The following is a 71,182-nucleotide window of genomic DNA, read 5'->3' on the forward strand; positions in this document are numbered from 1 at the left end:
CATATTCAAGTTCTACAATCAAAACACAGCAATAGCTAACCTCTACTGTAGTCCCAAAGCCTGCACTATAGCCTCTGACTGTCACTGAAAGCGGCATTTGTATTTGTTCAAAGCAAAGCCCAGACCTACGACAGCTTAAGAGCATGGTTAATGCGGTTAATGAGAAGAAACTACAATTACCAAACCCGTTTGAGATCAACTTACTGCTCCGGAATATCTCAGAGAGGGACCCTTCTCAAATGCTCACGACTGCTTAAAAGTCAAAGGGGTAAGGGAGCTGTCAGTTTTCAGCTAAAAAGCATGTAGAAAATATATTGAAGTTTATTCAAGAAGGAAGCAGCACTACAGGAAACTTCAGTGTAGTTTGAAAATTAATCAGTTCGTGTCTCATCATTTAGAAATGCACACGGTTACACTTGCATGAAGACAGCAGGTGCCTGTCAAAATAAAGCACCAGCATATCAGCCCCGAAACGTGAACTCTGTCTCTCCTGTCACTACGTTTAAAAATGCCAAACTCACCATACCCCACGAAACCCAAATAAAAACACCAGTCCAAAACATCAGCCATAAAAGTAACACACCACCTAGTCTAGAAAAAAATTTACTGCTCCACTTATTGAAATAAAGGTGTTTACCAGGACGGAGCAGTCTACAGAAACAGAAAACTGATTTCTTGTATTTTATTAGACCGCAAGCCATACTACCCAAATCAGTTTGGGAAGTGTGAGAAATTAGTCTAGTCCGCCAATGAGTCGCTTTTCGTAAAATATAAAAGCTTACAATGTGTAAGCCAAGCTGTGCTGGCTTTGCGGAGCTCCCCCCAGCCCCCACCGCTGTGCAGACACGAAATAAACACCCGTCTCCACTCCGTGTGTGGCTCAGCTCTTCGCACACCCAGATTTGGGCCAACACCTTCACGCTCCATCTGCCACTCTTTTTCCCATGCGCAAAACAGGCCCGTGCTCCCTCACGGCAGGCACAATCACCACCGTTTTGCAGTTTTTCAGAGAGTGGGAAGGTGCTCTGTTGGAGTCTAGCATTAAACAGTCCTGTACTGACCAGGAACTGAAACATAACGCTTCTCAAACTATTAAGTAGTTCCTGCATTTTTTTAGGAAGCAGTTATTATATGGCCTGCAGGCAAGAGTCTGATTTCTTAAAGGTGGCGATAGCACTCCTTTCTACTAAACAGTTATCAAACGCAGGCGATAGATAATTCGTGTACTAGTTAGTACATTTGCCCAACAGCCATCTTCCTCTTCCAATGATCCTACATTCTCGTGACTTTTTTTCCCCTCTAAATTTCTACTGAGGTATTTCCTGCCAGTCCCTCAAATCAATCACGCAGAAGAAACTTGTACACAGCCCTAAGGTAATACTGCAGAAGAACTGGGGGGACAAAATCCAAACCCAACCAGCCAACCCAACCCTCAAAAACCAAGAACTGACAGTAAATTTATTAACTCCCATTTCAAACACAAGACTAGACAGAAACTAACATGAAGCACGTGGGAAAGGGCACCAAAAATAGGAGGAAAAGGCTAGTCTCACTGCTGGAACGTTACGTGTAAATTACAGCCGTTTCCTAAAATCTGATTGTTTGGCTGAACTAAACATTCAGCCAGGAAGGATCACGGTTGTGCCTGACGGTGCTATAACAATGGGCCTGGCGCTGCATTTCTGCAGCCTTTAAGGACGAGCCCTTAATAGAAATCCTCGCAGTTACCGAAACAGTAATACTAAACCCAAACGGAGGCACTTTCTTGCTTTGGCTGTAGTAACAGTAGGACAGCAGCGCAAATTTGGACGTATAGAATGACAGCTAATAGAAGAGCAAGACAAGGAAGAAATACTCAAAGTAAAACCTTTTGTGCATCCTGTTCAAAAAAACCATGACTAATTTTAATTTTGCTGCTTTACTGTTCAACAGTAATTGGCAAGCTTTTTGGTGATTTATTCCTCCCACACTAAGATCCAGGTTTGTCTTTGAAATACATGCAGAAATACAGGTATTTAAAAAACCAAATCAAAACAAAAAGCCCACGCTTTGAACCAAGAGTGAGTTAGCTTTAAGAATAAAGTTAATTGTGTCTCCAACACCAGAAGCACCCGAGGCTGCAGTGCTTTTACAGGGAGAGAGAGAGAGGATTTGTAAAGAGCGATGATGCAAGGCTTCCACCCTCCCCACGGCTACCCACAACCCAAATCAGGTCCAGGCAGAGCAAACTAGAAGGGAACGTTTCTGCTTCGTCTTTCATTTACTTTAAGTAGTTCTAGCTAACACTGAGGCTTCCCTCCCACTCCAGGAGTTTTCCTTTTCTTGGAGACATCTGTGCTAGCGGATGGCGAGATGCTACTTAGAAACGTGACACAGACACGCCAGGGAAGACGCGAGGCGAAAAGAACGTTAACCTTCTTTTGGAACATGTGATTTGTGTTTATGCACATGCTAGTAAACAACAAGAAAAATAACCCTTTTCAAGAAACAAAAACTCGACTGAATTAGATGAAATACTATAAACATGGTTTACATAAATGCATAAAATTAACTCCTTGGGTCACTGGGCCAGTAAACTAACTCAAACTCACAATGCGAGGCATTCATGCATTCATGGCCAAAAAGGAATTCGAACCACTCGGTGACAGAATTACAGGTGTCAGATTAAGACGTAGTGTTTTTAGACCTACATACAAAAAATTTACAATTTTAAGTTGATTGGATACTATTCCATGAGGATCAGAGGCTGCATTCTTCACAGAACACAGAGCCAGAGTTCATCTGTTTCTAGATTTAGCTGATCCTAACAGCTTATCAAGGCATCAGATCCAGTGGTCCAGGGTCAGTGGAATGCCTCACACCGTAGCAGTGAAGTACTTAAAATAAAGATGAAAAATAAAAACCACCAAATAGTGATTTTTATACTGTAAGGACTATTTTGAAATGTGTAGTTACGCATAGCATTCAACCCAAGTGGCAAATCAAGATCTAGACCATCACCAGTCAAGTATTTCCTTGTGTTAATTATATTTTAGCAGCCGAATGACAGTGTTTTCAAACCCGAAGAAAAACGCTGCTCTTTTTCCAAATGTAAAAAAAGAAAAAAGGGTGAGACTGTGATTTTACATACCGCTTTTGATGTTTCACTCACTGGCTCAGTTTGACTTCTAGAAGAAGAAAGAAAGGTGATCAGAATTTAAAATAAAGCACTTCCACCCAGCAAAAAGCAGCAAAAACAGATTATAAGAACGGATTGTCAAAACATTATGTTCTGATAGTCTACTGAATGTGGAAATTTATTCGTATACATAAACTGTTCTCTCTTGTACACTCAGTGCAAAGAAAAAAAAACCCAAATCACATTTCACCTTTGTCACAAATTACTCCAAGACTTACAGATACAGAAGACAACAGCACAAGAGGAAGTCCTCAGGTATTTTGTCTCTGCTACCTAAGTATCAAAACCATCATGTCTGTACTATATTTTGTGTTCTTAAATAATCAACCATCAAAACAGGAAGGTAACGTTAGCCAGTCTGTATATCCCTAGTATCACAAATAGGGCCATACACAGTACTTTAATTTCTAAGCAAGAACAGTGATAGTCTAGACGCTTCAAAGCGCACCTTTACTTAAGCGAACCAAAAATCAGTCATCTGACAAAGACATAACAAAAATGTCAGCAGCAGAGTCTTTAAAAGAGCGTTTCTTTGTGGAAGCCCAAGCACTGTGCTCAGACGGCTACCATATTTAGCCACTAAACGTGTTACATATGCTATGTGGATTCAAAATAGTACTAGAAATGTCACCTGACAGCAGTTTCTAGAATTTTGTTCAACTGAGGAGTCCCGTGACAAAAGAAAATAGCGGCCTTGATTGCCAGAATTTGTTTTAAGATGATCCTGAAAATGCTACAATATTTTAGGAACTATTTATTACATTTGAAAACTTGCTGAGATTCCACATACTCATTGATCCGTATTGCAGAGGCAATTCAAAGGCTGCTGTGGAATTCACGTGCAAAGAGAAAGGCTCGTGCTTCCTGCCACTGCTAGACCACCACCAGGCTCACAATTACAGCCACACAGCTCCCGAAGGGGACCAAGTGCAAGGAAACACTGTCAATGACCACCCAATGGTTTCTTCATCCATTTACCTCGAAGAACATACTACAAGGTGAGTAACACATTTTTGAAGGCCTCTCCACCAGTACAGCATACGTTCATCATTCCCAAACTTTAGCCGCTCTGCCAGTGGCTTCTGCAATGTTTCCAGCTGGAGGAGCAGAAAGCTCATCTGCCTGGTGAATTGTCAATGCTAGAACAGCAGTGCCGTTCTTCCCTTATCCCCACATACAGGTATTTACCTGATCTTTGAAGCTAGCAGCATCTATCCTCTCATTGTGGGGCAGCATTACAATACCAGGAGAGGGTGCCGGAGGAAATGGAGGATGCACGGACAACGCAGCACTAAGCATACACATTTTAATTAACCCCCAGTGTTTAGAAGCACAACTCTGTGGCCTCCAGAATTACTAGGGAGTACCTGAAAGCACTGCAACAACTACGGCAGTAACATGCCCAAAGCTGACATGCAGAGCCACATAAATTCAGGGGGTTTTGCTTGCAGACACTTCATGAGTACCAGGGTGCTGCTGTACTGTTGGTGCGAGACACAACAGTATCATCGTACTCGCACAAAAGGCTTTAGGATACTGTTCTTTTTCTCTTGCCTTAAACGGACATTGTCTTTAGGAAACTACTAGGAATCCTTTATGAATGAAACTTCTTGTTTGCATTGCTCGCCAGCTGGCAACCCTGGGTCTTTCCTCTATAGCTAGTACGCAAAAAACCCAGATTTGGGCCGTAAGAATACCCTCCAGCCCAAGTGCAAGAAATAGTCAAACACTGAGACTCAGGCTCTTCTGAGATGGGAACAAATCCTAAGATTACACTACAATGTGTAAAAGCAAACACATAAAATAAGGAATTTCTCCATATGGAGATCCATGTAGAGACCATGGGTCTCAGAACAATCAGCCCCAAGAACAAACCCAACAGAGTCACCTTAAAAGTTGTAATTGATGGAGTTTGAACCCCATGTCCCAACAGGACTAAAAATGTCAGCCTGCTTTGGGGCAGATACATTAAAATCTAGCCCAGGACAACAAAAATTAACAGCAGCTTTAACAAGAAAGATACAAGCTGAAAGCCCTGTAAGCTAATATAAATTTAAAAAGTTAACACACCAAAACCCCTAACAAAGAATACAATGGTTCGTGGATACTTACCTAACAGATGTTTTGCTGGTAGCTTTAACTCCTCCAACAGGGATTCTTCTGACAATCACCAATGAGTTCTTAGGAATCAGGGCATTGTCATCGGTGTATTCTGAAAACAAGAGAAACACAGAAAAAAACCCTAGTCCGTTCATAAGGATTAAGGATTAAGTATTAATACGTAATTCCACAGCACTTCAGAGAATCCCCTGACAGATAGAAAGTCTGTCTAGCTTGCCCTGCAACAAAACAGGCACCGAGCTAAAGCATGAAAACGCCATTGCTTCCAGAGCTGTTAACTCAAACAATTCACCTAATGCCACCAGTGCTCAAGACTGAGGGAACGCAGAAGAGACCCTGCCATCTCTGCCTATTTCTTGGAGCTTCTTCCACCAACAACCACACTTCTCGGCCTCTCAGTGCTTTACATTTGAATGGAGCCAAAACTGGCAGTGCTAGAATTTGCATCACAGAACTTTTGGCCTTTTTTGAGCTTGCTTTCACAAGTAGGCACAATTGGCTCAAACTAAAGTGGTATCTCCCCTCTGAAGCTAATCATCTCCTTTGAATTAAACGTGAAGGGACGTTAATTCTTTCAATTCCCTTCTTGCAGAGCAGAGAGACTCAAACAAAACTACATACGAAGACAGCCTCTAAAAGCCTTTAGAAAACAGTGTGTGCCTGAAGCTACCCGTGCTTTGCCTTGGCTTACACCATGTCAGTCTTTTGAAACGGAGGAAAGCCTTCTGACCTTTTACATACGACCCAAAAAAACCTGCCCTTACTACCTGAGACACTTGGACTGAGCAAGCTTAAAATGCAAAGACTTTCCCATGAGAATGGTTTTATATTGTACTTACACCAGCTGGATATGAGTAACTCTTTTAAAGTGCTACCCGCAGCCATTCCCTGTAATCTGCCTACGGTTTCAAATGCTAAAAGCCCTTAGCTTTGCAGAACGATGGCCTGAAAACCAAAGATACCGGATATCAAGCCAAGCTCTGTCAGGGAGATTTTGCTCAGGGATCAGACACAAAATAGGAATAGTTCACAATTTAGGCATCATTTTTCAGTATATTCTTCCTATGGGCATGACTTCCTTTGGAGTTAGCAGGAGTTTGTTTTGAAGACATCGCATCACAGCATTACTAAAACCATCAAGCGCATGCTGTAACACTGAACTCGAGCAAGTTCCGAGCTGCAGAGACAGCCTTAGAAGAGCACTCCTCTTCCTTAAAACTATTCACCTAAGAGCAGTTCAGAGTCCCATTTTTGGTTTTGTACTTTTTTGTCTTTTGCCTGATAAGCAGAATAGCACATTCTCCAAGGGGCTTGAGACAGAATGGTACAGGCAGGAAAGAGTACTCAAGAAACCCTAGTTCTGGAGTTTACCGTTCTACCACGATATTGTGAGAACATCTATGATAAGAAATTCAGATCAAATTAAAAGGAGGCAAGTCTAAATGCACTATTCTTGAGTATGGGCTTTTTGAAGGGAATTCTGCCCTTACAGAACACGCCTCTGGAGTAAACGTGGAAGAGGACATCCCCCCACCCCCTTTGTAAAATAGGTCCCAACCATCCCTTTGCCTTCCTGGCATCTCTAAAAGCATCATCTCATATTTTTCCACTGATTTTTAAAATCCTGTTTACTTTTACCTCATATTAGCTTTGCTTCTAGTACTAGATTTCCATTGTGAAAAGTAACAGTCACTGAACTGTAAAAGCTTGGAGTACTCAGAAAAATCTGAACAAGTAGGCCATCTTCACTCAACCTTCACTTCGTTCTTTCCAAGATCATTTCAACATTTTGTCAGGACTGCTGCACAGACAAAGGTATAAAATGCAATACTGTATGTCCACACATAGGAATTCCAAACATCCCACTTAGGCAGAAAATCCTGGTCTGTTTTTTTTTCCCTTTTTCTTCTGAAGGTGAGTTTAAGCATCTACATCTGACGAATAACAACTGCAAGTCACGGTTACGCATATAAACCCAAAAGTTGGCATTCATACATGTTACACCAAAACGTATTCCCTAGCTGTGCTCTGAAAACCACTGGGGTATTTTTGTGTTTTCGCATGGAAAACACCCTTACCTTCACTATGTATCTGTGCAAAACCAGTATCTTATGAAACACAACAAATTTATTGATGAACTGGGTGCGGAGAGCACAGCCCCGCAGCTCGGGGACATCGCTCCTCTTCAGGAACAGAGGGGAAAGCTCTGGGTGACAAAGGATGCCAGGACACGCTCCAGAAAGAGAAGATCAGCGCCAGTCCCCCCACCTGAGTGCAAAGAAATAGTTGCACCCCAACAAAATAGTTAAGAAAAGAACCCCAAGCCAAACCCACAGCACAGCATCCCCCTCTACAACGGTCTCAGCGGTAGTTACAACCGCTGCACAGCTGCAGGCTGATGGCCCTCCTGGCCCTGTCACAGGACTCTCACTGACAGCAGTTACCAAGGCCCTTTGGGAAGGCCGCACTGTGCGTCACCTTCACGGAAGAGGACCTGCTGCTTCCCTGTGGCTGCCTTTAGCAGCAGAGCCCTCTGGTTCTCCAGCCCACACTTTCCCACCTTGGATGCAGGAGGCAATGGCTTTCAGTCGCTCCTTTAACAGCTGCCTTTGCTGTGCTCCTCTGCTGTCTCCCTTCCCACCGCATCAGTCAGGGTGGGCTTCTTGTCATTCCAGACCGAGCCCCCAGCACATGCTAAAGAAACAACAATTAGCAAATAGGAACTCTACCCATAGCGCATACCTGGACAGCCTATCAAGGTGTAATTGCTCATCCTACCCTTCCCAAGGTAGAGAACAGCCTATACTTTGATCCCGTATCTACCTACTGTACCATCTGTCCTAAAGTTCAAATCGTAATTACCTTTGCAAGAGGATGGCTGTTGAGGAGAAGTGGGCAGTAAACCATCAACGGTTGGAAAAAAGTAGCCAAGCAAGTGGCAAAGGAAGGAGTCGAGTTATCCCGAAGGCCAGCTCAGCCCAACAAAGCTCAGGGAGCTTTGGTCCTCTCTGTCTCCTTCGTAAAGCTAGAAATGGCGCTTTCACCATCAAGCTCCTGTGGGATAGAAGGCAAACTTTTGATGCAGCAGCTGTGTCCTGCCGCGTAGGCTCTGAACTAGCCCTGCTGAAAAAGCTGACCAGCGCACTGGGCTACAAAGAAAAAGCTCCTCTGTAAAGATGGCTTCCGAGACACGCGCAAGAGAACTTGACCAGCAGTGAGCTCACCTATGCAAGCGGGTCTGTTGTTACAAGAAACCAGACGGAAACAAGGTGAAAGCCGCCAAGGTGCAATGAAAGAGGGCAAACTCAGCTACTAAATATGAACGAAGCGTGCTTGCAAAGCGGGTCACGTCAACAACTCCTCCAAAGTGAATGGTAACAGGCAACCTCATGGCCAAAGCCAATAGGTTTCCTAGACTGTAACAATGCATATGTGAATCGCCTTAGGATGGCATGTAAGGGAGCAAGAATTGTAACACGGGGTCCTTCTCGGGCTCCCAGCCGAGAGGCGCCTTTACCGCCAGCAATAAAAAGGGGGTTTAGCTAATGTGTACGTCTGCTGCCTTCTTCCCTGTACCCACGCATGAACTAGAAGAGAAGTGCAAGCGTTTTACCGTTTCTGTAGAAGTTCAGGTCAACATTTAAACAGCCAAAGCTCTGAAGAGTTACGCTGACCCTTACTTAGGCACTTACTTTGTCTCCCTTTGAGAGATAACTAAGCACATTCCCTCCTAGCCACAGTCCAGCATCCAGAAGCATCCAGAACACGCAGACAAACCTCCACCATTTTTTCAGCAATGTTTCAACTCATGCGATACTTAGCCCAGGACTTCACCAAATGTCACTAAACTCGGAGACTTTGACCCAGCCAGCCATGGCCACGGGGCTTCAGCTCACCATTTCTGTGTCAGAGCCATCAGACAGATGACCCCGTCCTCCTTGAGACACCCCTTGGGGCAGCCGTACCCAGCGCCGGGTGGCTGGATATGGCCTTTGCTCCATGGGGAGGCGCTTCCTGGGAGCAGGATCTCTCACTGGGGCACTGGGAAGCCCTCCTGAGGCCTGCATGCCTGAGAGACGGCTCTGCACTGCTCCATCGCTCACCAAAACCAGGGGCGGAGGAAGGCTGCCCTGGTGGCCTCCAAAAGAATCAGCTCCCCTGGGCTCCTCTGCGGCCACTGGGCACCTTTGCTGTCAGGAGGCTCTCAGCGCTGCTCTGCCATCGGCCGTCGCCTCCCTGCAGGATGCTCTCCAGCACATGGTACATCTCTGCTTGGTCTCCCTGGGGGGCAAAGATCGAAAGGGAGAGATGGGGTTTGCCTGGCCCCCATTCCCAGGGTGCCACAAGAGAGAGCTGCCACCCCCAAACCGCTGTGTGATGCAGACGCCACACACGAGCTGCAGACATGGGTCAGGACAGCTTTGGGGAGCAGGAGAGCCATTCTGCGGTGCCCTCAGAGCTGGCAGAAAGCAGAGCTGCAGACAACGGGGGGGAAGCCCAGGGCAGCCAACGGCAGGGTGCGGCACCTGCAGAAATGCCCGGCTCCTGCAGCCTCGGCCCCGGGGCTGCAGCTCGGGGCTGGCACCGGCTGGGGCTTTGCTGGGAAAAACCAGGCGAGAGTCACCCTGACGTCCCACACACGTACCTCGTGCTGGGACCTGCCAACCCGTCCCTCTGCCCAGCACCGCCACGGGATGCAGAAAGCAGCGCTGCTGGCCCTGGTGTGGTCCTGAGCCATGTCTCAGCAGACGAGTCCTTAACCAGCATCTCTTGCCCTCCATCTCTTGCCCGCTCCTCACCAGCACTTCTCCTCCCTCCCCTCCCTGACCAGCTCCCCCCTGCTTTCCCCGGCCCTCTGGCCCTTCCCGCCCCTCTCCCCCAACCCCGCTGCCCTCTCCCCACCTTCTCTCCCTCCCAGCCGTGCTCCAGGACCTGGCCCTGGGCGAGGGCAGCCCCCGGGGAGGCGGCCATGGTTCCCGCGGGGTCAGAGGGCAGGAGGGGGCGCCCCGGGGCACGCTGGGAGTTGTGGACCCGGCACGAGGCTCCCGGCGGCCATCTTGTGTCGGCTGAGGGGAGGCTGGCACAGGCCGACAGGACAGATCTGCAGAGCCGGGAGCTGCGGTGAGTCCTGGGCCCTTGGGTTCCTGTCAGCCCTCTTCTGCCTCCCTGTTCCTCCCTGCCCTTCCCCTTTCCCTCTGGGTCCTGTTTTTCGCCTCCCTGTACCTCCCTTCCTCTCTCTTGCTGTGCTCTGCTCCCTGTCCGCCCTTTCTCTTTTCTCCAAGTCCCTCTCTCTCTCTGTCATCCTTCCTCTCCCTCTACTTTCCCCGTCACCCTTCTTTCCTGCTCCCTGGGCCTCTTGGTTTCTCTCTCTCTCCTCTGCACAGAGGCCCCAGGCTGAGTGTGCAGATCGCACCGTGCAGTGGGGTCAAACCCATATGGCTACTGGACAGACCTCTCTCTCCCTGCTGAGCATAGAGTAACTAGGATTGGGGTTTTTTTAGCCACCTCAATTAAGCGACTCCAGTTAGATAGGATGAACCCCGGCTTCAAAGTTTTACTCTGTTTTTTTTTGTTTACTCTGGGACCAGTTAATGAAGATATGCCACTACTATGTACTGGTAAACAGTGGGTCCACTCATTTGTCTTCCTGTTATGTCCACAATGAACAAACAGGCTCTGTTAAGACTAGCTATATAACATGAGCTTGACAAACTATCTTGTTTAGTCACTGTGAACCAAATCATGCTTGCTTTACTTCCAGGATTGTCCCCCCAATCATTCTGCTTGCATGAGAGGCCCTTCAGATGAGCTTCTGTTTTTGCATTTTCCCTGGGCTATGCCATTAGCTGGGATTTGATTGTTAAGTAGAAGATTAATGTCAGGCAATTTTAACACGTAATCTGATCTGGAATACTTGTTTACTGGAATTGTTTACCCAATAGTAGATCGTGGAGAAGATCAAGTCATTTATTGTTGTATTCAAAAAAAAAAAAAAGGTTCTGAATGTGAATTGAAAACCGTTTTCTGTATTTACTTACCTTTCTGTTCTGATGTATTTACTGATGACTGTCTTTATTCCAAGTCATGGAATTCATAGAGTCGGTTCTGTGTGAGTAGCACGCAGTCAGTTTGGTTTGAACTAAGCCGTGGGCAGAGCACTAGCGTAAGGTTTGGACCCAGAAATGTGCACTCTTGTGGGCCTTGTGTCAAATCATCTATTTGTGCACAGAAATAAACCACACAAAATTATTTTCTAAAAAATTTCAGGCTGCCCTTAGTTTCACCTTTGCCTCTTCTCCGCTAACCAGCATTATTTTCCCTGCTACAAGGTACACAAGGAGTTACATTCTGGGTAAGAGCTAGAGTCAGGGGGATTTGTGTTTTCATTGCTGTTTTGCCATCAGAGGGCTGCTGAGAGTCATGGTCACTGTCTTTTCAATCTTCTCAACCTCTCCTCTTCTGGGGAGGAGCAAGTAAGCAAGCCAGTATCAGGATGTCTTTTGAAGGGAAGAAGCTTAGTTGAAGACAAGAGGATGTATTTACACCGAGACTGATACAGGCCCTTTTCTGTGCCTTCATTAACTTAAACAAAGTCTGAGCTGAGCGGAACAGAGCATGTGCCTCTCATGTTCCTGCACAGGGGCTATGGGGTAGAAATGCATGGAGTTCACAGCACCAGGAGGGACAGTGCCTCACAAGAGAGTGGGATTTTCCTGAAAAGGGAGGAACGAGCTGAGAAAATAAATAAAAGTGGAGGGAAGGATCGAGCTACTCCTGCAAAAAACCTTTCCCTTTTGTCAGATCTACGGGTGCAAGTAAACAAAACCCAAATCCTTTGGCAAGTTGGAAGACACCTTGTGACCTTTCACTTCCACAAGTTTTATGCAAGTTTTGACTTACTTAGGGGGTGGATGATGAGAGGGAGTAGACAGCTGAGATAAAATTTAATTTACTTATTAATTACTTGCTAAACTTTGTGTCAATTAAGAAATAGCGCTGTTGTGAAGACAGAGGGGTCTTGTGGCCAGAGAGGAGACTGCTAAACTAGGTTGATAGTCTCTCCCAATCGGTCTTCCTTGTCCGTTTCTCCTTTTCACTGATTTCTTTGACTCTTCCTTGTGCTACTTCCCTCTTCTTAAAGCAAGGATAATTTGAATTCATATTCTTGCAATGCCGGTACCTCTTTCTGTGATGTTCTTCAATGGAAGGGTTTGAGGCAAGTGACAAATACCAACACGAAAAGTATATATGCAGTGGTGTTATGCACATGCCTGGAATATTGTTGACATTTCTGTCATTATAGGTACTAGGTATGGGGAGTGTCTGTTGCCAAGATCATATGCATAGTTAGCATCTTATATTTTGCCTGTAACCAATCATCTGTCCTACGAGAGTATTGCCTGGACCTTTCCAGTGCGTCTCTAATTGTGGTGTTTAAAGCCTGGATAGCTCTCTGTTGGAATGGGAGCCATCACTGGCAGAGCAATCACTACCTTTGTTCGATATTATTTGCGCTTGACATTAGGATGAAGGGAATTTGTTTGGAATTTCTCGCCAGCTGGTTGTGTTAGAAGTGTGGACAGCTGTAATGTGGTGGTGCAAGCATAAGAAACTGAGAAGTTGTTTTGTTTGTTATAGCAACTGCGTGAGCTGATGGCTGAGCACAAGCCTCCTATAGATAAGATGAACAAAACGGGGCCTCAGTTGCGGGAGCTGAGCCCAGGGGAAGGTTTTTCTATCCAAGAGGAATATGTGGCAGCTGACACCCTTTAGAGTAAAATTAAGGAAGAAGTCAAAAAGCGCGCACTGGCACTGGATGAAGCCATTTCTCAGTGTACCCAGGTATCAATTTAAGTTTAAAGTATAATTGGGTTCATTCAAATGGAAAGATACGCAGACATTGTCATCTTACATGTCTGTATCAAGACTAAATTTCTGTTTTCTCTGTATTTTTCAACCTAAAGGCCTGTGAATGTTCGTATCACTGCTTATGGCCTTGATTTTTCTATTTCTTGAGGGGTTATAATTTGATATATTAGTATTAAGACTGCTGCAGTTGAAAAATGGTATTGCTTCTTAATTTTGAAGTAAAAAAAAAAGGAACATTTGGTCTAAAAATGTGGGATTTTATTTTCACTTTATTCTTTTTTCTCTTGCTGGTCCGTTACTAGCTGATGCTTCCTTTGTATATGGATGTCACTGTTGATCAGTTAACTTGAATACAGTCGTGTCTCGAACTTGGCAGCTTTAGTTACAGTCCGTTACCAACGGAACTAGAGGGTAGTTTGGCAGCGGTACCAGCATTTGGTCTTCGTTGCAGACCCACAAGAACTTAACGTAACGTGTGCTTAAGCTGTTATGTAAAAGTATTGCGAGCAAAATTAGACCTCACAAAATGTTGTCGTGAGCATAAAATTCAGATCACGTCCATAAAAGCTGCCCATCTTAGATTCATCAGCCTATGCAGGGAACCTCGGCAGAGGATTGTTAGGTATCACGTTTCGGAGACTTTTAAATATTGAGTTAATTGTCATTAAACCCAAGCTGAAATTCTTTTACTCAACCCCAAATTCAGAAAAGAGCTCAGTAAAACTGTACATGAACCCATACAAAAACCGGAATAAAAATGGTTTGTTCTATACCGCTCCTTTGATAGGAAGCTCCCCCTTTTCTGTGTTCACTGGAAATTAAGTGCTATATTCTGCTCAGGTCCAAAATACTAACTAAAGAAATACACCTTAAAGTTCTCATCAAGTCGACATTCTAAATCATTTTTGTCGTAGGTCATTGTACTTCATGTCATATTCCTAGCCCCTACGGACTGAGTTTAAGAAGCTAAGGAAGAGAAGTGACATATTATCCTGCTTTTGAACTTGTTATAGACATTATGTTTTACTTTAGTCATTCTAAACACCTTCCTTATTCACACCTCTGAAAGATGCATGGAGCTGCACATTTGAAAATCAAGATATTTACTTAGCATTGGAGTCCCTGCTTTGTATGCGGTAGACATTAACATGTTGTACTGGCTAAGTACAGAAAGCAAGAATAAAAATGCATTCTTTGGTAACAGGTAGAGTATAATCAGATGTTGAGAAAATGCTTAATTATTTACGCAATACATTAAGGTTCATTTTCTGTACATTAAGGTATATGCAGATGGCAAAGCAAAACATTGTAACGCCCGGAATGTAATTTTATATAATCTTTCTTTTTATCAAGATACATAAATATATATTATTAGGGCTCTGCACTACGATGGTTTACGTCAGTGTTTGTCTAGACAGTCCTGGAAGAAGAATTATTTAACTCTTCAGGTTTTAAATTATTTTAAGTTGCACTCCGCATCAAAGGCACCACATAACCTATGGAGCCATGTTACATGTTAACCTATGGAATCATGTTACAGAGCTGTAATTGAGTTTCTGGACACCTCCCTGGGCTCAGTCAACTGTGGGTCAACATAACACACGCTGTTGTGTGCTTTTACACAATAATAATATAATTATTGGTTTTTCTTATAATACGGTTTTTCTTTCAAGGTCTGGTTCTCCCAGTCGAACTAAAGTGTTTTTCTTCGACTGTTTAGTTTTCAGAGTCCACCCGGGTGGGGTTGGGCTGGTAAAACGCGGTACCTCTGTCGCAAAAAACTCTAATTCTTTTGCCGCCCGCAGCTGTTTCAAGCTATTTTTCATCTTGATTTACAGGCCCTTTGCAGCACAAAGAAGAGGCGCCATGTCATGCCCAAGGAAAATCCAAAGCTGGGGAGTCGAGAAGCGCAACAGCGATGGCAGCTCCTCCACCGATCCCGGTCCTTTCTGGTGCTGGGACGGCAGTGCTGGAGATCCGGGTTTTTTCCCCTGCGGCGAGTGTGGAAGGTCAGCTCTTCATTTTTCTTCTAAAACCCGGCTGTTTTGAGGCTCGAAAACGACCCGAGGGGGGCATAGGGGGAGGGCAGCTTGAGGATTCCCCTTGCTCTGGGGCTGCTTGGCGGTTTTATTTGGCTTTCAACCCCAAAAAATCAGTGTTTTCAGTGTCGGGGAGGCCCTCCACCGAGCCCTGAGGTTCAGACCGGCCCCTCCTTGCGCAAGAATCACAGCGTTTCTCCATTTTGACCCAAAAACCCTCAAGTTTCGTAGGGATTTGCAGCCTGAGGCTTCCCCACTCCACTCACTCACACCAAGCAAAATGCCTCGAGTTTCAATTCAACCTCGTTTTAAGCGATCGCACAATTAATTCTACTATTTTAATCCCCCACGATCTGCCTTGTTGAACCACCAACGTCCAAAATTCTGTCAAACTATGCAGCAAAGCATAAGAATTCCCAAAAGTAGGAATAACGAAGCTTGGTCTAACAAATTTTAAAAAAAAAAAGAAAAGACTTAAAAATCCCTTTCTTTTCTAACTTTCAGGGTGTTTGAGAAGATCCAGGGGAGAAACGCCCACATGAGACTCCATTGCCCACAAGATGTTTAAAAGGTCCCCGGGAGCGTTTTTAAAGGGTGGCGAAGCCACAAACCCCCCGCATTCCGCTGACCTCCTCCCATAACACCCGGGAACTGACACCAAACCAACCACGAGGCCAGTTTTTACCGTTTCTCTTAAAAAACCCCACCTTTTTCTCGGCACCTGGGCAGCGGCTGGGCTTTGAGGATTCGAGAACACGCTGTCGCCCCCGCTCTAAAAAGAGAGGGAATAGGGGAAATCGCCCCAAAACGTTCATCATATCTAACAACGTTTTTCCCTGATGGTCGTGTGCAGCGTTTAAGATGTGGACTGCAGCACCCTTTTGATAGAGATAAGGTTAGTTTTCACGTGTGGTTTTTTGTTTACTTATTAAATTTGGTTCATCAGTTTTAAAGTTCTTGCCGTGCTCTAGCTCTTTGCGCGATAATTCAATGATTTAAAACTTGTTCCGCTGGTTCTGGGGCAGCAGAATTGGGGTGGTTAAAGCTGTTGGGTGGCCATGAGGTGTCTCGATCATATGTAAAGCACCCGTTGCGTGTTTATTTTATTAATTGGTGCTTATTTGCATAAATTAACGTGGCGGTTGGGAGGGAGCATGGAGGGTTCGATTAGTTGAAGGAAGGAAATGGGAAGAAAGGTGTCTTGTCTCTACTGACAGTATAAAAAAGGCTGATTTTTTTTGTTTCCGGGCCACCAAATTCATGAATGACTTTGTTTAATTTTTGTAGAATATTCACATCCAGTAGAAAAAAAAAAAATCTATAGTTTGGTTCTGTTTTTCTCTTGAAAGGCCCAATGCTCAGGTCTGGGCCTCCACAAACTCCTTTCCCCAAAGCAGAAGGCGGGTGGGAACGTTCTCCTTTGGCTTCTCAAGGCTTGTATTTTTAAAAATAGACCTCAGAGTAACGTTTTTCTCTAGCCCTTAACGATTCCAAAGGGAAACCGGCTGCCTCCCGAAATCGAAGACGGGCCTCCCAGTGAGGCCGGAGTCAGCGGCAGCCCTGCCAGCTGGGAGGACTGGGAGTTTTTAACCAAAAAACCCTGGGGGCTGTTTCCTATTCAAAAAAGAAAAAGAGGTGGGAAGTTGCAGCGCTGAGTGATTTTCTAATTCCATAGAAAGGGATGAGTTTTGAGCAGTTTGGCTCCGGAGGCAGGGTGAGAGAGCGAGTGCCAGGAGGCAGCGGCGTGTTCACGCCTCCTCGCTGCCAAAGAGATGCCGAAACCGCAGGAATTTGGCAAAATAGTTGGCGTCCCAAATCCCTGCCACGGGTCTGGATTTAAACCCCCGCCGACCCCCGGAATGGCTGGGCATGGAGATTCCTGCTCCGCGCCTCATTGCTGTTCCTGATTGATTCTAAAAAATGCAAGTTTTGGTGCAAGAAGAGCGTTTGGTCCAGGTTCTCCGGCGCCAGGACGGCTCGCCGATACTCCAGGCCGCTCTGGCTGGCGGCGAAGGCCTGCTCGGGAGAGACGGCGGTGGCTGGGATGGGCAGGTCCTGCCGGCTCAGCCGCCCCCGCCATTCCCCCTCCGCCCACCTCTTCTCTCCCCGGCTCTCCATCCCCCGGCCCCCACGGGGGAGGAGCAGGCGAGGGGGGCATGTGGGGGTTACACGGAGTTCCCCCAAAAGAGGCGGCTCACGGCCCCAAAATGTCTGGAAGTTGGGCGGGGGGTGTGGTGGTTAAAAAACTGTTCAAACCTGCACAAAAGACGGCATGCTGGGATCCAGGCCCTCAACGTGCCGCATTCATCCCTGCAGTGTTTGTTCTTCTTTTTGGAGATGTACTGAGTATTTTGGGGTTGAGTAAGTGAGTATTTATTTTAGAAATGAGAAAGCCCTGTGTTGGGGGCGGCTAGCAGGAAAGTACGACTATGCAAGAAATTCGAGGGTATGCCGACCTTGCAGACCTGAGACAAATAAATCTGAGGAGCCAGGGAACAACTGGCCTTGCAGGTCTGAGATAAATAACCTTGAAGAAGTAGGGAGTAGGCAACAAGTTATCACTGTAGCTTTTAGCACGTTCCAAAACTGTAGCTTCTAGCATGTAGCGAAACCGCAGGTAGGAGGGATTATTGTAATGAAACATTTAGAGCTAAGCCAATCAGAAATGATAGAATTTGTGTAATTTATGTAACTGTTAAGTAGCTGTATAAAAAGCTTTCCAACGCGTCTAATGAACTGACATCTTGCTTGCATCAAGCAGCGTCCCGTCTCTCAATCGCGGCAAATTGGTGACCCCGACGTGATGGGGTGGTGAACCGCCTAGCTGAGCGGCTTGCTGCGAGTCCCACGGAACTTTGAATGAGCTGCTGAAAGGAAGCAGGAACTGGCCAGGAATCCCTCTGGATTTAAGAGGTGAGCTGTGGGAAACATGGGGAATCAGATGTCCCCCGCAGAGAGAGATGTATATAAAGTTATGAAAACGCTCCTCCGGAAACATAAAAAAGATATTTCCGGGCAGGACTTAAAGATTATGCTTAAGTGGGTACAAATGAAGATCCCCACTGTTACAGCCTCCAGTATTTTTACACGGGAACTTTGGGACGATGTGGGGGTAAAGTTGTGGGACTTAGCGACGTCAGGGAATGCCGAGGCTCAGCGTTTGCTTCCGTGGTGGAGAAATAATCTTTGAGGCTATTAAGGCACAGAAAAAGGGCCATAAAGACTCTCCAGATACTAAGGGGGAACCTTCATCAGCTCCGCCTTTGCTTCCCCCTCCGCTACCTCCGCGATGTGCTAAGTCACCCGGACCCTTAAAGGTCTGTGCCGCAGGCTACCCTCCTGAGGAATCATAGAATCATAGGGTTGGAAGGGACCTCTGGAGATCATCTAGTCCAACCCCCCTGCCAGAGCAGGGTCACCTAGAGCAGGTTACACAGGAACATGTCCAGGCAGGTTTTGAATGTCTCCAGAGTTGGAGACTCCACCACCTCTCTGGGCAGCCTGTTCCAGTGCTCTGTCACCCTCAGGGTAAAGAAGTTCCTCCTCATGTTTAGGTGGAACTTCCTATGTTCAAGTTTGTGCCCATTGCCTCTTGTCCTGTCCCCGGGCACCACTGAAAAGAGCCTGGCCCCATCCTCCTGACACCCACCCTTTAAGTATTTATAAGCGTTGATAAGGTCACCCCTCAGCCGTCTTTTTTCCAGACTGAAGAGACCCAAATCCCTCAGCCTTTCCTCATAAGAGAGGTGTTCCAGTCCCCTAATCATCTTTGTAGCCCTCTGCTGCACCCTTTCCAGCAGTTCCCTGTCCCTCTTGAACCGGGGAGCCCAGAACTGGACACAGTACTCCAGGTGCGGCCTCACCAAGGCAGAGTAGAGGGGGAGGATGACCTCCCTCGACCTGCTGGCCACGCTCTTCTTGATGCATCCCAGGATGCCATTGGCCTTCTTGGCCACAAGGGCACATTGCTGACTCATGGTCATCCTGTTGTCCACCAGGACTCCCAGGTCTCTTTCCACAGAGCTGCTCTCCAGCAGGTCAGCACCCAACCTGTACTGGTGCATGCCCAGGTGCAGCACCCTACACTTGCCCTTGTTGAACTTCATAAGGTTTCTCTCTGCCCAGATCTCCAACCTGTCCAGGTCTCTCTGTATGGCGGCACAGCCTTCCAGTGTGTCAGCCACCCCACGCAGCTTGGTGTCATCAGCAAACTTGCTGAGGGCGCACTCTATCCCCTCATCCAGGTCATTGATGAATATGTTGAAGAGGACTGGACCCAGTACTGACCCCTGGGGAACACCACTCGTCACTGGTCTCCAACTAGACTCTGTGCCCCTAATCACAACCCTCTGAGCTCTATCTTTCAACCAGTTTTCTATCCACCCCACTGTCCATTCATCTAACCCACACTTCCTAAGCTTCCCTATGAGGATGCTGTGGGAGACCGTGTCAAACGCCTTGCTTAAGTCAAGGTAGACCACATCTACCGCCCTCCCCTCATCTATCCATCTAGTCATGCCATCGTAGAAGGCTATCAGATTAGTCAGACATGATTTCCCCTTGGTGAATCCATGCTGAGTACTTCTGATAGCTTTCCTTTCCTCCACGTGCCTTGAGATGACACCCAGAACGAGCTGTTCCATCATCTTTCCAGGGATGGAGGTGAGGCTGACCGGCCTGTAGTTCCCCGGCTCCTCCTTCTTGCCTTTCTTGAAGACTGGAGTGACATTGGCTTTCCTCCAGTCCCCAGGCACCTCGCCTGTTCTCCAGGACTTTTCAAAGATGATGGAGAGCGGCCCAGCAATGACTTCTGCCAGCTCCCTCAGCACTCTCGGGTGCATCCCATCAGGGCCCATGGACTTGTGAATATCTAGATGATCTAATTGGTCCCTCACTCGATCCTCCTCAACCCAAGGGAAGTCGTCTTCTTTCCCTGTTACTTTATTCAATGCCTGGGACTCCTGAGGGCTGGGCCGAGCAGAAAAGACTGAAGCAAAGAAGGCATTCAGTAACTCTGCCTTCTCCACATCCTCCGTCACCATGACTCCTGCCTCATTCAGCAGTGGGCCTACAACTTCTCTGGTCTTCCTTTTGCTTCCAATATACTTGTAGAAGCTCTTTTTGTTGTGCTTGATGTCCCTAGCCAGGTCTAATTCCAAGGCGGCCTTGGCTTTCCTTGTTTCATCCCTGCACGCTCTGGTGGCATTCTTGTAATCCTCCCAAGGGGTCAGTCCCTTCTTCCACTTATTATAAACTTCCTTCTTCCACTTGAGCTTTTTCTGAAGCTCCCTGCTCAACCATGCAGGTCTCCTGCGTCCCTTGGCCGATTTCTTTCTCTTAGGGATGCACCGATCCTGAGCTTGGAGGAAGTGGTCTTTGAATATCAACCAGCTTTCTTGAGCCCCTTTGCCTTCCAGAGCCCTAGCCCACGGGATCTCTCCAAGCAGTTTCTTGAAGAGGTCGAAGTTAGCCCTCCTGAAATCCAAGGTTGTAATTTTACTTCTTGTTGTTGTTTTGTTGATAGTACCCATGATCCTGAACTCAATCATTTCATGATCACTACAACCTAGGGTGCCCCCAACCTTAATGTCCTCCACCAATCCCTCTGTGTTTGTCAGTACCAGGTCTAGAAGTGCTCCTCTCCTTGTTGGCTCCTGTACCACCTGTGTCAAAAAGTTGTCATCAATGCACTGGAGGAGCCTCCTGGACTGTGCATGCCTGGCTGTGTGGTCTTCCCAGCAGATATCGGGGTGATTGAAGTCCCCCATGAGAACCAGGGCCTGCGCTTGCGAGGCTACCTTCAGTTGTCTGTAGAAAGCCTCATCAGTCTCCCCATCCTGATCAGGTGGCCTGTAATAAACACCCACAACAGTGTCCCTCATATTTGCCTGTCCCTTAATCCTCACCCATAAGCTCTCGACCCTCTTCATCCGCCCCTAGTGAGAGCTCGATGCATTCCAAATGCTCTCTCACATAGAGTGCAATTCCACCACCACGCCTTGCTGGTCTGTCTTTCCTGAAAAGGACATAGCCATCCATGACAGCATTCCAGTCATGCGAGTTGTCCCACCACGTCTCAGTAATTGCAATGAGATCATGGCCCCGCAACCGCACACAGACCTCCAGCTCTTCCTGCTTATTCCCCATGCTGCATGCATTGGTGTATAAGCATTTCAGAGAGGGAGTTGTGTGTGTAGTTTTGACCCTTGAGATGTGGTGTGCCTTCTGGCTTTCAGAAATACTGGCACACTGGCCCACGAGCGCTGAGCAACTACACCCTGGCACCTCACCAGCAAGCCCAGTACCATCCCCACCCCCCTTCAGATCTAGTTTAAAGCCCTCTCAATGAGCCCCGATAACTCTTGTCCTAGAACCCTTTTTCCCCTGGAGGTCAAGGTATTCCTGTCTGTTACCAGCAGGCCAGGCGTTTTGTAGATCAGGCCATGATCAAAGAACCCAAAGTCCTGCCGGCAGCACCAAGCTCGAAGCCAGGCATTGATCTGCTGGGTCCTTCTATTTAGCCCCTCATCATTCCCCGCAACTGGGGGAATAGACGAGAACACAACTTGCGCTCCCGATCCCTTGACCAGCCGTCCCAGGGTCTTGAAATCTTTCTTCATTGCCCTTGGACTTCTTCTTGTTACCTCGTCGCTGCCTACCTGAAAGAGCAAAAGTGGATAGTAGTCTGAGGGCCGTACCAGGGAAGGAAGCATCCTCTTCACGTCCTTGACCCGGGCCCCAGGGAGGCAGCAGACCTCCCTATGTACTGGGTCCGGCCTGCATATTGGGCCTTCTGTTCCTTTCAGTAATGAGTCACCTATGACAAGGACCCGTCTTTTCTTCTTTACCACAGAGGTTTTGATGCAGGGGGAGGTCTGACTAGACCTTGCTGACGGCTCCAGGGTAGGAGAAATAGGAGAAATATTGTGCTCGTCATCATCCAGGTTCCTCTGTAGAGCACTGTACCTGTTAAGTAATGGCACCTGGGAAGATGGGGTAGTCATCGGGCAGTCTCGAGTGCAGCGCCTGTTGCGCCGCGCAGGAACTTCCTGCCATTGCCCCCTGTCCTCCAGGTTACCGCCTTCAGTTGAGGTGAGAGAGGATATGGAGCTCTCTGTTGCAGGGGTTTTATCTGCCTGCTGGGTTTCTGTCATGGGATGCAGGATTCTGCTCCAGGAATCTATCTCCCTCTCGCATTCCCTGATGCTCCTCAACCTACTTACCTCCTCCCTGAGCTCCATCACTAATTGGAGAAGATCCTCTACCTGAGCACATCTCCTACAGGTATGCCCATCATTGCCATCTGACACTGGCGTAAGAGTAGGGCATACCCTACAGCCTGATGTCTGTGTGGTAGCATGTTCCCACAAGAGCTCCGTCTGAGAGGCGGCATCAGACCTGGTGGTTGTGGAGCTCATGGACGCCACAGTCATCTTGCGAGTAGTTACCATCACTACCTAGCCGGGTTAGCAGTCTTTCAGCTCTGTCCTGCACGAACTGCTGTGCAGACCGCAGTGATTGGACTGGTGTGTCACACCCTGCTTGGCCACCCCCTTCTCCAGCCCAGGAAGTACACTCTCGTTGTGGTGCACCTGGGTGATACCTCGGGTCACACCCAGGGAACGCCCCCTTGCAGCTCGCTTGCTCAGTGTTTGCTCAGTGCACAGCGACCTGGTCGCTGGGCTCCCAAAGGGTTTCTTTTATGAGGGGGGAGAGTGGTCCCACCCTCTGCTCGTTAACACCTGCCGCCGGGGGTGGTGGCTCCTCCCTTGGCTCCTCAGCTGTCCCCGCCCCCCAGAAGGGCCGGGTACCGGCTCGGGCTGGCCCCTTTTCCTGGCTTTAAAAGCCTCAAAAACGAGCCCCTGGCTGTTTCTTTGCCGTGATTTCCTTCCCCAGCACAGACTTACCTGCACTGGAGCTGATCTCCTCGGCAAATGAGGATCTCCTCACTGGAGCTGATCTCCTCGGCAAGATCCGCTTGACCCGGGGCCCGTTGATCCTGATAAAGAGCCTGACTTGTACCCCCCCTGACCCTCATGATACGTGGGCGAATATTAGACGTCAAGCTTTAAAAGAAGGTGACTTGGAAATAGCGCGAACGATAGTCGCCCCTGTTATTTATCAAGGCCGGGGAGTGCAGTGGAAGGCTTTGTCCTTCCCGGTGATTAAAGAGCTGCGCCGTACCGTCACAGAACATGGGCTCTCTTCCCCATATTTTGCGAGCCTGCTGTCTTCTGTCTTTGATACGTATGTTATGACTCCCCATGATTTAAAATCGCTAGCGCAATTGTTATTAACCCCTTCCCAGTATTCCCTGTGGGAGTCGCACTGGAGGGGGGGCCTTCAAACTCTCCTCACCAGCTACGTGGGTCATAATAATGCTGCTCTTGCCGCACTGACCATGGAGCACCTTATGGGTACGGGTCAGCACTCTAATCCAGCGGCACAGGCTCGAGATTGTCCACGAGAGGCCCTGGAAGCGATCCACGAAGAAGCAAAAAAGGCTTTACTTAAAATACCCGATTCCAGTAAACCTCAAAAGGCATTCACCTCTATTACGCAGGAACCTCGGGAGCCGTACATGCAATTCATTGATAGACTTAAGCAAGCTTTAGAACGCCAAATAGATAATACCGAAGCTCGAGAAATTTTGCTATTAAAATTAGCAGTTGAAAATGCTAACGCCGACTGTAAAAAATTCCTTAAATCTCTCCCTAACCCAGCTCCGACTTTGGTTGAAATGGTAGAGGCTTGTAATCGTATCGGTACTGTGGACCATAAATTTGAAGCGATGGCAGCTGCTTTCGCAGCTATGAGAGGCATGTCTGGGGGAGGAAATTGTTACGGTTGTGGTAAACCAGGCCATATCAAACGAAATTGTCTCGCTTCTAATGGGGGGCTAAAGCTCAAGCCCCTGGGATCTGTCCCCGATGCAGGAAGGGGCGTCATTATGCTAATCAATGTCGTTCTAAGTATAATTTTCAAGGGCAGCCGATACAGGGAAACCGCTTGCGGAGCGCGGGGCAGCGACGCGCACAGACACAAGTATCGTCACCGGTGGATCGAGCCATGCAGATGGGTGTGACCTCGCCACAAGTCTTCGCCCAGCAACAGCCGGTAGCGCCGGATTGGACCTGGCAACCTCACACGCAGTAACGTTGCTTGATTCCTCTGTTCATTTATTAGCAACTAATGTTTCAGGTCCTTTATCCCCGAAAACACAAGGGCTACTATTAGGGAGATCATCAGTTACCTTAGCCGGACTTTTTGTATTGCCTGGAGTAATTGATGCGGATACCGTTGGGGAAATTAAAATCATGGCCTGGACCCCATTTCCCCCTTGCACAGTACCCAAAGGAAGCCGCATTGCACAATTACTACTGATCCCGCAGAACGCAAGCTCTCTTTCGCCTCACCCACCTCCGCAGCAAAGACAAGGAGGTTTTGGATCTACTGGGGATCCACAGATTCTCTGGGTACAGTCCATTTCCCAGAAGCGACCACTTTGTCAATGTACTCTTATTCACGGCACTCAGCAAGTAATCCTAAATGGGATTATTGACACAGGGGCCGATGTTACCGTAATTTCACAGGTGAAGTGGCCTCCACAATGGCCTTTGGCAGCTGTGCCTCAGGCACTAGCCGGAATCGGAGGAGTTGGTAGAAGCCACCAATCCTCGGAATTGATCCAAATCAAAGGCCCAGAAGGACGAGTGGCTTCCGTCAAGCCTTTTGTGCTGCCTGTTCCTATGGTCTTATGGGGACGTGATGTGCTATCACAATGGGGAACTTCCATTCAGTCGCATTTTTAGGGGGGGCCATTGAGGTGCGCGACACCCTGAAACTGACTTGGAAAACTCAGACACCCATTTGGGTAGATCAATGGCCCCTACCACTCGAAAAGCTTCGCGCTCTCCAAGAACTGGTTACGGAACAATTAGCAAAAGGACATATAGTACCTACTACTAGTCCTTGGAATTCACCTGTCTTTGTTATTAAGAAGCAATCTGGCAAGTGGCGCCTGCTCCATGATCTCAGAAAAATCAATGATGCTATGGTAGATATGGGAGCTCTGCAGCCAGGGCTCCCTTCTCCAACTATGATCCCCCGCAATTGGCATCTCACCGTTATTGACCTTAAGGATTGCTTTTTTAACATTCCACTACACCCTGATGACGCTGCCAAATTTGCTTTTTCAGTCCCAAGTGTCAATATGCAAGCCCCTGTGCAACGATATCAGTGGGTTGTACTGCCACAGGGAATGAAAAATAGCCCGACAATTTGTCAATGGTATGTCGCTAAGGTACTTAGCCCTGTCAGGGTTGCGTTGCCTCAAGTTCTGTTATATCATTATATGGATGATATCTTGATGGCTGCGCCTCACCTTGAGCTCATGGAAAAGGCCGTAGCCCTTGTCACGGCCGCTGTCAATTCGGCAGGCCTCTGTATTGCGCCCGAAAAAGTCCAGAAAATGCCCCCTTGGACCTACTTGGGTTGGCGCATCAGGACCCAGACGATAGTTCCCCAACCTGTGCATATACAGGCCGACATTAAAAATTTGCACGATGTTCAAAAATTATTAGGGACCATTACTTGGGTCCGACCCTTGCTAGGAATCTCCAATTCAGACTTAAGCCCTTTGTTTGAACTCCTCAAGGGAGATTCCGATTTACGCTCCCCTCGTCGACTTGGTCCTGAAGCCGCTGCCTCATTACAAAAAGTAGCGAAAGCCATCGCCTTACGGCAAGCACACCGCTGTGCGCCTGAATTGCCCTTCAATTTAATTATTTTGAACCCTGCACGTCAGCCATATGCTTTGATTTTTCAATGGGACCCTAACAACCCTGATCCCTTATTAATCATTGAGTGGGTCTTTTTACCCAACCAGCCCACTAAAACAATTTGGACACAACATGAAATGTTTGCTTCCTTGATAATTAAAGCACGGCAGCGCTTGCTTGCCCTGTCAGGGATGGACTTTGCTTCTATCTGTTTACCTGTAACTAATATGTACCTACAATGGTTATTCCAACAGTCTGATGCTTTCATGTTTGCCTTAACAGATTATACGGGTCAACTAACCTCACATCCTCCGTCCCACAAGCTTCTACATGCTCATTTTAACTTAATATCCATACCAAAGAGATGTCACCAGCCCCTCCAAGGCCTTACTGTGTTCACCGATGGGTCTGGAAAAACACACAAGTCGGTGATTGTCTGGTGGGATGACCGCTCTCAACAATGGGAGTCAGACGTTGAGACAGTCTCCGGGTCCCCTCAAATCGTAGAGCTTGCTGCTGTTGTTCGAGCTTTTCGTAAGTGGTCTACACCACTGAATCTTATTACTGATTCTGCTTATGTTGCAGGCGTCGTCGAACGGGCAGAGGCCTCGGTGCTGCGTCATACTTCGCATGCTGATTTGTTTGCTTTGTTGCAGGAACTTGTTTTCCTTTTAACCTCTCGAACACATCCCTATTTTGTTTTACATGTTAGATCGCACACCTCTTTACCTGGGTTTATTGCAGAAGGCAATCGACGGGCCGATATGCTCACTCTGCCGGTACAAGCTTTACCTGACCGTATTGCACAAGCTAAGCTTAGTCATTCCTTTTTCCATCAGAATGCAGGGGGCCTCAAACGTCAGTTTGGCCTCACTTCTCAGCAAGCGGCGAACATTATCGCTGTCTGCCCTGATTGTCAAAAACATTCTTTTCCTACGGCACCAGGTGGGGTTAATCCCAGAGGCTTACAAAGCCTGCAATTATGGCAGACGGATGTCACACACTATCCAGAATTTGGGAGATTAAAATACGTCCATTCCTCTATTGACACCTTTTCAGGCGCTCTATTTGCCTCCTGCCATGTGGGGGAGGCGGCGAAAGATGTTCGCAGGCATCTGCTGCGTGCTTTTGCTACCTTAGGCATCCCTGCACAAATCAAAACAGACAATGGCCCTGCTTATATCTCAGCTGCACTTAAAACTTTTTTTATCTCTTGGGGGATCACTCACATCACTGGGATCCCACATTCCCCTACGGGCCAGTCCCTGATTGAACGCTCTCATCAGTCTTTAAAGCGCTTGTTACAACAACAGAAAGGGGGAGTAGGGACAGCCACCCCTGAAGAACGTCTACAGAAAGCCCTGTATGTTTTTAACTATTTAAATTGTTCTTTAATAGATAACAACCCTCCGATCGTTCGCCACTTTAACACAAACACTTCTTTTGAAGCCAGCGTAAAAGCTCCAGTCCTGATCCGCGACCCTGAGACAGGTAAGGTCTTGGGGCCATACCCCCTTGTCACATGGGGCAGAGGCTATGCTTGTGTTTCCACAGAACGAGGCCCCAGGTGGATCCCAGCGAAGAGCGTGCGACCTTTCCGTGAACCCCTACCACAATCGGATGGCCACAACACCAATCCACAGCTAGATCATTCCCCTGAACGGCATACCAAAGAACATTCGGAGGACTGATGCAGTGCTTTTATGGACAATAGAGCAGAGACTCCAGTAGAACATATTCATTGCGTCGCCTGTGGTAATTGTGACCCTTAGGTTTCATGGGACTGCTATCGCTGTGGTAAGAGATGGTAGCGATGGTTAACATTGGCCAATAGATGGTGTGACAGTTGCCTAATATATGAAGTTAGCATTGTAAGAATTTAGCATTGCAAAAAAAAAAAAAGAAAAAAGGGGTGGGGGGAAGAGTCCGTCAAACATTATGATCCTGTTAACACTTCTTTGTATATGTGCAGCCTGGACACATGCCAATCCTTTGCCAGGGTACCACCCTCACCTTTTTGACCCCCGTCAAAATGTCTGGGTTACTCTGTCCAGGTCGCTCAATACAACTAGCTTTTGTGCCAGTCTTGCTACGCCCAGCTCGCCCTTCATCACCTGCTTAGTAGGGGTACCACTGAATAACTCGACCTTTTTACTGTTTAATAACTCTATGACAACCTTACGGAAGCAGTACAATATTTCTGGAAGGCTTCCTTTTTCATGGAAAAATCTTAAGGACCTTTTTGAAAAATACGATAATTGGGATGATAAATTACCAATAGGGCCCCAGCCGCAGGAAATTGACTTAGTAGATTCTCTTAATATTTCTCATTGTTTGTTTATTGGCCTTAGGTCATGGTCAGGGGCCCTTAGTAAAGGATTCTCCACCGACCGTCATCTCACCTATTGGTAATGCTACCCTCTGGCAACAACAATGGTGTTTGAGCATTGCTCGAGATGCCACTCACTCAGCCCCCGGTACCATGCTCCCTAGGCGGCTCCCCTTGGGGTTCTTTTTATTTGCAGAAATAGAGCTTGGTCTGGGATCCCTTCTAACCCTAGAGGAGGCCCGTGTACTATTGGACAGCTTAGTCTTGGCACTCCTCACTATCATCCAAGCCCAAAACAGCGGTTACGTTTTACTCGTGACACAATACAAGCATTAGAAAATACCTGTGACGATAATGTTAAGCTATGGAATCGCTGGGAGGTTTTTTTCGCCTCGCTATTTACCCCTGGGGTGGCAGCAGCGAGAGCCCACAGAAACTTAGATGCAATTGCCTGTTGGATTGTTAAGCAAGCAAATGCTACCAGCTGCATACTATCTGAGATGGCTGAAGACTTGTCTACAGTACAACATGCAGTCCTGCAAAACAGAGCCGCTATTGACTTCTTGCTACTAGCCCATGGACATGGCTGTGAGGATTTTGACGGAATGTGCTGCATGGACTTAGAGGACCACTCTTCTTCGATACATAAGCAAATTACACAACTCCTTGCGCATTCACAAAAGGTGCAATCTGATACGGACTTCTTCGGATTGGGTACTTTGGGTGATTGGTTTGGGCTAAAGGGCTGGCTTAGGAGCCTGGTACAATCTGCTGTACTCATATTAGTTATTATATTGGTAGGCCTTTTGATTCTAAGCTGCGCTCTTTCCTGTGTTAGGTCTATGGTGACTAAAGTTGTTCGACATACATGGTTTATTCAAAACGGCGATACTCCGAAGATTTACACTAGTGTTAGTTCTGTCCAGCTCACTGAGTATGATGACCTTTAAACCCGCGCCTCAGTTCTGCCTTTAAAGAAACAAAAAAGGGGGAGATGTTGGGGGCGTGTCCTGGTTCCGGTGGGGATAGGGTTAACTTTTCCTGGTATTCCATGCCATGTGAGCCACGCCCACCCTGAGCTGCCGGGGGAGGGGGCAGGAAGTTGCTGCTTAAAAGCGGGCTGGGGCGTCCCGGGTCCGACCGGTCGGCGAGCGGCGGGGAGCGGCGGTTCCGTAATCGCGTTTGTATATTCCCCTATCCGTGTTGTTGTTGTTTGCCTGTTCCCTTTGCTGTCCTGTTAAACTGCCTTTGTCCCAACCCAAGAGTCTTGCCTTTTCTTACGATCCTTCCTGTATTAGGAAGGCACGTGCGAGCGGCACGTGGTTCTTTGTTGCCATCTGAGGCTAAACCACGACAGTCCTTTTTGGCGCCCAACGTGGGGCTTGAAGGGTTGACATAACGACAGAATCCAACTAGAACGTGGAAAAAACGGTTTTGGTTTTTTTTTTTGTATGCATTTATTTTATTAGGTAAGTAGTCACTGGTCATCATGTTGCTTGGTTTGTTCTCATGGCTGTGTTACATAAATTCCTATATGGCTTATGTACTCCCTGCGATGCTGTTTACCGTGTCTGGAAGAGGGATGAGGATTATCATTCTGCTGTCCTGTGCGATATCTGTTTATGATATGATAACATCACTGTTCAGACGGTTATTTTGGGGTGTTTATGTGGTTTTGTTGTCCTGTCCGTACATTGGACACCGTCTCTCAGAATTTGTCAATAGTTTCCCCAGCCCTTTTGCCTCCCTTTTCTCCTTCGGGTCAGGTATGACAGCTTTTGAGAATCTTGAATATCCTTGGGATACTCAAACTAGTGTGTTCCTAGTGCTATGTCTCCTGAATACGTTCCAGGTCTTGTTTAGGGTTAAGCGACTATTTAAGACTACCACCCGGAGATCTGCTCCGAGGCTGGATAGTCAGGGGTGGCATGGCATGTGGGAGAGCATGGGCAGGTACCTAGAGAACTACTCGCCTCCAATGGTCTGGGACTTCACCCCTGAACAATTACAGGACCCTGATAAAGTGGTAGAATATTTGAAGGGAAAATGTTGTGGCTATTCTAGAGAGGCACAACTCACCGCGCTGTGCTGGGCCCTGGCCAGTATCTACCAGGCACTGCTCAGAATTATGCAGCACCCTCAAGGGGAAGAGATGGAAACCAGACCGGCGGCCCCTGCGGCTGCTGCAGCCCCTGCGGCAGACACTGCGGCTAGTGCAACCCCTGCGGCAGACACTGCAGCTAGTGCAACCCCTGCAGCAGACACTGCAGCTAGTGCAACCCCTGCGGCAGACACTGCGGCTACTGCAACCCCCGTGGTAGCCACTGCCACTGAACCAGAGAACCAACCCGTGCCGGTATCAGTTGCCCCCATACAGAAGAAGAAGTACAGAAAGAAATCAGTTCGCTTAGTAAGAGATGATGATGAACCAGGGCCATCACGAGAGCAGGAGGAAGAAGCAGAACCAGAGATAATTACTCGATCCCTATCCTTGAGTGAGCTGCGGGATATGCGAAAAGATTTCAGCCGACTTTCAGGCGAGCACATTGTCACCTGGCTGCTCCGGTGCTGGGATAATGGGGCCAGTAGCCTGGAATTAGAGGGTAGGGAGGCCAGGCAGCTGGGATCCCTGTCTAGGGAAGGCGGCATTGACAAGGCGATTGGGAAAAAGACCCAAGCCCTCAGCCTCTGGAAACGACTCCTGTTAGGCGTGAGGGAGAGGTACCCCTTCAGTGAGGATGTTGTATGTCAGCCAAGCAAGTGGACTACCATGGAAAGAGGTATCCAGTACCTGAGAGAATTAGCCGTGCGGGAGATGATTTATTATGACTTGGACAATGCCGACTTACCCACAGACCCTGATGAGGTGCGATGCACAAGGCCCATGTGGCGGAAGTTTGTACGGAGCGCACCATCGTCATATGCCAACTCCCTGGCAGTAATGGAATGGAAAGGTGAAGAGGGACCAACGGTGGATGAGGTAGCTGGCCGGCTCCGGCGATATGAAGAAAGTCTCTCTTCCCCCCTTGTCTCAGCTGTGGAGAAACTGTCGCGGAAGGTCCAGCAACTTGAAGAGAATATGTTCTACTCCCCACCTGCATGGGCCAGCATCTCAGCTATTAGAAGCAGGCATTTCCCCACTCAAGAGAGAGAATACAGAGGGTACACACCACGAGGCACCCTGTGGTTCTACCTGCGGGACCACGGAGAGGACATGAGGAAGTGGGATGGACGACCTACTTCGATCCTGCGGACACGGGTACAGGAGTTGCAAGGAAGGACAACCACAAAAGGGGATCCCTCCAGGAAAAGTGCCGCCCCAGTTTCCAGTGGGCCGTTCCCCAGACAAAGCAGAAGGCCTGATCTTGCTTCTGATCCTCTTGAAGGAACTTCCAAGTCCTTTATGCAAGAAGTGAGTAATGGATACTATGACGAGTATTAGGGGGGCCCTGCCTCCGGCCAGGTGGAGGAAAGGGACAACCGGGTTTATTGGACGGTGTGGATTCGATGGCCTGGCACATCAGACCCACAGGAGTATAAGGCTCTAGTGGACACGGGTGCGCAGTGTACTTTAATACCATCAAGCTATAGAGGGGCAGAACCCATTTGTATTTCTGGGGTGACAGGGGGATCCCAAGAGTTGACTGTACTGGAGGCAGAAGTGAGCCTAACTGGGAATGAGTGGCAAAAGCATCCCATTGTGACTGGCCCAGAGGCTCCATGCATCCTTGGTATAGATTACCTCAGGAGAGGGTATTTTAAGGACCCAAAAGGGTACCGCTGGGCCTTTGGCATAGCTGCTTTGGAGACAGAGGAAGTTAAACAGTTGTCTGCCTTGCCTGGTCTCTCGGAGGATTCTTCTGTTGTGGGGTTGTTGAGGGTCAAAGAACAACAGGTGCCGATTGCTACCACAACGGTGCATCGGCGGCAGTATCGCACTAACCGAGACTCTCTGATTCCCATCCATGAGCTGATTCGTCAACTAGAGGTTCAAGGAGTGATCAGCAAGACTCGCTCACCCTTTAACAGTCCCATATGGCCGGTGCGAAAATCTAATGGAGAGTGGAGGCTAACTGTAGACTATCGTGGTCTGAATGAAGTCACGCCACCGCTGAGTGCTGCCGTGCCGGACATGCTAGAACTCCAGTACGAACTGGAGTCCAAGGCAGCCAAGTGGTATGCCACGATTGATATAGCGAATGCATTCTTCTCAATCCCTTTGGCAGCAGAGTGCAGGCCACAGTTTGCTTTCACTTGGAGGGGCGTCCAATACACCTGGAATCGACTGCCCCAGGGGTGGAAACACAGCCCCACCATTTGCCATGGACTGATCCAGACTGCACTGGAACAGGGTGAAGCTCCAGAACATCTGCAGTACATTGATGACATCATTGTATGGGGAAACACAGCAGAAGAAGTTTTTGAGAAAGGGAGTAAAATAGTCCAAATCCTTCTGAACGCTGGTTTTGCTATACAGCGAAGTAAGGTCAAGGGACCTGCGCAGGAGATCCAGTTTTTAGGAATAAAATGGCAAGATGGACGCCGTCAGATTCCAATGGATGTGATCAACAAAATAGCAGCTATGTCTCCACCAACTAGTAAAAAGGAAACACAGGCTTTCTTAGGTATTGTGGGTTTCTGGAGAATGCATATCCCAGATTACAGTCAAATTGTAAGCCCTCTGTATCAAGTAACCCGGAAGAAGAATGATTTTAAATGGGGTCCTGAGCAACGACAAGCTTTTGAACAAATCAAACAGGAAATAGTCCATGCAGTGGCCCTGAGGCCAGTCCGGGCAGGACAAGATGTTAAAAATGTGCTCTATACCGCAGCCGGGGAGAACGGCCCTACCTGGAGCCTCTGGCAGAAAGCACCAGGGGAGACTCGAGGTCGACCCCTAGGGTTTTGGAGTCGTGGATACAGAGGATCCGAAGCCCGCTACACTCCAACAGAAAAAGAGATATTGGCAGCATATGAAGGGGTTCGAGCTGCTTCGGAAGTAGTTGGTACAGAAGCACAGCTCCTCTTAGCACCTCGACTGCCGGTGCTGGGTTGGATGTTCAAAGAAAGGGTCCCCACCACACATCATGCAACCGATGCTACATGGAGTAAGTGGATTGCACTGATCACGCAGCGAACTCGAATGGGAAACCCCAGTCGCCCAGGAATTCTGGAAGTGATCATGGACTGGCCAGAAGGCAAGGATTTTGGAATGTCACCAGAGGAGGAGGTGACGCGTGCAGAAGAGGCCCCACCATATAATAAACTGCCAGAAAATGAGAAGAAATATGCCCTGTTCACTGATGGGTCCTGCCGTATTGTGGGAAAGCATCGAAAGTGGAAGGCTGCTGTGTGGAGTCCTACACGACGGGTTGCAGAAGCCAGTGAGGGACAGGGTGAATCGAGCCAGTTTGCAGAGGTGAAGGCTATTCAGCTGGCTTTGGACATTGCTGAGCGAGAAAAATGGCCAGTACTTTATCTCTACACTGACTCATGGATGGTGGCAAATGCTCTGTGGGGGTGGTTACAGCAGTGGAAGCAGGGCAACTGGCAGCGCAGAGGCAAACCCATCTGGGCTGCTGAACTGTGGAAAGATATTGCTGCCCGGATAGAGAATCTGGTTGTGAAAGTACGCCATGTAGATGCCCATGTACCGAAGAATCGGGCCACGGAGGAACATCAGAACCAGCAGCAGGTGGATCGGGCCGCTAGGATTGAAGTGGCTCAAGTGGATCTGGACTGGCAACGTAAGGGTGAACTATTCATAGCTCGGTGGGCCCATGACTCCTCAGGCCATCAAGGGAGAGATGCGACATATAGATGGGCTCGTGACCGAGGGGTGGACTTGACCATGGACACTATTGCACAGGTCATCCATGAATGTGAGACATGCGCTGCGATCAAACAAGCCAAGCGTGTGAAGCCTCTTTGGTATGGAGGGCGATGGCTGAAATACAAATATGGGGAGGCCTGGCAGATTGATTATATCACACTGCCACAAACCCGTCAAGGCAAGCGCTATGTGCTCACAATGGTGGAAGCAACCACTGGATGGCTGGAAACATACCCTGTGCCCCATGCCACTGCCCGGAACACTATCCTGGGCCTTGAAAAGCAAGTCCTGTGGCGACATGGTACCCCAGAGAGAATTGAGTCGGACAACGGGACTCATTTCCGAAACAGCCTCATAGACACCTGGGCCAAAGAGCATGGTATCGAGTGGGTGTATCACATCCCCTATCACGCACCAGCCTCTGGGAAGATAGAACGATACAATGGACTGTTAAAAACTACACTGAAAGCAATGGGTGGTGGGACTTTCAAACACTGGGATACTCATTTAGCAAAAGCTACCTGGCTAGTTAACACCAGGGGATCTAACAATCGGGCTGGCCCTGCCCAATCAAAACTTCCACGTACTGTAGAAGGGGATAAAGTCCCCGTAGTGCACATGAAGAATATGCTAGGGAAGACAGTCTGGGTTAGTCCTGCCTCAGGCAAAGGCAAACCCATCCGTGGGATTGCTTTTGCCCAAGGACCTGGGTGCACTTGGTGGGTGATGCGGCAGGATGGGGAAGTCCGATGTGTACCTCATGGGGATCTGATTTTGGGCGAGAATAGCCAATGAATCAGATTGTGTGCTGTTAATTGATAAGTAACACTGTCACTGTATGTCCTCATTGCTATAATTGCTATCAGTTGTACTACAAGTAAGGCACAGGGATGATGGGATAAGAACTGATCTCAGCAGCTGGCGCCCAGCAGTTTCCTCAAGATCTACATCTTCAGCCCACGGACTGCGTGCATGAGCCACACCAGGTGCACCAGTCACAAGCTCCGAAAAATACAGCATGCAACAGACCAGCACCACCCAGCATCTCACCTGCCCTGAGAGACTGTTCTAACAAATGGAGCCCAAAGCCGTGGATTAAAAAAACTCAACGGACACTTTGGAGGGATGACCCATAAACTAAGGGCATTATATGTGTGTGTATATATATATATAGAACAGGGGAAAGGGGTGGCAATTCATTGGAACCTGCTGGGCATGGCATAGATGGTATGGAATAAGGGGTGGATAATGTCCTGGTTCCGGTGGGGATAGGGTTAACTTTTCCTGGTATTCCATGCCATGTGAGCCACGCCCACCCTGAGCTGCCGGGGGAGGGGGCAGGAAGTTGCTGCTTAAAAGCGGGCTGGGGCGTCCCGGGTCCGGTCGCGGGCGGGGAGCGGCGGTTCCGTAATCGCGTTTGTATATTCCCCTATCCGTGTTGTTGTTGTTTGCCTGATCCCTTTGCTGTCCTGTTAAACTGCCTTTGTCCCAACCCAAGAGTCTTGCCTTTTCTTACGATCCTTCCTGTATTAGGAAGGCACGTGCGAGCGGCACGTGGTTCTTTGTTGCCATCTGAGGCTAAACCACGACAGGGCGGCTAGCAGAAAAGTACGAGTATGCAAGAAATTCGAGGGTATGCCGACCTTGCAGACCTGAGACAAATAAATCTGAGGAGCCAGGGAACAACTGGCCTTGCAGGTCTGAGATAAATAACCTTGAAGAAGTAGGGAGTAGGCAACAAGTTATCACTGTAGCTTTTAGCACATTCCAAAACTGTAGCTTCTAGCATGTAGCGAAACCGCAGGTAGGAGGGATTATTGTAATGAAACATTTAGAGCTAAGCCAATTAGAAATGATAGAATTTGTGTAATTTATGTAACTGTTAAGTAGCTGTATAAAAAGCTTTCCAACGCGTCTAATGAACTGACATCTTGCTTGCATCAAGCAGCGTCCCGTCTCTCAATCGCGGCAGCCCTGGGTCACATCTGCCCCACCCCAACTGCGCGCACACCGTGGCACTTGCACACGGGCGCACCATCTCCCCCGGCCCTTCCCATTCCCCCCTTTCGCCTCTCACCCCCCCCCCCCCAGCAGGCCTCTCCCCCAGCCCCAATGCCCCGTCTGCCGCCGCACGCACACGTGCACACAACATCCACCCCACCCCCTCCAACGGGCCCGAACCTCTCGCGTGCGGCAGACGCAGACAGAGCGTCTCCCCCCAAGCCCCGCTGCCGCCACCGAATTACCGCCCACCCCCCCCGCCGTCCCCCTTCCCCCCCCCTCCCCCGCCTCTATTCACCACCCGGTTCACTGCGAATCCGGCCGCCCCCTCCCCACGCTGCCCTCGTGCAGGTTTGCCACCCACCCCCCCCACCCCCCCAACCCCCCCCCGGCAAGGACGGCGGGAGACTTTAGGACCCAGCGGAGTCCCTGCCGGCTCCGTGCCCGGGCGGGTTAAGGGATTCCCGGTGGCGAGCGGGGATCTAACCCCGGCTGCCGAGTCTCTACCCTGCCGCGCCCCTGGCCGTGCCCGTGCCCCGGCGCTCCCGCCTTCCTTTCTCAGCCGCTCGCTCGCTCGCTCTCTCTGCTGCGCGCCTGCCCGCCCCTGCCGCGGCTGGAGAACCCACTGAACCCCCCCCCGCCCCCAGCACACACACCGCCCCCCCCCACCTCACCGACCCAAAACCTACTCCGAAAAGAGGCACCGCCTGCCTGCCGCCCTCTCCCCGGCCCACCTCTGCGCCGTGCTCGCCGCCCGCTCTCGCCTGCCTCTGCACCGGCACCCCTTCCCCGCCGCTGCCGCCTGCCGGGCAGGGGTGTGCTCGCGCGCCCGCGCAGGGCGCGAAGCCGCGGACCGCCACGCCCCACCCCCGCCCCCGCCCCCGCCCCGATCCGGGTCAGGGTGGCGGCTCTGCCAGTGGCGCTTAAATCACGAACGAAAAAAAGGTAAAACTTATTTTTTCGCCCCCCCCCACATCCCCCCCCTCGCCCGACAGCCCCCCGCCCGGACGATCCGGGTCAGGCTGGCGGCTATGCCAGTGACGCTGAAACCGTGAACGAAGAAAAGATCAAAATACACAGCTTTTTCTCAAGAGTAACGTAATCCAGATCGACATCTATGAAGTCACTGACATTTACATGTCATTTACATGAGAGGGAAGAAGTTACCAGCAGGAAGAGATCTCTCCTTCTTGGAAATGAATTCCGGCCTTTATTTTCAGAAGAAAGAACTGTCTCCTCTGCGTTAGGCCCTGCCTCCTCTAATCTTTGTGCTCTTTCAAGACGAGTAATTTCATTGCACAGCACTACGTCTGTGCACCAAGGGCTATCGCTAGTGCTTTCCCGGCCAAAGTCACATGTTATTGAGCCAAAAATGCAAGCGATTCCATAGCCAAACACGGCATTACAACAGTTTCAGAGGGCCACATCTGCTATTATGCCACACGGGCACATTGGTATAAACTTATAAACAACTGGGCACATTTTCACAATTCACACAGTCTGCGTTCAAACAAATTAGATTGCGCTCTCCACTGTACATATACTACAATTTATGAAATTGTGCAGCATTCACAGAATGGTTCTGTGACTACCATCACTAGAAATTCAAAAACAGTGATGCAGTTGTCCACGTTACAGAAACGCTTCTCTTTTGGCTGTTCAAAACCCCCCTTAAATGTCCACAGCTTACAGACAAATCAAGTCTTCCGTAAAAACTGTGTTAGTTTCCAATGCAAAATTAACAAAACTTATTAAAAACGGTAGACAGCTAAAGCGCTTCTTCTCAGTGTCCTGAAGAAGACCAATACTACAACGTCATCTTGAGGCTGATAAGGTACTCTCCTTTTATCTTCCAAAATGGGAACTACTCTTTACAGGATGGTATCAAAATATACACACATTTTAAAGTTAAAATTAATACTTTAAATTAGTAGAAATTTTATTAAAGTCTTGTTCAAATTACAAGTGCTAGCCAGATACAGATGACAGTATAAGATGTAAAAGTACAAAGAAAATGCTTTTTTAAGTATTTGACGAGAATATTCATATACCTTAGTAATCTGGGCCGCAGAAATAGATGCAGAAGAGTCACCAATCTGTTCACGAGAAAAGAAACACATATTCAAGTTCTACAATCAAAACACAGCAATAGCTAACCTCTACTGTAGTCCCAAAGCCTGCACTATAGCCTCTGACTGTCACTGAAAGCGGCATTTGTATTTGTTCAAAGCAAAGCCCAGACCTACGACAGCTTAAGAGCGTGGTTAATGCGGTTAATGAGAAGAAACTACAATTACCAAACCCGTTTGAGATCAACTTACTGCTCCGGAATATCTCAGAGAGGGACCCTTCTCAAATGCTCACGACTGCTTAAAAGTCAAAGGGGTAAGGGAGCTGTCAGTTTTCAGCTAAAAAGCATGTAGAAAATATATTTAAGTTTATTCAAGAAGGAAGCAGCACTACAGGAAACTTCAGTGTAGTTTGAAAATTAATCAGTTCGTGTCTCATCATTTAGAAATGCACACGGTTACACTTGCATGAAGACAGCAGGTGCCTGTCAAAATAAAGCACCGGCATATCAGCCCCGAAACGTGAACTCTGCCTCTCCTGTCACTACGTTTAAAAATGCCAAACTCACCATACCCCACAAAACCCAAATAAGAACACCAGTCCAAAACATCAGCCATAAAAGTAACACACCACCTAGTCTAGAAAAAAATTTACTGCTCCGCTTATTGAAATAAAGGTGTTTACCAGGACGGAGCAGTCTACAGAAACAGAAAACTGATTTCTTGTATTTTATTAGACCGCAAGCCATACTACCCAAATCAGTTTGGGAAGTGTGAGAAATTAGTCTAGTCCGCCAATGAGTCGCTTTTCGTAAAATATAAAAGCTTACAATGTGTAAGCCAAGCTGTGCTGGCTTTGCGGAGCTCCCCCCAGCCCCCACCGCTGCGCAGACACGAAATAAACACCCGTCTCCACTCCGTGTGTGGCTCAGCTCTTCGCACACCCAGATTTGGGCCAACACCTTCACGCTCCATCTGCCACTCTTTTTCCCATGCGCAAAACAGGCCCGTGCTCCCTCACGGCAGGCACAATCACCACCGTTTTGCAGTTTTTCAGAGAGTGGGAAGGTGCTCTGTTGGAGTCTAGCATTAAACAGTCCTGTACTGACCAGGAACTGAAACATAATGCTTCATAAACTATTAAGTAGTTCCTGCATTTTTTTAGGAAGCAGTTATTATATGGCCTGCAGGCAAGAGTCTGATTTCTTAAAGGTGGCGATAGCACTCCTTTCTACTAAACAGTTATCAAACACAGGCGATAGATAATTCGTGTACTAGTTAGTACATGTGCCCAACAGCCATCTTCCTCTTCCAATGATCCCACATTCTCGTGACTTTTTTTCCCCTCTAAATTTCTACTGAGGTATTTCCTGCCAGTCCCTCAAATCAATCACGCAGAAGAAACTTGTACACAGCCCTAAGGTAATACTGCAGAAGAACTGGGGGGACAAAATCCAAACCCAACCAGCCAACCCAACCCTCAAAAACCAAGAACTGACAATAAATTTATTAACTCCCATTTCAAACACAAGACTAGACAGAAACTAACATGAAGCACGTGGGAAAGGGCACCAAAAATAGGAGGAAAAGGCTAGTCTCACTGCTGGAACGTTACGTGTAAATTACAGCCGTTTCCTAAAATCTGATTGTTTGGCTGAACTAAACATTCAGCCAGGAAGGATCACGGTTGTGCCTGACGGTGCTATAACAATGGGCCTGGCGCTGCATTTCTGCAGCCTTTAAGGACAAGCCCTTACTAGAAATCCTCGCAGTTACCGAAACAGTAATACTAAACCCAAACGGAGGCACTTTCTTGCTTTGGCTGTAGTAACAGTAGGACAGCAGCGCAAATTTGGACGTATAGAATGACAGCTAATAGAAGAGCAAGACAAGGAAGAAATACTCAAAGTAAAACCTTTTGTGCATCCTGTTCAAAAAAACCATGACTAATTTTAATTTTGCTGCTTTACTGTTCAACAGTAATTGGCAAGCTTTTTGGTGATTTATTCCTCCCACACTAAGATCCAGGTTCATCTTTGAAATACATGCAGAAATACAGGTATTTAAAAAACCAAATCAAAACAAAAAGCCCACGCTTTGAACCAAGAGTGAGTTAGCTTTAAGAATAAAGTTAATTGTGTCTCCAACACCAGAAGCACCCGAGGCTGCAGTGCTTTTACAGGGAGAGAGAGAGAGAGGATTTGTAAAGAGCGATGCAAGGCTTCCACCCTCCCCACGGCTACCCACAACCCAAATCAGGTCCAGGCAGAGCAAACTAGAAGGGAACGTTTCTGCTTCGTCTTTCATTTACTTTAAGTAGTTCTAGCTAACACTGAGGCTTCCCTCCCACTCCAGGAGTTTTCCTTTTCTTGGAGACATCTGTGCTAGCGGATGGCGAGATGCTACTTAGAAACGTGACACAGACACGCCAGGGAAGACGCGAGGCGAAAAGAACGTTAACCTGCTTTTGGAACATGTGATTTGTGTTTATGCACATGCTAGTAAACAACAAGAAAAATAACCCTTTTCAAGAAATAAAAACTCGACTGAATTAAATGAAATACTATAAACATGGTTTACATAAATGCATAAAATTAACTCCTTGGGTCACTGGGCCAGTAAACTAACTCAAACTCACAATGCGAGGCATTCATGCATTCATGGCCAAAAAGGAATTCGAACCACTCGGTGACAGAATTACAGGTGTCAGATTAAGACGTAGTGTTTTTAGACCTACATACAAAAAATTTACAATTTTAAGTTGATTGGATACTATTCCATGAGGATCAGAGGCTGCATTCTTCACAGAACACAGAGCCAGAGTTCATCTGTTTCTAGATTTAGCTGATCCTAACAGCTTATCAAGGCATCAGATCCAGTGGTCCAGGGTCAGTGGAATGCTTCACACCGTAGCAGTGAAGTACTTAAAATAAAGATGAAAAATAAAAACCACCAAATAGTGATTTTTATACTGTAAGGACTATTTTGAAATGTGTAGTTACGCATAGCATTCAACCCAAGTGGCAAATCAAGATCTAGACCATCACCAGTCAAGTATTTCCTTGTGTTAATTATATTTTAGCAGCCGAATGACAGTGTTTTCAAACCCGAAGAAAAACGCTGCTCTTTTTCCAAACGTAAAAAAAGAAAAAAGGGTGAGACTGTGATTTTACATACCGCTTTTGATGTTTCACTCACTGGCTCAGTTTGACTTCTAGAAGAAGAAAGAAAGGTGATCAGAATTTAAAATAAAGCACTTGTACCCAGCAAAAAGCAGCAAAAACAGATTATAAGAACGGATTGTCAAAACATTATGTTCTGATAGTCTACTGAATGTGGAAATTTATTCGTATACATAAACTGTTCTCTCTTGTACACTCAGTGCAAAGAAAAAAAAACCCAAATCACATTTCACCTTTGTCACAAATTACTCCAAGACTTACAGATACAGAAGACAACAGCACAAGAGGAAGTCCTCAGGTATTTTGTCTCTGCTACCTAAGTATCAAAACCATCATGTCTGTACTATATTTTGTGTTCTTAAATAATCAACCATCAAAACAGGAAGGTAACGTTAGCCAGTCTGTATATCCCTAGTATCACAAATAGGGCCATACACAGTACTTTAATTTCTAAGCAAGAACAGTGATGGTCTAGACACTTCAAAGCGCACCTTTACTTAAGCGAACCAGAAATCAGTCATCCGACAAAGACATAACAAAAACGTCAGCAGCAGAGTCTTTAGAAGAGCGTTTCTCTGTGGAAGCCCAAGCACTGTGCTCAGACGGCTACCATATTTAGCCACTAAACGTGTTACATATGCTATGTGGATTCAAAATAGTACTAGAAATGTCACCTGACAGCAGTTTCTAGAATTTTGTTCAACTGAGGAGTCCCGTAACAAAAGAAAATAGCGGCCTTGATTGCCAGAATTTGTTTTAAGATGATCCTGAAAATGCTACAATATTTTAGGAACTATTTATTACATTTGAAAACTTGCTGAGATTCCACATACTCATTGATCCGTATTGCAGAGGCAATTCAAAGGCTGCTGTGGAATTCACGTACAAAGAGAAAGGCTCGCGCTTCCTGCCACTGCTAGACCACCACCAGGCTCACAATTACAGCCACACAGCTCCTGAAGGGGAGCAAGTACAAGGAAACACTGTCAATGACCACCCAATGGTTTCTTCATCCATTTACCTCGAAGAACATACTACAAGGTGAGTAACACATTTTTGAAGGCCTCTCCACCAGTACAGCATACGTTCATCATTCCCAAACTTTAGCCGCTCTGCCAGTGGCTTCTGCAATGTTTCCAGCGGGAGGAGCAGAAAGCTCATCTGCCTGGTGAATTGTCAATGCTAGAACAGCAGTGCCGTTCTTCCCTTATCCCCACATACAGGTATTTACCTGATCTTTGAAGCTAGCAGCATCTATCCTCTCATTGTGGGGCAGCATTACAATACCAGGAGAGGGTGCCGGAGGAAATGGAGGATGCACGGACAACGCAGCACTAAGCATACACATTTTAATTAACCCCCAGTGTTTAGAAGCACAACTCTGTGGCCTCCAGAATTACTAGGGAGTACCTGAAAGCACTGCAACAACTACGGCAGTAACATGCCCAAAGCTGACATGCAGAGCCACATAAATTCAGGGGGTTTTGCTTGCAGACACTTCATGAGTACCGGGATGCTGCTGTACTGTTGGTGCGAGACACAACAGTATCATCGTACTCGCACAAAAGGCTTTAGGATACTGTTCTTTTTCTCTTGCCTTAAACGGACATTGTCTTTAGGAAACTACTAGGAATCCTTTATGAATGAAACTTCTTGTTTGCATTGTTTGCCAGCTGGCAACCCTGGGTCTTTCCTCTATAGCTAGTACGCAAAAAACCCAGATTTGGGCCGTAAGAATACCCTCCAGCCCAAGTGCAAGAAATAGTCAAACACTGAGACTCAGGCTCTTCTGAGATGGGAACAAATCCTAAGATTACACTACAATGTGTAAAAGCAAACACATAAAATAAGGAATTTCTCCATATGGAGATCCATGTAGAGACCATGGGTCTCAGAACAATCAGCCCCAAGAACAAACCCAACAGAGTCACCTTAAAAGTTGTAATTGATGGAGTTTGAACCCCATGTCCCAACAGGACTAAAAATGTCAGCCTGCTTTGGGGCAGATACATTAAAATCTAGCCCAGGACAACAAAAATTAACAGCAGCTTTAACAAGAAAGATACAAGCTGAAAGCCCTGTAAGCTAATATAAATTTAAAAAGTTAACACACCAAAACCCCTAACAAAGAATACAAGGGTTCGTGGATACTTACCTAACAGATGTTTTGCTGGTAGCTTTAACTCCTCCAACAGGGATTCTTCTGACAATCACCAATGAGTTCTTAGGAATCAGGGCATTGTCATCGGTGTATTCTGAAAACAAGAGAAACACAGAAAAAAACCCTAGTCCGTTCATAAGGATTAAGGATTAAGTATTAATACGTAATTACACAGCACTTCAGAGAATCCCCTGACAGATAGAAAGTCTGTCTAGCTTGCCCTGCAACAAAACAGGCACCGAGCTAAAGCATGAAAACGCCATTGCTTCCAGAGCTGTTAACTCAAACAATTCACCTAATGCCACCAGTGCTCAAGACTGAGGGAACGCAGAAGAGACCCTGCCATCTCTGTCTATTTCTTGGAGCTTCTTCCACCAACAACCACACTTCTCGGCCTCTCAGTGCTTTACATTTGAATGGAGCCAAAACTGGCAGTGCTAGAATTTGCATCACAGAACTTTTGGCCTTTTTTGAGCTTGCTTTCACAAGTAGGCACAATTGGCTCAAACTAAAGTGGTATCTCCCCTCTGAAGCTAATCATCTCCTTTGAATTAAACGTGAAGGGACGTTAATTCTTTCAATTCCCTTCTTGCAGAGCAGAGAGACTCAAACAAAACTACATACGAAGACAGCCTCTAAAAGCCTTTAGAAAACAGTGTGTGCCTGAAGCTACCCGTGCTTTGCCTTGGCTTACACCATGTCAGTCTTTTGAAACGGAGGAAAGCCTTCTGACCTTTTACATACGACCCAAAAAAACCTGCCCTTACTACCTGAGACACTTGGACTGAGCAAGCTTAAAATGCAAAGACTTTCCCATGAGAATGGTTTTATATTGTACTTACACCAGCTGGATATGAGTAACTCTTTTAAAGTGCTACCCGCAGCCATTCCCTGTAATCTGCCTACGGTTTCAAATGCTAAAAGCCCTTAGCTTTGCAGAACGATGGCCTGAAAACCAAAGATACCGGATATCAAGCCAAGCTCTGTCAGGGAGATTTTGCTCAGGGATCAGACACAAAATAGGAATAGTTCACAATTTAGGCATCATTTTTCAGTATATTCTTCCTATGGGCATGACTTCCTTTGGAGTTAGCAGGAGTTTGTTTTGAAGACATCGCATCACAGCATTACTAAAACCATCAAGCGCATGCTGTAACACTGAACTCGAGCAAGTTCCGAGCTGCAGAGACAGCCTTAGAAGAGCACTCCTCTTCCTTAAAACTATTCACCTAAGAGCAGTTCAGAGTCCCATTTTTGGTTTTGTACTTTTTTGTCTTTTGCCTGATAAGCAGAATAGCACATTCTCCAAGGGGCTTGAGACAGAATGGTACAGGCAGGAAAGAGTACTCAAGAAACCCTAGTTCTGGAGTTTACCGTTCTACCACGATATTGTGAGAACATCTATGATAAGAAATTCAGATCAAATTAAAAGGAGGCAAGTCTAAATGCACTATTCTTGAGTATGGGCTTTTTGAAGGGAATTTTGCCCTTACAGAACACGCCTCTGGAGTAAACGTGGAAGAGGACATCCCCCCACCCCCTTTGTAAAATAGGTCCCAACCATCCCTTTGCCTTCCTGGCATCTCTAAAAGCATCATCTCATATTTTTCCACTGATTTTTAAAATCCTGTTTACTTTTACCTCATATTAGCTTTGCTTCTAGTACTAGATTTCCATTGTGAAAAGTAACAGTCACTGAACTGTAAAAGCTTGGAGTACTCAGAAAAATCTGAACAAGTAGGCCATCTTCACTCAAGCTTCACTTTGTTCTTTCCAAGATCATTTCAACATTTTGTCAGGACTGCTGCACAGACAAAGGTATAAAATGCAATACTGTATGTCCACACATAGGAATTCCAAACATCCCACTTAGGCAGAAAATCCTGGTCTGTTTTTTTTTTCCTTTTTCTTCTGAAGGTGAGTTTAAGCATCTACATCTGACGGATAACAACTGCAAGTCACGGTTATGCATATAAACCCAAAAGTTGGCATTCATACATATTACACCAAAACGTATTCCCTAGCTGTGCTCTGAAAACCACTGGGGTATTTTTGTGTTTTCGCATGGAAAACACCCTTACCTTCACTATGTATCTGTGCAAAACCAGTATCTTATGAAACACAACAAATTTATTGATGAACTGGGTGCGGAGAGCACAGCCCCGCAGATCGGGGACATCGCTCCTCTTCAGGAACAGAGGGGAAAGCTCTGGGACACAAAGGATGCCAGGATGCACTCCAGAAAGAGATCAGCGCCAGTCCCCCCACCTGAGTGCAAAGAAATAGTTGCACCCCAACAAAATAGTTAAGAAAAGAACCCCAAGCCAAACCCACAGCACAGCATCCCCCTCTACAACGGTTTCAGCGGTAGTTACAACCGCTGCACAGCTGCAGGCTGATGGCCCTCCTGGCCCTGTCACAGGACTCTCACTGACAGCAGTTACCAAGGCCCTTTGGGAAGGCTGCACTGTGCGTCACCTTCACGGAAGAGGACCTGCTGCTTCCCTGTGGCTGCCTTTAGCAGCAGAGCCCTCTGGTTCTCCAGCCCACACTTTCCCACCTTGGATGCAGGAGGCACTGGCTTTCAGCCGCTCCTTTAACAGCTGCCTTTGCTGTGCTCCTCTGCTGTCTCCCTTCCCACTGCATCAGTCAGGGTGGGCTTCTTGTCATTCCAGACCGAGGCCCCAGCACATGCTAAAGAAACAACAATTAGCAAATAGGAACTCTACCCATAGCGCATACCTGGACAGCCTATCAAGGTGTAATAGCTCATCCTACCCTTCCCAAGGTAGAGAACAGCCTATACTTTGATCCCGTATCTACCTACTGTACCATCTGTCCTAAAGTTCAAATCGTAATTACCTTTGCAAGAGGATGGCCGTTGAGGAGCAGTGGGCAGTAAACCATCAACGGTTGGAAAAAAGTAGCCAAGCAAGTGGCAAAGGAAGGAGCCGAGTTATCCCGAAGGCCAGCTCAGCCCAACAAAGCTCAGGGAGCTTTGGTCCTCTCTGTCTCCTTCGTAAAGCTAGAAATGGCGCTTTCACCATCAAGCTCCTGTGGGATAGAAGGCAAACTTTTGATGCAGCAGCTGTGTCCTGCCGCGTAGGCTCTGAACTAGCCCTGCTGAAAAAGCTGACCAGCGCACTGGGCTACAAAGAAAAAGCTCCTCTGTAAAGATGGCTTCCGAGACACGCGCAAGAGAACTTGACCAGCAGTGAGCTCACCTATGCAAGTGGGTCTGTTGTTACAAGAAACCAGACGGAAACAAGGTGAAAGCCGCCAAGGTGCAACGAAAGAGGGCAAACTCAGCTACTAAATATGAATGAAGCGTGCTTGCAAAGCGGGTCACGTCAACAACTCCTCCAAAGTGAATGGTAACAGGCGACCTCATGGCCAAAGCCAATAGGTTTCCTAGACTGTGACAATGCATATGTGAATCGCCTTAGGATGGCATGTAAGGGAGCAAGAATTGTAACACGGGGTCCTTCTCGGGCTCCCAGCCGAGAGGCGCCTTTACCGCCAGCAATAAAAAGGGGGTTTAGCTAATGTGTACGTCTGCTGCCTTCTTCCCTGTACCCACGCATGAACTAGAAGAGAAGTGCAAGCGTTTTACCGTTTCTGTAGAAGTTCAGGTCAACATTTAAACAGCCAAAGCTCTGAAGAGTTACACTGACCCTTACTTAGGCACTTACTTTGTCTCCCTTTGAGAAATAACTAAGCACATTCCCTCCTAGCCACAGTCCAGCATCCAGAAGCATCCAGAACACGCAGACAAACCTCCACCATTTTTTCAGCAATGTTTCAAGTCATGCGATACTTAGCCCAGGACTTCACCAAATGTCACTAAACTCGGAGACTTTGACCCAGCCAGCCATGGCCACGGGGCTTCAGCTCACCATTTCTGTGTCAGAGCCATCAGACAGATGACCCCGTCCTCCTTGAGACACCCCTTGGGGCAGCCGTACCCAGCGCCGGGTGGCTGGATATGGCCTTTGCTCCATGGGGAGGCGCTTCCTGGGAGCAGGATCTCTCACTGGGGCACTGGGAAGCCCTCCTGAGGCCTGCATGCCTGAGGGACGGCTCTGCACTGCTCCCTCGCTCACTAAAACCAGGGGCGGAGGAAGGCTGCCCTGGTGGCCTCCAAAAGAATCAGCTCCCCTGGGCTCCTCTGCGGCCACTGGGCACCTTTGCTGTCAGGAGGCTCTCAGCGCTGCTCTGCCATCGGCCGTCGCCTCCCTGCAGGATGCTCTCCAGCACATGGTACATCTCTGCTTGGTCTCCCTGGGGGGCAAAGATCGAAAGGGAGAGATGGGGTTTGCCTGGCCCCCATTCCCAGGGTGCCACAAGAGAGAGCTGCCACCCCCAAACCGCTGTGTGATGCAGACGCCACACACGAGCTGCAGACATGGGTCAGGACAGCTTTGGGGAGCAGGAGAGCCATTCTGCGGTGCCCTCAGAGCTGGCAGAAAGCAGAGCTGCAGACAACGGGGGGGAAGCCCAGGGCAGCCAACGGCAGGGTGCGGCACCTGCAGAAATGCCCGGCTCCTGCAGCCTCGGCCCCGGGGCTGCAGCTCGGGGCTGGCACCGGCTGGGGCTTTGCTGGGAAAAACCAGGCGAGAGTCACCCTGACGTCCCACACACGTACCTCGTGCCAGGACCTGCCAACCCGTCCCTCTGCCCAGCACCGCCACGGGATGCAGAAAGCAGCGCTGCTGGCCCTGGTGTGGTCCTGAGCCATGTCTCAGCAGACAAGTCCTTAACCAGCATCTCTTGCCCTCCATCTCTTGCCCGCTCCTCACCAGCACTTCTCCTCCCTCCCCTCCCTGACCAGCTCCCCTCTGCTCTCCCCGGCCCTCTGGCCCTTCCCGCCCCTCTCCCCACCTTCTCTCCCTCCCTGACCTCCTCCTCCCGGCGTGCTCCAGGACCTGGCCCTCGGCCAGGGCAGCCCCTAGGAGGCGGCCATGGTTCCCGCGGGGTCAGAGGGCAGGAGGGGGCGCCCCGGGGCACGCTGGGAGTTGTGGACCCAGCACGAGGCTCCCGGCGGCCATCTTGTGTCGGCTGAGGGGAGGCTGGCACAGGCCGACAGGACAGATCTGCAGAGCCGGGAGCTGCGGTGAGTCCTGGGCCCTTGGGTTCCTGTCAGCCCTCTTCTGCCTCCCTGTTCCTCCCTGCCCTTCCCCTTTCCCTCTGGGTCCTGTTTTTCGCCTCCCTGTACCTCCCTTCCTCTCTCTTGCTGTGCTCTGCTCCCTGTCCGCCCTTTCTCTTTTCTCCAAGCCCCTCTCTCTCTCTGTCATCCTTCCTCTCCCTCTACTTTCCCCGTCACCCTTCTTTCCTGCTCCCTGGGCCTCTTGGTTTCTCTCTCTCTCCTCTGCACAGAGGCCCCAGGCTGAGTGTGCAGATCGCACCGTGCAGTGGGGTCAAACCCATATGGCTACTGGACAGACCTCTCTCTCCCTGCTGAGCACAGAGTAACTAGGATTGGGGTTTTTTTAGCCGCCTCAATTAAGCGACTCCAGTTAGATAGGATGAACCCCGGCTTCAAAGTTTTACTCTGTTTTTTTTTGTTTACTCTGGGACCAGTTAATGAAGATATGCCACTACTATGTACTGGTAAACAGTGGGTCCACTCATTTGTCTTCCTGTTATGTCCACAATGAACAAACAGGCTCTGTTAAGACTAGCTATATAACATGAGCTTGACAAACTATCTTGTTTAGTCACTGTGAACCAAATCATGCTTGCTTTACTTCCAGGATTGTCCCCCCAATCATTCTGCTTGCATGAGAGGCCCTTCAGATGAGCTTCTGTTTTTGCATTTTCCCTGGGCTATGCCATTAGCTGGGATTTGATTGTTAAGTAGAAGATTAATGTCAGGCAATTTTAACACGTAATCTGATCTGGAATACTTGTTTACTGGAATTGTTTACCCAATAGTAGATCGTGGAGAAGATCAAGTCATTTATTGTTGTATTCAAAAAAAAAAAAAGGTTCTGAATGTGAATTGAAAACCGTTTTCTGTATTTACTTACCTTTCTGTTCTGATGTATTTACTGATGACTGTCTTTATTCCAAGTCATGGAATTCATAGAGTCGGTTCTGTGTGAGTAGCATGCAGTCAGTTTGGTTTGAACTAAGCCGTGGGCACAGCACTAGCGTAAGGTTTGGACCCAGAAATGTGCACGCTTGTGGGCCTTGTGTCAAATCATCTATTTGTGCACAGAAATAAACCACACAAAATTATTTTCTAAAAAATTTCAGGCTGCCCTTAGTTTCACCTTTGCCTCTTCTCCGCTAACCAGCATTATTTTCCCTGCTACAAGGTACACAAGGAGTTACATTCTGGGTAAGAGCTAGAGTCAGGGGGATTTGTGTTTTCATTGCTGTTGTGCCCTCAGAGGGCTGCTGAGAGTCATGGTCACTGTCTTTTCAATCTTCTCAGCCTCTCCTCCTCTGGGGAGGAGCAAGTAAGCGAGCCAGTATCAGGATGTCTTTTTAAGGGAAGAAGCTTAGTTGAAGACAAGAGGATGTATTTACACCGAGACTGATACAGGCCCTTTTCTGTGCCTTCATTAACTTAAACAAAGTCTGAGCTGAGCGGAACAGAGCATGTGCCTCTCATGTTCCTGCACAGGGGCTATAGGGTAGAAATGCATGGAGTTCACAGCACCAGGAGGGACAGTGCCTCACAAGAGAGTGGGATTTTCCTGAAAAGGGAGGAACGAGCTGAGAAAATAAATAAAAGTGGAGGGAAGGATCGGGCTACTCCTGCAAAAAACCTTTCCCTTTTGTCAGATCTACGGGTGCAAGTAAACAAAACCCAAATCCTTTGGCAAGTTGGAAGACACCTTGTGACCTTTCACTTCCACAAGTTTTATGCACAGTTTTGACTTACTTAGGGGGTGGATGATGAGAGGGAGTAGACAGCTGAGATAAAATTTAATTTACTTATTAATTACTTGCTAAACTTTGTGTCAATTAAGAAATAGCGCTGTTGTGAAGACAGAGGGGTCTTGTGGCCAGAGAGGAGACTGCTAAACTAGGTTGATAGTCTCTCCCAATCGGTCTTCCTTGTCCGTTTCTCCTTTTCACTGATTTCTTTGACTCTTCCTTGTGCTACTTCCCTCTTCTTAAAGCAAGGATAATTTGAATTCATATTCTTGCAATGCCAGTACCTCTTTCTGTGATGTTCTTCAATGGAAGGGTTTGAGGCAAGTGACAAATACCAACACGAAAAGTATATATGCAGTGGTGTTATGCACATGCCTGGAATATTGTTGACATTTCTGTCATTATAGGTACTAAATATGGGGAGTGTCTGTTGCCAAGATCATATGCATAGTTAGCATCTTATATTTTGCCTGTAACCAATCATCTGTCCTACGAGAGTATTGCCTGGACCTTTCCAGTGTGTCTCTAATTGTGGTGTTTAAAGCCTGGGTAGCTCTCTGTTGGAATGGGAGCCATCACTGGCAGAGCAATCACTACCTTTGTTCGATATTATTTGCGCTTGACATTAGGATGAAGGGAATTTGTTTGGAATTTCTCGCCAGCTGGTTGTGTTAGAAGTGTGGACAGCTGTAATGTGGTGGTGCAAGCATCAGAAACTGAGAAGTTGTTTTGTTTGTTATAGCAACTGCGTGGGCTGATGGCTGAGCACAAGCCTCCTATAGATAAGATGAACAAAACGGGGCCTCAGTTGCGGGAGCTGAGCCCAGGGGAAGGTTTTTCTATCCAAGAGGAATATGTGGCAGCTGACACCCTTTAGAGTAAAATTAAGGAAGAAGTCAAAAAGCGCGCACTGGCACTGGATGAAGCCATTTCTCAGTGTACCCAGGTATCAATTTAAGTTTAAAGTATAATTGGGTTCATTCAAATGGAAAGATACGCAGACATTGTCATCTTACATGTCTGTATCAAGACTAAATTTCTGTTTTCTCTGTATTTTTCAACCTAAAGGCCTGTGAATGTTCGTATCACTGCTTATGGCCTCGATTTTTCTATTTCTTGAGGGGTTATAATTTGATATATTAGTATTAAGACTGCTGCAGTTGAAAAATGGTATTGCTTCTTAATTTTGAAGTAAAAAAAAAGGAACATTTGGTCTAAAAGTGTGGGATTTTATTTTCACTTTATTCTTTTTTCTCTTGCTGGTCCGTTACTAGCTGATGCTTCCTTTGTATATGGATGTCACTGTTGATCAGTTAACTTGAATACAGTCGTGTCTCGAACTTGGCAGCTTTAGTTACAGTCCGTTACCAACGGAACTAGAGGGTAGTTTGGCAGCGGTACCAGCATTTGGTCTTCGTTGCAGACCCACAAGAACTTAACGTAACGTGTGCTTAAGCTGTTATGTAAAAGTATTGCGAGCAAAATTAGACCTCACAAAATGTTGTCGTGAGCATAAAATTCAGATCACGTCCATAAAAGCTGCCCATCTTAGATTCATCAGCCTATGCAGTGAACCTCGGCAGAGGATTGTTAGGTATCACGTTTTGGAGACTTTTAAATATTGAGTTAATTGTCATTAAACCCAAGCTGAAATTCTTTTACTCAACCCCAAATTCAGAAAAGAGCTCAGTAAAACCGTACATGAACCCATACAAAAACCGGAATAAAAATGGTTTGTTCTATACCGCTCCTTTGATAGGAAGCTCCCCCTTTTCTGTGTTCACTGGAAATTAAGTGCTATATTCTGCTCAGGTCCAAAATACTAACTAAAGAAATACACCTTAAAGTTCTCATCAAGTCGACATTCTAAATCATTTTTGTCGTAGGTCATTGTACTTCATGTCATATTCCTAGCCCCTACGGACTGAGTTTAAGAAGCTAAGGAAGAGAAGTGACATATTATCCTGCTTTTGAACTTGTTATAGACATTATGTTTTACTTTAGTCATTCTAAACACCTTCCTTATTCACACCTCTGAAAGACGCATGGAGCTGCACATTTGAAAATCAAGATATTTACTTAGCATTGGAGTCCCTGCTTTGTATGCGGTAGACATTAACATGTTGTACTGGCTAAGTACAGAAAGCAAGAATAAAAATGCATTCTTTGGTAACAGGTAGAGTATAATCAGATGTTGAGAAAATGCTTAATTATTTACGCAATACATTAAGGTTCATTTTCTGTACGTTAAGGTATATGCAGATGGCAAAGCAAAACATTGTAACGCCCGGAATGTAATTTTATATAATCTCTTTTTTTATCAAGATACATAAATATATATTATTAGGGCTCTGCACTACGATGGTTTACGTCAGTGTTTGTCTAGACAGTCCTGGAAGAAGAATTATTTAACTCTTCAGGTTTTAAATTATTTTAAGTTGCACTCCGCATCAAAGGCACCACATAACCTATGGAGCCATGTTACATGTTAACCTATGGAATCATGTTACAGAGCTGTAATTGAGTTTCTGGACACCTCCCTGGGCTCAGTCAACTGTGGGTCAACATAACACACGCTGTTGTGTGCTTTTAGTTGCAGAAAGTAACGTTCCTTTACTGCAGTAACAAGCATCGCCTGGGCACTAACAAACATCTTTTTGAATGACCCTACATATCGAATCTTAACCAGTGGTTATATGCCAGTATATTGGTCCTGATATGAAAAAGTATGCATATACTACTCAGGTAAACAGCTTGCTAAAATGATGAAATGGCTCATGAAAGAGCCGATGAGTCATGGCTCTCCATCTTCAGATGGAATGTCTCAGGACCGAAACCAGACTTCATAGTAAAATTCTTCCATCTGAGAGGAAGTACCATTTTGCAAGGTCATTTTTGTAATTTAGATATTGAAAGAGGGGAAGAACCACGAAGGGCAGTATTGCAAGTGGCACATACATATGTTGGCTAGAGATGTTAAATATGTTAATTTTAAAGTAGCTTTTTCCAAGAGAATTTCAAATGCCATTTTTCAGTTGTTTTTCTTTTTCCTAATTTCTCTGCCACTTTTTTCTGTCCTTTACCACCCTACCAGTTTCATGACAAGACAGATCCAACTCTTGAGAGTCTGAAGGGCATAGTTGAACGTCTGAGGCAGCCACCTTCAATCTCAGCAGAGGTTGAGAAGATTAAAGAGCAAATCAGTGAAAATAAGAACGTGTCAGTGGATCTGGAAAAACTTCAGCTGGTGTATGAGACGCTTAAACAGAGAGGGAAGGAAATGATTGCTCGCTCAGAAGGAGTTGATAAGGATATATCTGCTAAAGGTAATAGAGGGAGGAAAGTTTCATGTAGTGGAAATGCAGCAAGCTGCAGCATATAAAAATCTTCATTTCTGATGACCACTGATCCGGGGATTGTGTTCTCCTGGAGAAGCTGGAGAAGATGTATAAAAGCAAAGTATTTGTTTAAAATAATTCATCGTGGATATGACCGTTGTTTTATTTTTTAGGGTTATGGTGGCTGTTTCCACTTAAGAGTATAAGGAGTGCTGTAAGGAGACAATTTTACAGTCTAAATTTTAAAAGATACCCATATGTTTCTGCTGTAGAACTGTAGAGAGATTTATGGCCAAGAATCGTTTGCCAAGGTAGTAATCTAGTTCCTCTGTTGTTTAGCTGTTCAAGATAAACTAGACCAAATGGTCCTCATTTGGGAAGACGTCTGGAGCTTGACTGAGGAGAGGGAGGCCAAATTGTTGGATGTAATGAAACTAGCCGCGAAGTTATGGTGTAGTCACGTGGCTCTTGCAGCTACTATTAAAGATACTCAGGAGCTCATTGGAGAACTGGAGGGACCTGGAGTTGACCCGTCTGTAGTCACACAAGAGCAAGAAGATGCTGAGGTCAGTAGAAAGTATTTTGTTGACTTATTTTATTTACAGTATGCGGAGAAAAGGCAGAATTACTATGAAATACCACAGGAGGCTATTTTTTTAGAAACCAAGAGGGATAATTGTGTAGAAATTTACTCTAGTGATATCTCAAGAGTCTGTGGTAAATAACGTGTACCAGTTCTGAATTGCAATGAGCATGCAACATGTGCCTGTCCTTATATTTGCATATCTGCTTATAAACGTGTATATAATAAGCACGTCACTGAGACTTTTAAAAGTTATACGTACTTTAGATTCCCTGAGTAATAGGGAACATCTAAATGAAAGGTGTACGCATGTATCCTGCGCTATGTATTATGCTCTAAGCCTGTAATTATTCATGCTGATAGTTAAAGATTTGAGGGTTGACTGACAACCTCTGAAAAAGAAATCACTCTGATTAAAGAAATCTAATTGAAAACTTCCTGGTTTTTTTTTTCATCTCATGCAAAATGACATCATAAGCCATTGTTATAATTTAGACTGATGTCAGTTGATTTCACTCTGACCCTGCAAAAGGATGATTGTGTTTGAAGCGTCAGATTGTGAGTCCAAGGGACTTTAAAGAAACCACAGGCCGAATCCTGCCATGTCCTCTCTTGAAAACAAGCTGTACATAGATTATTAAAGTTAGTGTTAGCGGCATTGAATTTTTTTCTCTTTGTAGGCTGCTAAAGAAGAAACTGATGGACTACAAGAGGAACTAGCAACAGTTCTGAGCCTTGGCTCTGAACTTAGAGCTGCTTGTGGAGAGCCTGACAAACCTGTTGTCAACAAGAGTATAGATGAGGTATGGGAAATATCCCATCCCCTCCCTGCCCCCAACAAATTTTGAAAATAAACTTTTTGTGGCAAATGTAAGATACCCCTGAAGCTTTTATGATAACATAAGGTTTGCTTTTCAAGTAAATGGATCTTGGCTCGTATTAGTTTAGAATGTATAGAGAATTTTATTTTATTGATTTATGGGTTAAAAGTTCTGTAAAAGACAGAAAGGTTTTTTGTGAAAGAGTCACTGATTAATGTAACAGATGGCTTCTTTTTTGCAATAGGGATGCTAGAATAAATTTGAAACGTGTCTGGTTTATGCCAAGTGCAACATCCTGACTGAGACAATCCTGCTTGGATGACTACAGAGTACTGACAATTTCTCCAGTGTTCAGCAGTGTATGTTTCTTTTAAGCTACCTTTTTGATAAGGATGCAGTTCCAAATGATTTAATAATACTATTTCCCATATTGACTGTAATCCGTAGGTTAAGAAAACTATTCAATAATCAGTATTGAATTTTACAGCTTTTGTCATCCAGAACGTCGAGTGTGTTCTGAAGGAAAGTAACTATGCAGTGATAAGGAGAACAAGAGTTTTAACATGGAATTAATATGAACTATTCATGCTTAGTTTATTGGTGTTATTGATGAGTGAATAATTAGCGAACGCACATTATACAGCAGTAACATTCTTTTGTCCACTGGAGTAAACTTCACCTATTTGCAGCTGAATTCTGCCTGGGATGCCTTAAGCAAAACACGGAAAGAACAGGCAGATAAGCTTGTTGAAGCTCTGCAGGCAGCTGTTCAATACCAAGATGGACTGCAGGTAAGATGGTGTGATACACCTAACCCAATCTTGAGTCAATAGGATTTGATGTGGTTGTAGTCAAAAATGTTACGTGATTGGGAAGGTGACATGTGTCACTGATTCTAGCGACTATTTTCTTCAGTAGGCAGATATTTTTTCTCGGGCTTGGTTGGCTTGGAGGTTTTTCTTCCATTAAAGACTAAATCTGTTTGGGTTGTTTTCTTCATGTAGTTGTTCATATACTCCTCTATGTATAGATTCGAAATTGATGTCCCCTTTATTGGTAAGACACAAGTTTAGAGTAATCCTGCTCACATTTTCTGGTGGTAGTCAGTACTTAACATAATAGGCGAGTTGAAGGTGTGACATGTTTACATGATCTGAAAGGAATAGAATACAGGTCCGTATACTCACTTGCTGCTGTTTTCTTTGAGTGGAGGACCGTGAAAGAACTTCAATTTTATTCCACCTTTTTTATAAGTCCAATATTTCAGTTTGACTATTTTAAGCCCAAAATATTAATGTAATGTTACTGGACCATTACACGAATTCTTAGCGTAATAATACTAAGAATATAGACATACTGGACCATCATACTAACTCTTACCGTAATTTATCCAATCACAATACTTTGGAAGATGATTCACTTTTAAAATGGGTAGGTGAACTTTCCAGCAGTTTTTTAAGATATCTTTTCTCTATATGTGCTGTATTTTATTTCATTTTTTTGCCTATTCTTTGCAAGTTTTGGCTGAGTGGCAGGCCTCACGTCTTTTGTCAGTGAACAGCTGGAAAATGGAAACATTTGAAAAGTTTTCACGGTCAGATTTTGCAAAACTCTCTTTTTGCCCAGTGGAATTACTGTCTTTCTTGGTTCATTAGATCTTTAAAAACAGAGTTTCACATGACACTGAGGGCAGTTGCTTGTGTGTTCAGTGCAGACCAAGCAGCAGAACACATCTTAATAACAATGCAACATCTTGTTTTCCGGTGCGCCCTGGCTATGTATTTTTCTCCAAGTTCTCTTATTTTCATACTGCACAGAGGTCGACTTGTAGGGTTACATTAGGAACATTGCCGTTGCTTTAAGAGTTTTGTATTTCCTGGGGCTGCACGTTGTACCTCCTGCAAGCTTGGTACTTTGTAAAAGAACTGTATTTAACTGCCGCCTTACGCTCATTTCAATAGACACTATTAAAAGTATTGTGGGCAGATTGTTAGCTACCGCTGCCTCACCCTGTTGAGCGTGTTGGGGGGGTTAGTTCTCCTTTTCTCAAGGAGCTGTGTAGCAGTGGGCAGCTCTGAGAAGCCGTCCTAAGCCCTTCTCCGTAATGAATCACAGATAACAGGCAGGAGGAAAAAGGGCCTGGCAGAGGTATTTCTTCCTCTATGTAATTAATTGCCCAGAGTGCTATAGGTGTTCTTAATCTTTAACTGGAGTGTTCTTGAGGTTGTTCTGCATTATATCAGGAGTAAAAGAAGTACCCACAAAGCCTCAGAACTGGGGAGACTTCATTTGTTTTTTGAAGTTCCAACTGCCTTATCCTGAGGAGATTCAGTCACGCTCAGGTATTGGCCATCACTGTCTAATCTGTACTGAATGGGTCGTGTTCCATCTTCCTGATACAGATAGCGTTATCCTTCAACAGAAGTTCTTTTGTCATCATCATTTAAAGTGTGTTATCATTCAGCTGCCACCTTCCATCTTTGCTCCGAAGGAGTGCAGAACAGAGTTTGTCTTGTATTTACCTTTCGGGGTATTCATAAAAATTGCTGATTTACTCAAGAAGTAGAGTACTAGTCAGCATGAATAGTACTGGCAGGATATTGCTGCTAATAGGAGTTCAGTCTTGCAGCATGTACATTCTCGTAACCATTACGTGGAATACTTTAGTTAATACTTGATCCCCTGTATTGCAAAAAACCCTAGGTTCCGCTGAAGAAAGCTGTTTGGTTTGGTTTTGTTTTGTTTTTCAAAGCGCACAGCAATCTTGTTCTCTGGAGTAAAAAATTCTGGTATTTTACTTGTAATGGCACTCCTTGGCTTTCATAGGCTGTAAGGTTATTATGTGCAGGCTTCTTCTGCTGTGACTTTTACGTGTTCTGGTTTCTACCGTGAACAGCTTCCTTGAGGCTCCGAAAGAATGCCTCCACAGCTTCACTTCTGCAATTATAGGCTTTATCTAAATGCTCACGCAGATCACAACATTCCCAGTACATTAGTAAGGTGAAAATCAAAATTTCAGGGTAACTTAGACCTGGTGAATTCCACAGGCGAATTCCATGGACTGGTCGTTGGGACTATATGGCCTTCTCGGAGCTGTTCTTCAACTAGCTGATGAAGGTGGCGCAACTTTTCGCGTGACAAGGGCCACTGTTCCACCCAAACAGGGTTATTAGATTTCCAGGTTAAGTTTAAGGTGGCTTGCACCTCAGTGGCCCCTAAGACAAATGTGACCCAATCTGTATTCCCCATTGGCTCCTACGGTCTCAGCCCCATAAAGTAATTGGCGTAGTTAACACAAAAGGACGGACTGAGGCAACACGATTTTCGGGCCCCTGGGTCTGAATTATGTGTTTGCTCTGTAAAGGCAAAGCATTCCCACCAATGCCCATTAATGCCTTCCCCATTTGTACTAACGGCCAGTTCACAGGCCATCTGTCTTTAGAGATGACTCTGACATCCGCTCCGGTGTCCGGAATACCGCTCATGCAAACAGGATCTTTCCTTGCATCGTTAATGTGCACTGCATCAATGGTCGGCCAGCACTGACGGATTGCGTCCGTAGTATCTGTGGGTTCCTGGCTGAGCCAAAGCCTCGGTTCCCCCTTTGTGTTTGAACAACTTTCGGGGGACAGGCACCACAATACAGCAATTGGGCTATCCTGGAGCCGCAGGGTATTGTGCAGAGGGGTGCTGGGGTCCATTTAGTCTCGCAGGGTATAACACAGAGTAATTTACCAGGGCATGCAATAACATATAGGAAAAAAACAAAAACATATCTCTATGGTACTGCTTTGAATCAGGTGTCCTATTTCTCTTTTTCTGCTGCTTTCTCGTAGCGCGTATGGCATACTTTTGTGCTAATGTGGCACATTCCCCGTCTAATTGTTCCTGTTTGGGTTTCTCTTTTTCTTTTTTTCTTTTTTTTTCTTTTTTTTTCTTTTTTCTTTTTTTTCTCGTTTTTCTTTTTTTTCTTTTGTTTTCTTTTTTCTTTTTTTTTGTTTTTTCTTTCTTTTTTTTTTTTCATCACTTACGACTGACATAAAAGTTTGCCTTTGCAACAAGAGCTCACCCTGAAGTTCCTCATTTTCCTACAGAGCATCCTATAGATTTTGGCTCAGCTCCTTCTCCTGATCAACCATGATCTTATAGACAAACAACGAACAGCCAGCCATACGCCCTGCATGGGCGAGCCGTTCCCGAGAGCGTAAGCGTGTCGGCTGGTGAAAACTCCACCAATATTTCAGGACTTCCATCGGTTCTACGGCCCACCCTGGTCTATCTACCTGGGGCAACCTTGTCCACCTTCGTGGCTCTGGCCCAAAGTTTAACCCCTCCTGCGTCCCACATTTTTATACTAAAAATAGCGATTGCACTGACACCATCGCAATTAACAGAGACCCATTTCAGTATCTTTTTCAAGGTCTGGAGGCTCGTATATACGTGATGTTTCCGCAAGAGTCCCTCCATTAGCCCTAGTCCCGATTTTTCTTCTGAAGATTTGTTACTCCCCATAACTCCCCACAGCTCACCTCTCTTGACGAGGTGATTGAAGCCGGCTCCTGCTTCCTTTCAGCAGCACTTAAGTTCTGTGGGGCTCGCCACTGGTCAAACCTCGTTAATCGCTCCGTCTCACACGGGGCACCATTTGTGGCAATTAGGCATGGACTCCGTTCGGTGCACAAACGAAATCGCTTTATTTTAGGCAGCAGCCTCCTTAAATACCCTCTGCAACAGAGCTAGCAATTTCCCACTGCTACATCCTTATCATGTGATTACACATCACATAGCACACATACCACATACCATACATGGTGTAAACCAAGACAAGCTAGTCATCTTTAGCAACCCGGCTGGCCTTCAGCGCTCTCTCCTTTTCTTCCTCTTATCATGGCCCAGGTGCTGTGTAGCTAGGGCTTGTTTACTTATCCCACGGTTTGCCGCCAGTGAGAGCGATGAGAACTCCAGGGCTCGTTCCGGGTGCCGCGTCCGCAGGTCCTTCGGCATCCACAATTAGTAGCCACAACTTCAAAGACTCCATTGTCAATGGTGAGGAGGGTGAGTGTTCCACCACCCAGGTCAAACCCAGGATGTTCTTCTCGACCTCGCTCTTGTCCAGTCCATAAGCAATGGCAGCAGCCGTTGGCTCATTGATGATTCTCATCACATTCAGCCCAGCAAAGGTACCAGCATCCTTTGTAGCCTGACGCTGAGCATCATTGAAGTGGGCTGGCACAGTAACAACAGCATGGGTAACTTTCTTCCCCAGGTAAGCCTCTGCAGTTTCCTTCATCTTTGTCAGGACCATAGCAGAAATTTCTTCAAGAGCAAAGATTTTTGTCTGTCCACCTCCAACATCGACTTGAATATGGGGCTTGGCTTTCTGCTCAACAGCCTTGAACGGCAGGAACTCAATGTCCTGCTGCACGGAAGGGCCATTCCAGGTGCGGCCGATGAGCCGCTTGGCATCAAACACAGTGTTCTCGGGTTTGGATGTAAGCTGGTTCTTGGTGGCGTCCCCGATCAAGTGCTCCCCATCGGGCGTGAATGCCACGTAGGATAGGACGGCGTGATACGGTTCCCCTGGTCATTGGAGATGATTTCCAGCCGGCCATTCTTGAAGATGCCCACACAGGCAGGAGTAGGTGGTGCCCAGGTCGATGCCCACCACTGTGCCCACGTCCTCCTCCTCCTCCTCCTTGTCGTCCGCCCACACGGCACCCAGCAGCAGCAGCACCAACAGGAGGTGCCTCATGCCAACCGCTCGCCTGCACCGTCCGCCACCGACCAACCACAGGAGATGAGAACTAAGTGGCTTGCAAATAGGAGGAAAAGAACTTTTTCCTCTGATTCCCAGGGCAAGAGCCCAAACTCAGCATTGTCTTTGGGCTAAGAGATACTGCACACGGGGTTGCACCTGGTCACAGAGGAGAGCAAAGCAGGAAGCAGGTTCAACCAGGAGCTAAGATTTTAACAGGACAGAAAGCTTCCTCGCTTTCTTTCTGAGGACTATGAAAAGTGGTGTCACCTAGACTGCTTCCTCCCATGCTCCCAACCTCCCTACGGTGTTTCTGCTTTCCATGGCTCCCCAGAGCACCTTCCTTCGCTGCAGCACCAGAACCCCTCAGAAGTAAACGCAGGGAGCAGCGCAGCACAGGTGAGACACGGCACGGCAGGAGCGACCCCAGACACTGAGGCTGGGCTCAGCCTAAGAGAGGGACTCATCACAGTGGTTAATTCTGCAGCAGTCACACTCTTCAGAGGGTAGGAGCAATTAAAAGTTATTTTCGAGGAGGAACGGAGAAAAACGACTGTTTTAAGAAAAGAAGAGGAACGCTCCAGCAGCACTGGGACAACCAAAGAGGCCTCTTTTTAAGCCCCTTCCCTGCTGGTGTCCTGTAACGTCTCTTCGTCTCTTTCGTTTGCTTGGAACTGCCTTAGCTGGAAATGCTGCCCGGTCTCAACTCCGTTTGTGAACTGATTATGGTTGAGGGCTCTTTTATTCAGATCTGTAGAAACAGAGCTCATACTCAAGAAGATGGCTCATGGCATTATTTCCAATGAGAAAGAAATCAAAATAGAGTGCAAAGCTTTCTTCTCCCGTTTCATGTCACAAATTAACACGGTTTGTATCACTTAGGGGCAACTTTGAATTTAGAATTTAGGATAAATAGTACTCAACACGACGAGCGGCCTCAACGTTTCAGAGAACTTCCACACATTTGCACAGATTTACTGAGGTGTAACTAAACTGAAATCAAGTCCTAGTTTTTAAAGTAAGAAAGGCGCATTTTTGACTTTTTTTTGGTCTTTCTTTCTGAGACAAAGAGAGAAGGATTGGGGGGGCTGAAAACTACAAGGTTATTTCTATGTTTTGTCCTAGTTTCCTGTCATAACTGATTTTAAAGCTGTAAATTATTTTCTTTCTCAAAAATAGTTACTGGTAAACATCTTGGTACCATCCATGACAACGAATTTGCCAGCAGGGAAGGAGGTGGGTGGTGATTTTAGTGATTTTTGAGTGTATTCAGCAAAAATCCCATGCTGGAATGGCTTCTGTGAGCCTCCGGCAGGAGGGCCCTGAGTGGGGCTGGGGGCACGGGGGGCCTGAGGGGGGGCCTTGGCGGGTGTGAGGGGGGTGGCTGGGCCCGGCTCCCCGCAGGGTGCCTATGTCCTGGGGGGTTTGGGGTGCTGTGGGGTGGCTGCGCTCCCTCAGTGTTGCCCAGGGGGGCTGCAGAGGGGCAGAGGCAGCAGAGGGGGGAGCTGGTTTGGGGCCTGCCAGGGAGAGCGGGACTCCTGCTGGCGGGGCTGGCAAAGGGGCTGGCGTGGCTGGTTTGGGGGCTGAGAAAGAGAGGGAGTTGTGTGGCTTTGGGCTGAGGAAGAGGGCTCGAGATGAAATCCGCGCCAGGCCCCTTCTCTCTGCGGGGAGGGTCCGTCCTGGCCCCGCTGCCGAGGGCAGAGGTGGGGTGGGGGTCCCCCAGCTTGTCCCCCTTAGCTGGGACGATCATCAGCCAGATCGTGTCCTCCATCACGGCCTCCCTGCGCTTCGATGGGGCCCTCAGTGTCAACCTGGCGGAGTTCCAGACCAAGCTGGTGCCATACCCTCACACCCACGTCCCACTGGCTGCCTACGCCCCCGTCATCTCGGCCAAGAAGGCTTATCATGAGCAGCTGTTGGTGGCCGAGATCACCAACGCCTGCTTGGAGCCGGCCAACCAGATGGTGAAGTGTGACCCGCGGCACGGCAAGTACATGGCGTGCTGCCTGCTGTACCGCGGGGACGTGGTGCCCAAGGATGTCAAGGCCGCCATCGCCACCATCAAAAGCAAGCGTAGCATCCAGTTTGTGGACTGGTGCCCCACAGGTTTCAAGGTGGGCATCAACTACCAGCCGCCCACGGTGGTGCCCGGGGGGCACCTGGCCAAGGTGCAGCGCGCTGTGTGTGTGCTGAGCAACACCACGGGCATTGCCGAGGCCTGGGCCCTCCTGGACCACAACTTTGACGTGATGTATGCCAAGAGGGTGTTCGTGCACCGGTACGTGGGGGAGGGCATGGAGGAGGGGGAGCTCTCAGAGGCCCGGGAGGACATGGCTGCCCTGGAGAAGGATTATGAGGAGCTGGGGGTGGATTCAGTGGAAGGGGAGAGAGAGGAGGAAGGGGAGGAATACTAAATGCTGGGTTCCTTCTGTCGCTGTAGCACATCCACAAAACGTCTGCTTCAAACACTTTGGCTTGCTTGTGTGCTGGGGGAGAGAATCCTCGTCAATTTGCCCCTTGGATAGTTTACTGCCGCGTTTCCCTTATTAAATGGCTCCTGGTTTTCCTCCCAGCAGATGCAGACTAAAACCATGTCTCAACAGCGGATTTGGTTCACAGAAATATTTGTCATTTTTTGGTGGTAGAAACGGGGCGGCCGCGCCGCTTCGTTTCTTCGGAATTCCACATTTTGGATAGATTTTTGGGGAGGAAAGTGCTTTCTGCTTAAAATAGAGAAATAATGCAGTTTTTCTTTCAAGGCCTGGTTCTCCCAGTCGAACTAAAGTGGTTTTTTTGACCGTTTAGTTTTCAGAGTCCACCCGGGTGGGGTTGGGCTGGTAAAACGCGGTACCTCTGTCGCAAAAACTCTAATTCTTTTGCCGCCCGCAGCTGTTTCAAGCTATTTTTCATCTGATTTACAGGCCCTTTGCAGCACAAAGAAGAGGCACCGCGTCATGCCCAAGGAAAATCCAAAGCCAGGGAGTCAAGAAGAGGAGCGCAACAGCGACGGCAGCTCCTCCATCGATCCCGGTCCTTCCTGGTGCTGGGACGGCAGCGCTGGAGACCCAGGTTTTTTCCCCTGCGGCGAGTGTGGAAGGTCAGCTCTTCATTTTTCTTCGAAATCCCGGCTGTTTTGAGGCTCGAAAACGACCCGGGGGGGGCAGAGGGAGAGGGCCGCTTGAGGATTCCCCTTGCCCTGGGGCCGCTTGGCGGTTTTATTTGGCTTTCAACCCCAAAAAATCAGTGTTTTCAGAGTCGGGGAGGCCCTCCACCGAGCCCTGAGGTTCAGACCGGCCCCTCCTTGCGCAAGAATCACAGCGTTTCTCCATTTTGACCAAAAAACCCTTGAGCTTCGTAGGGATTTGCAGCCTGAGGCTTCGCCACTCCACTCACTTACGCCAAGCAAAATGCCTCGAGTTTCAATTCAACCTCATTTTAAGCGATCGCACAATTAATTCTAATATTTTAATCCCCCACGATCTGCCTTGTTGAACCACCAACGTCCAAAATTCTGTCAAACTATGCAGCAAAGCATAAGAGTTCCCAAAAGTAGGAATAACAAAGCTTGGTCTAACAAATTTAAAAAAAAAAAGAAAAGCCTTAAAAATCCCTTTCTTTTCTAACTTTCAGGGTGTTTGAGAAGATCCAGGGGCGAAACGCCCATATGAGACTCCATCGCCCACAAGATGTTTAAAAGGTCCCCGGGAGCGTTTTTAAAGGGTGGAGAAGCCACAAACCCCCTGCATTCCGCTGACCTCCTCCCGTAACACCCGGGAACTGACACCAAACCAACCACGAGGCCAGTTTTTACCGTTTCTCTTAAAAAACCCCACCTTTTTCTCCGCATCTGGGCAGCGGCTGGGCTTTGAGGATTCGAGAACACGCTGTCGCCCCCGCTCTAAAAAGAGAGGGAATAGGGGAAATCGCCCCAAAACGTTCATCATGTCTAACAACGTTTTTCCCTGATGGTCGTGTGCAGCGTTTAAGATGTGGACTGCAGCACCCTTTTGATAGAGATAAGGTTAGTTTTCACGTGTGGTTTTTTGTTTACTTATTAAATTTGGTTCATCAGTTTTAAAGTTCTTGCCCCGCTCTAGCTCTTTGCGCGATAATTAAATGATTTAAAACTCGTTCCTCTGGTTCTGGGGCAGCAGAATTGGGGTGGTTAAAGCTGTTGGGTGGCCATGAGGTGTCTCGATCATATGTAAAGCACCCGTTGCGTGTTTATTTTATTAATTGGTGCTTATTTGCATAAATTAACGTGGCGGTTGGGAGGGAGCATGGAGGGTTCGATTAGTTGAAGGAAGGAAATGGGAAGAAAGGTGTCTTGTCTCTACTGACAGTATAAAAAAGGCTGATTTTTTTTGTTTCCGGGCCACCAAATTCATGAATGACTTTGTTTAATTTTTGTAGAATATTCACGTCCAGTAGAAAAAAAAAAAATCTATAGTTTGGTTCCGTTTTTCTCTTGAAAGGCCCAATGCTCAGGTCTGGGCCTCCACAAACTCCTTTCCCCAAAGCAGAAGGCGGGTGGGAACGTTCTCCTTTGGCTTCTCAAGGCTTGTATTTTTAAAAATAGACCTCAGAGTAACGTTTTTCTCTAGCCCTTAACGATTCCAAAGGGAAACTGGCTGCCTCCCGAAATCGAAGACGGGCCTCCCAGTGAGGCTGGAGTCAGCGGCAGCCCTGCCAGCTGGGAGGACTGGGAGTTTTTAACCAAAAAACCCTGGGGGCTGTTTCCTTTTCAAAAAAGAAAAGGAGGTGGGAAGTTGCAGCGCTGAGTGATTTTCTAATTCCATAGAAAGGGATGAGTTTTGAGCAGTTTGGCTCCGGAGGCAGGGTGAGAGAGCGAGTGCCAGGAGGCAGCGGCGTGTTCACGCCTCCTCGCTGCCAAAGAGATGCCGAAACCGCAGGAATTTGGCAAAATAGTTGGCGTCCCAAATCCCTGCCACGGGTCTGGATTTAAACCCCCGCCGACCCCCGGAATGGCTGGCCATGGAGATTCCTGCTCCGCGCCTCATTGCTGTTCCTGATTGATTCTAAAAAATGCAAGTTCTGGTGCAAGAAGAGCGTTTGGTCCAGGTTCTCCGGCGCCAGGACGGCTCGCTGATACTCCAGGCCGCTCTGGCTGGCGGCGAAGGCCTGCTTGGGCGACACGGCGGTGGCTGGGATGGGCAGGTCCTGCCGGCTCAGCCGCCCCCGCCATTCCCCCTCCGCCCACCTCTTCTCTCCCCGGCTCTCCATCCCCCGGCCCCCACGGGGGAGGAGCAGGCGAGGGGGGCATGTGGGGGTTACACGGAGTTCCCCCAAAAGAGGCGGCTCACGGCCCCAAAATGTCTGGAAGTTGGGCGGGGGGTGTGGTGGTTAAAAAACCGTTCAAACCTGCACAAAAGACGGCATGCTGGGATCCAGGCCCTCAACGTGCCGCATTCATCCCTGCAGTGTTTGTTCTTCTTTTTGGAGATGTACTGAGTATTTTGGGGTTGAGTAAGTGAGTATTTATTTTAGAAATGAGAAAGCCCTGTGTTGGGGGCGGCTAGCAGAAAAGTACGAGTATGCAAGAAATTCGAGGGTATGCCGACCTTGCAGACCTGAGACAAATAAATCTGAGGAGCCAGGGAACAACTGGCCTTGCAGGTCTGACATAAATAACCTTGAAGAAGTAGGGAGTAGGCAACAAGTTATCACTGTAGCTTTTAGCACATTCCAAAACTGTAGCTTCTAGCATGTAGCGAAACCGCAGGTAGGAGGGATTATTGTAATGAAACATTTAGAGCTAAGCCAATCAGAAATGATAGAATTTGTGTAATTTATGTAACTGTTAAGTAGCTGTATAAAAAGCCTTCCAACGCGTCTAATGAACTGACATCTTGCTTGCATCAAGCAGCGTCCCGTCTCTCAATCGCGGCAAATTGGTGACCCCGACGTGATGGGGTGGTGAACCGCCTAGCTGAGCGGCTTGCTGCGAGTCCCACGGAACTTTGAATGAGCTGCTGAAAGGAAGCAGGAACTGGCCAGGAATCCCTCTGGATTTAAGAGGTGAGCTGTGGGAAACATGGGGAATCAGATGTCCCCCGCAGAGAGAGATGTATATAAAGTTATGAAAACGCTCCTCCGGAAACATAAAAAAGATATTTCCGGGCAGGACTTAAAGATTATGCTTAAGTGGGTACAAATGAAGATCCCCACTGTTACAGCCTCCAGTATTTTTACACGGGAACTTTGGGACGATGTGGGGGTAAAGTTGTGGGACTTAGCGACGTCAGGGAATGCCGAGGCTCAGCGTTTGCTTCCGTGGTGGAGAAATAATCTTTGAGGCTATTAAGGCACAGAAAAAGGGCCATAAAGACTCTCCAGATACTAAGGGGGAACCTTCATCAGCTCCGCCTTTGCTTCCCCCTCCGCTACCTCCGCGACGTGCTAAGTCACCCGGACCCTTAAAGGTCTGTGCCGCAGGCTACCCTCCTGAGGAAGATCCGCTTGACCCGGGGCCCGTTGATCCTGATAAAGAGCCTGACTTGTACCCCCCCTGACCCTCATGATACGTGGGCGAATATTAGACGTCAAGCTTTAAAAGAAGGTGACTTGGAAATAGCGCGAACGATAGTCGCCCCTGTTATTTATCAAGGCCGGGGAGTGCAGTGGAAGGCTTTGTCCTTCCCGGTGATTAAAGAGCTGCGCCGTACTGTCACAGAACATGGGCTCTCTTCCCCATATTTTGCGAGCCTGCTGTCTTCTGTCTTTGATACATATGTTATGACTCCCCATGATTTAAAATCGCTAGCGCAATTGTTATTAACCCCTTCCCAGTATTCCCTGTGGGAGTCGCACTGGAGGGGGGGCCTTCAAACTCTCCTCACCAGCTACGTGGGTCATAATAATGCTGCTCTTGCCGCACTGACCATGGAGCACCTTATGGGTACGGGTCAGCACTCTAATCCAGCGGCACAGGCTCGAGATTGTCCACGAGAGGCCCTGGAAGTGATCCACGAAGAAGCAAAAAAGGCTTTACTTAAAATACCCGATTCCAGTAAACCTCAAAAGGCATTCACCTCTATTACGCAGGAACCTCGGGAGCCGTACATGCAATTCATTGATAGACTTAAGCAAGCTTTAGAACGCCAAATAGATAATACCGAAGCTCGAGAAATTTTGCTATTAAAATTAGCAGTTGAAAATGCTAACGCTGACTGTAAAAAATTACTTAAATCTCTCCCTAACCCAGCTCCGACTTTGGTTGAAATGGTAGAGGCTTGTAATCGTATCGGTACTGTGGACCATAAATTTGAAGCGATGGCAGCTGCTTTCGCAGCTATGAGAGGCATGTCTGGGGGAGGAAATTGTTACGGTTGTGGTAAACCAGGCCATATCAAACGAAATTGTCTCGCTTCTAATGTGGGGCTAAAGCTCAAGCCCCTGGGATCTGTCCCCGATGCAGGAAGGGGCGTCATTATGCTAATCAATGTCGTTCTAAGTATAATTTTCAAGGGCAGCCGATACAGGGAAACCGCTTGCGGAGCGCGGGGCAGCGACGCGCACAGACACAAGTATCGTCGCCGGTGGATCGAGCCATGCAGATGGGTGTGACCTCGCCACAAGTCTTCGCCCAGCAACAGCCGGTAGCGCCGGATTGGACCTGGCAACCTCACACGCAGTAACGTTGCTTGATTCCTCTGTTCATTTATTAGCAACTAATGTTTCAGGTCCTTTATCCCCGAAAACACAAGGGCTACTATTAGGGAGATCATCAGTTACCTTAGCCGGACTTTTTGTATTGCCTGGAGTAATTGATGCGGATACCGTTGGGGAAATTAAAATCATGGCCTGGACCCCATTTCCCCCTTGCACAGTACCCAAAGGAAGCCGCATTGCACAATTACTACTGATCCCGCAGAACGCAAGCTCTCTTTCGCCTCACCCACCTCCGCAGCAAAGACAAGGAGGTTTTGGATCTACTGGGGATCCACAGATTCTCTGGGTACAGTCCATTTCCCAGAAGCGACCACTTTGTCAATGTACTCTTATTCACGGCACTCAGCAAGTAATCCTAAATGGGATTATTGACACAGGGGCCGATGTTACCGTAATTTCACAGGTGAAGTGGCCTCCACAATGGCCTTTGGCAGCTGTGCCTCAGGCACTAGCCGGAATCGGAGGAGTTGGTAGAAGCCACCAATCCTCGGAATTGATCCAAATCAAAGGCCCAGAAGGACGAGTGGCTTCCGTCAAGCCTTTTGTGCTGCCTGTTCCTATGGTCTTATGGGGACGTGATGTGCTATCACAATGGGGAACTTCCATTCAGTCGCATTTTTAGGGGGGGCCATTGAGGTGCGCGACACCCTGAAACTGACTTGGAAAACTCAGACGCCCATTTGGGTAGATCAATGGCCCCTACCACTCGAAAAGCTTCGCGCTCTCCAAGAACTGGTTACGGAACAATTAGCAAAAGGACATATAGTACCTACTACTAGTCCTTGGAATTCACCTGTCTTTGTTATTAAGAAGCAATCTGGCAAGTGGCGCCTGCTCCATGATCTCAGAAAAATCAATGATGCTATGGTAGATATGGGAGCTCTGCAGCCAGGGCACCCTTCTCCAACTATGATCCCCCGCAATTGGCATCTCACCGTTATTGACCTTAAGGATTGCTTTTTTAACATTCCACTACACCCTGATGACGCTGCCAAATTTCCTTTTTCAGTCCCAAGTGTCAATATGCAAGCCCCTGTGCAACGATATCAGTGGGTTGTACTGCCACAGGGAATGAAAAATAGCCCGACAATTTGTCAATGGTATGTCGCTAAGGTACTTAGCCCTGTCAGGGTTGCGTTGCCTCAAGTTCTGTTATATCATTATATGGATGATATCTTGATGGCTGCGCCTCACCTTGAGCTCATGGAAAAGGCCGTAGCCCTTGTCACGGCCGCTGTCAATTCGGCAGGCCTCTGTATTGCGCCCGAAAAAGTCCAGAAAATGCCCCCTTGGACCTACTTGGGTTGGCGCATCAGGACCCAGACGATAGTTCCCCAACCTGTGCATATACAGGCCGACATTAAAAATTTGCACGATGTTCAAAAATTATTAGGGACCATTACTTGGGTCCGACCCTTGCTAGGAATCTCCAATTCAGACTTAAGCCCTTTGTTTGAACTCCTCAAGGGAGATTCCGATTTACGCTCCCCTCGTCGACTTGGTCCTGAAGCCGCTGCCTCATTACAAAAAGTAGCGAAAGCCATCGCCTTACGGCAAGCACACCGCTGTGCGCCTGAATTGCCCTTCAATTTAATTATTTTGAACCCTGCACGTCAGCCATATGCTTTGATTTTTCAATGGGACCCTAACAACCCTGATCCCTTATTAATCATTGAGTGGGTCTTTTTACCCAACCAGCCCACTAAAACAATTTGGACACAACATGAAATGTTTGCTTCCTTGATAATTAAAGCACGGCAGCGCTTGCTTGCCCTGTCAGGGATGGACTTTGCTCCTATCTGTTTACCTGTAACTAATATGTACCTACAATGGTTATTCCAACAGTCTGATGCTTTCGTGTTTGCCTTAACAGATTATACGGGTCAACTAACCTCACATCCTCCGTCCCACAAGCTTCTACATGCTCATTTTAACTTAATATCCATACCAAAGAGATGTCACCAGCCCCTCCAAGGCCTTACTGTGTTCACCGATGGGTCTGGAAAAACACACAAGTCGGTGATTGTCTGGTGGGATGACCGCTCTCAACAATGGGAGTCAGACGTTGAGACAGTCTCCGGGTCCCCTCAAATCGTAGAGCTTGCCGCTGTTGTTCGAGCTTTTCGTAAGTGGTCTACACCACTGAATCTTATTACTGATTCTGCTTATGTTGCAGGCGTCGTCGAACGGGCAGAGGCCTCGGTGCTGCGTCATACTTCGCATGCTGATTTGTTTGCTTTGTTGCAGGAACTTGTTTTCCTTTTAACCTCTCGAACACATCCCTATTTTGTTTTACATGTTAGATCGCACACCTCTTTACCTGGGTTTATTGCAGAAGGCAATCGACAGGCCGATATGCTCACTCTGCCGGTACAAGCTTTACCTGACCGTATTGCACAAGCTAAGCTTAGTCATTCCTTTTTCCATCAGAATGCAGGGGGCCTCAAACGTCAGTTTGGCCTCACTTCTCAGCAAGCGGCGAACATTATCGCTGTCTGCCCTGATTGTCAAAAACATTCTTTTCCTACGGCACCAGGTGGGG

The 71,182-nt window shown here is 47.3% G+C and overlaps 2 protein-coding genes and 2 long non-coding RNA genes across 4 annotated transcripts in view; 1 reads left to right on the forward strand and 3 right to left on the reverse strand.

The window, feature by feature from the left end:
* LOC141736970 (uncharacterized) overlaps positions 1-10,055 on the reverse strand; it is an 11,064-nt gene extending 1,009 nt beyond the window's left edge. Inside the window, exons 1-3 of the long non-coding RNA XR_012585091.1 lie at positions 9,403-10,055; positions 5,291-5,390; positions 3,131-3,167 (exon numbers count right to left, since the gene is read on the reverse strand). This is a non-coding gene — a long non-coding RNA (uncharacterized LOC141736970). The remainder of the gene's footprint in view (positions 1-3,130; positions 3,168-5,290; positions 5,391-9,402) is intronic.
* Positions 10,056-20,483: 10,428 nt separating this feature from the next.
* Positions 20,484-37,011, reverse strand: LOC141736953 (uncharacterized). Its single transcript, XM_074571626.1, has 2 exons — positions 36,886-37,011; positions 20,484-23,206 (listed from the first exon to the last, which is right to left on the reverse strand). The coding sequence occupies exon 2, from the start codon at positions 22,656-22,658 to the stop codon at positions 21,534-21,536; it is 1,125 nt and encodes a 374-aa protein (XP_074427727.1). The 5' UTR covers positions 22,659-23,206; positions 36,886-37,011; the 3' UTR covers positions 20,484-21,533.
* A 248-nt stretch (positions 37,012-37,259) lies between these two features.
* On the reverse strand, positions 37,260-43,659 carry LOC141736971 (uncharacterized). The gene is made up of 4 exons (XR_012585092.1): positions 43,558-43,659; positions 41,398-41,434; positions 37,614-38,247; positions 37,260-37,581 (listed from the first exon to the last, which is right to left on the reverse strand). It is a non-coding gene; the product is annotated as an uncharacterized LOC141736971 (long non-coding RNA).
* A 17,110-nt stretch (positions 43,660-60,769) lies between these two features.
* LOC141736961 (tubulin alpha chain-like) lies at positions 60,770-63,393 on the forward strand. Its single transcript, XM_074571630.1, has one exon. The coding sequence runs from the start codon at positions 62,583-62,585 to the stop codon at positions 63,360-63,362; it is 780 nt and encodes a 259-aa protein (XP_074427731.1). The 5' UTR covers positions 60,770-62,582; the 3' UTR covers positions 63,363-63,393.
* Positions 63,394-71,182: the final 7,789 nt, after the last annotated feature.

This window comes from Larus michahellis, unplaced genomic scaffold, assembly GCF_964199755.1.
Source record: "Larus michahellis unplaced genomic scaffold, bLarMic1.1 SCAFFOLD_78, whole genome shotgun sequence".
Lineage (NCBI taxonomy): Eukaryota > Metazoa > Chordata > Aves > Charadriiformes > Laridae > Larus > Larus michahellis.

What these genes read in the sequence shown, in the direction of transcription:
- LOC141736953 (XM_074571626.1), bottom strand. Translation starts at nt 22,658, where the DNA reads ATGGTAACTACTCGCAAGATGACTGTGGCGTCCATGAGCTCCACAACC.
- LOC141736961 (XM_074571630.1), top strand. Translation starts at nt 62,583, where the DNA reads ATGAAATCCGCGCCAGGCCCCTTCTCTCTGCGGGGAGGGTCCGTCCTG.